This window comes from Bos mutus, chromosome 3 (genome assembly GCF_027580195.1).
Source record: "Bos mutus isolate GX-2022 chromosome 3, NWIPB_WYAK_1.1, whole genome shotgun sequence".
Classification (NCBI taxonomy): Eukaryota; Metazoa; Chordata; class Mammalia; order Artiodactyla; family Bovidae; genus Bos; species Bos mutus.
Window position 1 is genome coordinate 97748473 of NC_091619.1, and position 61250 is coordinate 97809722.

Below are 61250 nucleotides of genomic sequence, written 5' to 3' on the forward strand. Positions count from 1 at the left end.
TTGAGCTTCATTTTCTTTGTCTCTATGATTGGGATAGTAATAGTTCCTACCTCTTGGAGTTGTTGTGGAATTAGATGAATTAATATAGTGCGGTGCTTACTTAGAACAGTGACTGCCATGCAGTATGCATCGTGTAAGGGCATCCTCATTTCACAGAGAAGGAAACCTATGCTGAGACGTGAAATGACCTGCCCAAGGTCTAGGAGAGTGGTATAACCGGGTTTTAATTCCCCGTAGTCTTCAATGGCCTCACATACACTAGACCTAGGTGCAGCCTCGCCCAAGCAAAAAGAGGTGGGTGTCTATGTTCCAGGCCTGTCGCCTTTCTGACTCTGGCGCGCAACGCGGTCTAGTCCAAGGCTCCAGGACTCCGACTCGAATCGGGTTTGCCATCACGCGGTACTGGGGGCCGGGAAGTGGCTCCCCGCAGCCGCCCACCCGGCCAGCCGGCTGCAAAGCAGCCGAGGGACCGAACACTAGCAGGACTCGCGGGCAGCAGACACTAGCCGCCGCCCTAAGCGCCGCCCGCCGCCCTCTCACCCCGCGGCGGCTGCGGCGGCGGAAGCGGGGAGGCGGGCCGGCCGGGCCGGGGCGGGGCCGCGAGCGGCATGGAGGAGGCGGAGGCCGCGGTGCTCCGGGCCGAGCTGTGCGGGCCCGAGTGGGGCTCGAACGGGGCCAGGGCTCCTTGAGATGTGAGTGTCTCTGGACGGGGGTCCAGGAGGGGTGGCGTGGCCCGGGCGGATCCCCCGACTGCTCGGGCAGCCCCGAGCCCCGGGAGGAAGAAAGCAAGGCCAGATCGGAGGGGGCGAGGGCCGAAGCGGATAGAGAATGGTGATGTTGGGAGTTCGCTGCCCTTTGCTCACCCGAGCATTAGGAAGGTCTGGGGCTTTGTTCTTTTAGGGACTGATGAGCCTGAGAGCCGATTATTTGGCTTCCACCCCCGGGACCGTGAGCAGTCCTGTCAGTTTCTCCAGCCACAGGGGAGTTTGCAGGTGTTCTGACCCCTTCGAAGGTTTCCTTTCCAGAGTAGTTGAGCTACTTTCTCTGGGTCACAGAGCATGGATGCCTGCAGGGAATAATTACTGGGAGGTCCTCCCTCATCTCCCGGAGAAAACATCAGACTCTGGGAAGAACACCTTACCCCATGTGACCCTCTGGTCTCCTCAGATTGCTGCAGGCATGGGTTGGCCAGGACAGTGGTGATCCCCCATACGACATGGACGACTGGAAGCCCAGCCCCCTCATCAAGCCCTTTGGGGCGCGAAAAAAGCGGAGCTGGTATCTTACCTGGAAGTATAAACTGACCAACCAGCGGGCCCTGCGGAGGTTCTGTCAGGTATAGAGGTGTCCCCAAACTCCCAGGGGCTCCCTCTCAGCTTTGCCCCCAGCCTAGACTGTGGGCACGGGACCTACCTTGGCTGGCCCCACCCCAGAAAGAGGCAGCAGCTTCCTAGAGGGGAAACCTCTTTGTCTCCCGTCCCTGCCAGGTAGTGGTTCAGGCCCAGAGTTCTGGAATCAGAACCCAAGTACAACCTCCTAGGCTTCTGACAAAGCTGAAGTTGGATCAGGAAGGCTTTGCCCAGGGTACACACCTGTCAGACAGGCAGGGCTAGGACCCAGGTCTTCCAGTTCCCCGTGTGGTTCTCTGGGACTGGCTCCATCTCTAGGAACTAATTGTGGAGGGGACCAAGGGACTCAAGGCCTCCAGTGGAAGAATACAGGAGTCCTGGGTAGGGAGCGCCCTGATGGAAGGGGTGGGCCTCTGAAGGAGGTGGTTATGAAACCGGACCCTGGTCTGGGGCAGTAGAACTGGTCATACAGAGAGAGGACAGGCAAACCCAGGTTCTCCCCATGTCATTGCTTCAGCCAGAGCCCTCACTTCAGGAAGACCCTCAGTGATCTGGAGGGGGTACACCTCTTTATCATCCCCACCCATCCCCTCAGACAGGAGCCGTGCTTTTCCTACTGGTGACCGTCATTGTCAACATCAAGTTGATCCTGGACACACGACGAGCTATCAGCGAGGCCAGTGAAGACCTGGAGCCAGAACAAGACTATGGTAGGGCCAGACTGAGGCTGGGATTGGCGGTGGAGGGAGGTCCCCTGGGATCCTAAGACTGAAATGGCAGGCAGATCCCAGATTTTGCTGGAGGGACCATCTCTAAGACCTGTCACACCCCAACAGATGAGGCCCTGGGCCGATTGGAGCCTCCACGGCGCAGAGGCAGTGGTCCCCGACGTGTCCTGGATGTGGAGGTATACTCAAGCCGCAGCAAAGTGTATGTGGCAGTGGACGGCACCACGGTGAGTGGGCTGGTGCCTGGTGTAAAGTATATGAAATATATCATATGTAGCGGGTATTACGGAGAAGGCAATGGCACCCCACTCCAATACTTTTGCCTGGAGAATCCCATGGACGGAGGAGCCTGGTAGGCTGCAGTCCATGGGGTCGCTACAGTAGGACACGACTGAGCGACTTCACTTTCACTTTTCACTTTCATGCATTGGAGAAGGAAATGGCAACCCACTCCAGTGTTCTTGCCTGGAGAATCCCAGGGACGGGGAAGCCTGGCGGGCTGCCGTCTATGGGGTCGCACAGAGTCGGACACGACTGAAGCGACTTAGCAGCAGCAGCAGCAGCAGCGGGTATTATCAAAAGTGATAATTAATATTAGTAGGCAGTTACTTTATTGATTTATTTATTTTGTAACTACTTCCTGCTGCCTTCTTTGATCTTGGCCTTGGTCTGGACACTGGGAATCCAGAGGTAACCAGACCTGGCCTCTACTTTGAGGGGTTCAGTCAGATAAACTGTGATAGCTCCAGCATGAGGCAGAGATAGTCAAGGGCTCTAAAAGTCATGACAGCGGGAGTAGAAAGATGGGATCTCTTTTCATGGGAGAACTATGGAGACTTCCTGAAGAGCTGGGCTTCAAGCTGGGTCTGAAGAGAACTATGTGACCAGAGGCAGAGGAAGGAGCGGAGGTTTTGTTTCATGCAGCTGTTTCTGTAAGTGCCCATAGACAGAGAGACCTCAAATGCCAGAATGAAGAGTTTGTCCTTGTCTACACTACTCTGCAGGTGCTGGAGGATGAGGCCCAGGAGCAGGGCCGGGGCATCCACGTCATCGTCCTCAACCAGGCCACGGTGAGGTTCTCAGGGTAGGGGACCTAGAGGGCCGTAGCTAAGCCCTCCTTGCTGGTGACACTAACTCACAGGAGCTGTGTCTCCTGCCAGGGCCATGTGATGGCAAAGCGAGTGTTTGACACCTATTCACCTCATGAGGATGAGGCCATGGTGCTGTTCCTCAACATGGTGGCACCTGGCCGAGTGCTCATCTGCACCGTCAAGGTCAGTGACTCGGCCTTGGCCCCATTCCCAGTGCCCCTAATTCAACTCTGCTTGTGGCCCTGGGTTCGTGCCCCTAATATGGCAGAGTGGCAAAAGCCTCTGGAGGAAGGTGACCAGGTTCCAATCCCAGACTTGTCAGTGGAGAGCACAACAGAGTCCCTCCCCTTATGGAGTTTATACCCACAGGGCAAGATCAACAGAAAGCAGCCAGATAAATCTATAATGTCAGGAAACGAAAACTTATATGAAGAAGAAAATTAAGCAAGGGAGACAGGGTGATGGAGTGCGTTTTAGAAAGGGAAGGCCTCTATAAGGAAATGACCTGTGCACAGAAAGCTGGAAGTAGTGAGAAGTGAGCCCTGTGAATATCTGGAGAAAGAGCATTCTAGATGGAAAGGCAAGCACAAAGACCCCTAATTGGAAAGGTGCTTGGCATGCTTGCGGAACAAGGCTGCCAGTGGAGATGGAGCAGGATGGGGGAGGGCAGGGAGGTGGCAGGGGACAGAGGTGGGTACTGTGTGGGACCATGATAACGACTGCTTAGCCTGGTGACCTTGGGTGAGTCTCAGAATCTAAGCCTTCAGTTTTCTGGGATGTGATAATTCAGTGAGCTGATTTAAGTAAAAGATTTTACATGGTGCTTGACCTGTAGTTAGTATTCCCTGAGGCCAGGTCTCCTGGAGCTGTGCCAGTCAGGTTGATCACCTTCTCTGGTCTCCTAGGACGAGGGCTCCTTCCACCTCAAGGACACCGCCAAGGCTCTGCTGAGGAGCCTAGGCAGCCAGGCTGGCCCTGCCCTGGGCTGGAGGGACACCTGGGCCTTCGTGGGACGAAAAGGAGGTGCCAGCACCATAGGCATCCACCCTGTAGTATTCAGGGCCTGGGAGGAGCAGAACTCCAGGAGATGGGGTGGGATAGGGGTCCGAGCAGAGTTGGTGCTGGTGGGCTGGATGAAGCTGGGCCAGGAGATGGGAAGAAGATCCAGCACTAGAGCCTGGATCTAGGGCCCCCATTGCCCCTCATTTCTGCCCCCTGCCAGGTCCTGTGCTCGGGGAGAAACATTCTAAGTCACCTGCCCTCTCCTCCTGGGGGGATCCAGTTCTGCTGAAGACAGATGTGCCGCTGAGCTCAGCTGAAGGTGGGGTCAGTGGGGGCTGGGCTCCAGGGCAGTGTCTGGGCTGGGGGTGGGCATCTGGGTTCTCTTTACAGGGCTGCATTCTCAACTGCGTGTCTGGTGTTCTCCAAACCACACTGGCCTCATTCTCCCATCCTGTTGACCTCATCTTTTCCCCCCACCTCAGAGGCAGAGTGCCACTGGGCAGACACAGAGCTGAACCGTCGCCGCCGCCGCTTCTGCAGCAAAGTTGAGGGCTATGGGAGCGTGTGCAGCTGCAAGGACCCCACACCCATCGAGTTCAGCCCTGACCCAGTGAGTGGGGCTTTAGGCAGTGAGTCCCGGACTCTTCCCCAGCTAGGCAAGAGGCCCCAGGAAAGGTCCCGGTTGGGCTTTTCCTGCCCCAGCCTGGAGGGAACCAGGAGCTGATTTATACTGGACTCTGAAAGATGGGGGATCCCGGTTGGGGGGAAGGAGCAGACCATGTGAGCAAAGGCCTGGAGATGGAGTTGAGCTGAGTGTGTGGAGGGGCCAAGACAGGGAAGCCCTCTGCCTTTTCCCTTGAGTCCCCCTCTCCCTCAAGACTCTTCCCCAGGTGGGGAATCCCAGTCTGAAGAGAAAACAAGGCAAGAGCTGAACACTCTTTCTCCCTCAGCTCCCAGACAACAAGGTCCTCAATGTGCCTGTGGCTGTCATTGCAGGGAACCGGCCCAATTACCTGTACAGGTGAGCCCGGGAGTGGCTGTATCTAGCACCAAACAGGAGGTTGCTAGTGGTGGGAACCCCAGGCTCATGTATCTGCAGGAAGAATGCTTGAGGTGGGTGGAAAGGCAACAGATTATGGGTCCATTCACTTATGTGGGTGAACATGGGGAGTTGGGGCCCATCTGTAAGTATAGAGGAGTCCTGATTTTGGGGGGACAAAGAGGTCTAATCCATCCCTGGGCTCCCCAGGATGCTGCGCTCTCTACTCTCAGCCCAGGGGGTGTCTCCCCAGATGATAACAGTTTTCATCGATGGCTACTATGAGGTGAGTGGGGCTTGGGGGCTTTGGGCAGAGCAGAGTGCAGGGTTGCAGGTACTGAGTAGCAATGATCACAGAGGCCTGGCAGGGGAGACAGCCCAGGCAAGGGCTGTGAAACATGCAGGGCTTGACGAGACAGAACCTGCAGAGGTGGGCAGGGGGTGGAGTTGAGGTGGGGGGCTCACATGATGGCCGTGCCCCTTAGGAGCCGATGGATGTGGTGGCGCTGTTTGGTCTGAGGGGCATCCAGCACACTCCCATCAGCATCAAGAACGCCCGTGTGTCTCAGGTACCACCTGGGCAAGGATGGAAGGGGTGGACATCTGGCCCCACTGTCCACCCCAAAGCTCACGTGCCCTCTTCCTACTCCCCACCCAGCACTACAAGGCCAGCCTCACTGCCACTTTCAACCTGTTTCCGGTGAGTAGTAAGGACAAAACTCTTGGACCTAGATGGGGAAAGTGAGCATAAGTCTGGTCTTACCATATAGCAAGCTCTTCCTCTCCCTGGGCCTCATCCTCCTGATATGAAAAATGGGGGCAGTGTGGCCTGAGAAGTGGATGGAGGTGGGAGAGACATGGGATGAGAAAGCTCCCTAGGGCTCATGTTGTCCCCCACCCGCTTTAGGAAGCCAAGTTTGCTGTGGTTCTGGAAGAGGACCTGGACATTGCTGTGGATTTTTTCAGGTGAGAGGGATCCTCCTCCATGCAGCTCCAAGCTGCATGGGGCCTCTTTGCTTGACTGGGTCTCCAGGGAAGAAGCCCCCAACTCCAGTGGGGGCTCTTAGAAAGCTTTCTGGAGGAACCAGTCTCCAAAGTGGGGGGGGATGCCTGAGCAAAGGTAGGCTGGCCGGTGTGGGGGCAGCAGGAGAGAGCAGAAAGGATGAATGGAAACGGAAGGGATGAATGGGGTTTGAGGGGAAGGTGGGGGGAGGCATGACTCCTGAGTCCCGTCTCCAGCTCTCCCAGCATCACTGTGTGACTCGGTTTGTCCTTGCCCCTCTCTGAACCCCTGGACCCTGCCTCTCAGTTTCCTGAGCCAATCCATCCACCTGCTGGAGGAGGACGACAGCTTGTACTGTATCTCTGCCTGGAATGACCAGGTAGGCTGAGCGGCCAGGGGTCAGCTGAGGGATGGGCAGAGGCCCCAAGCTAAGACCTCCTCTCGTGGCCGCCTGTCCACAGGGCTATGAGCACACGGCAGAGGACCCAGCACTGCTGTATCGTGTGGAGACCATGCCTGGGCTGGGCTGGGTGCTCAGGAAGTCCTTGTACAAGGAGGAGCTTGAACCCAAGTGGCCCACACCAGAAAAGGTGCCCTGGCAGGGGAGGGTGGGTAGGCTTGGAATCCCCTGCCAGCTCGAACCTCTAAACTCCCATTGTCTTCCACACTGCCAGCTCTGGGACTGGGACATGTGGATGCGGATGCCGGAACAACGCCGAGGCCGAGAATGCATTATCCCTGACGTGTCCCGATCCTACCACTTTGGCATCGTTGGCCTCAACATGAATGGCTACTTCCATGTGAGTGGGAAGCACGGGTGTTGGGGCGGGGAGTACAGTGTGGTAGATGGGGCAAGAACATGGGCTCAGCTCTGCCACTCACTAGCCAGTTAGCCTTGGGAAATTGTTAGTAACTGCCTTTTGCATTAGTTTCTTTATTTGAGAAAGGAGGATAAAAATACCACCTACCTCATAGGGTTGTGAAGCTTAAAGAAGTTAGTATGCGTAATATGCTTTGGACTGTAAACATTATATAAGGGTCAGCTGGTATTATTTTTATTATTGCTATTCTTAGCACTAGACTGTGGGTGTGGGGAGGGTATTTCTGCTGCCACGCACTCGTCCAGCCCTGCAAATTGTGCTCTCTCCTATCCTTATAAGTGCTGAGGCTGAAGCCTCAGCCTGAAGTGAACAGGGAGGGCCCCAGTCCCCACCCCTTCATGGCTGTGTCCAAAAGGCCACTCCCCAGTTATAGCCAGGGAGACCTTGAGAAAACCCAGTGTGAAGGAATGGACAGCTTCCACTTTGGGACCTCTTAGAAGCCAAGAGGGCCTTCTGAGGCTGGTTACTATAAGACCCCCACTCATCTCTGAGAGGAACAGGGAGTGACCTCATTTCCCTCACCCTCAGCTCCTTAGTCATAAAGTTCCCTCCCTCCCAGTCCAACCTGTCGCTCTGCAGGCCTCATTCCCAGCTTCTGTGGCCTTAGAACAGCAGGCCCAGGGAGAACTGCTGGAGATAAGGACTAGCTCAGGGGCCAGTAGCATGAGATGCCAGTGTGAACTGTCTGGCAATGGTGGAGCCAGATTAAAGCTCGTAGCATACTGCCGAGAGGATGGGGAAGACGAGGAAATTAGAGAGGCTTTTATAGGTCTAGGACTTCATCTGTGGGTCTTGTGGATGTGTGGTGGGTCTGCAGCAGGTGTAGGCCAGCCAAGATAAGGCCCTGCTTCTTACCTTCACATCCATTCCAGGAGGCCTACTTCAAGAAGCACAAGTTCAACACGGTTCCAGGTGTCCAGCTCAGGAACGTGGACAGGTAGAGGCTGCGGACAGCAAAGGGGAGGTCTAGGAGCCTCGATGACCAGTACTTGACAGGCCCTTTCCACCCTGGGGCTTGTGTATTTACCCCAGCCCTGTTGCCCCCGACCCACATGTGGTCCCTTAAGGGGCTACCCCTCCCCTGCACTGATTTCTCCCCCCCGACTCAGTTCTTCCTCTCCTTCAGTCTGAAGAAGGATGCTTATGAAGTGGAAGTTCACAGGCTGCTCAGGTATGGCTGAGGGCAGTGAGGGATGTGTCAGGGAGTGAGGAGATGTCACATACTGGGAGTCTTGGCCCCAGAGTTTGGAGTCCAGTGCAAAATGAAAACCAGGGTCCCTTGTTCAAAAATTATTAAGAAGTTCAAGATAGCCACAGTAGAGCATTAAAAGCAAGGGTCTGTGTGACACAGTCACGAGGTGGGCCTTGTCTTGGCCTTTCTCCCCCGCCCCCTGCTGCAGCGAAGCAGAGGTTCTGGACCACAGCAAGAACCCTTGTGAAGACTCTTTCCTGCCAGACACAGAGGGCCACACCTACGTGGCCTTTATCCGGATGGAGAAGGATGATGACTTCACCACCTGGACTCAGCTTGCCAAGGTGCTCCAATACCACACCTCCCCCAGGAATACCCCTCCCCAAGATACAGGGAGCCTTTCTGGACTCCTCTACTTCAGAACCTTCTCTTCATAGTCTCAGAGCCTCTCTTCTAGCCCCTGTCACAAATTCATAGTCTTGAAGATGCTGTCTCTTGCAAATTGAGAAGGCTGCTGAGGGGGGTGGCGCTGCGGGCCCTCACCACAGCTCTCTGACCTATGCCTTTGTCGGCCCCCCTCCCCCACCCCCAGTGCCTCCGAATCTGGGACCTGGATGTGCGTGGCAACCACCGGGGCCTGTGGAGACTGTTTCGGAAGAAGAACCACTTCCTGGTGGTGGGGGTCCCAGCCTCCCCGTACTCGTGAGTGACCCTATCCTGTCCTGGGAAATGGAAGACTGATGGGATTAGGGGATGTAGCTAGTGACCGCTTCTCTGTCCACATTCCTATTCTCTTCTCAGGATGAAGAAGCCACCATCAATCACCCCAATTTTCTTGGAGTCACCCCCAAAGGAGGAGGGAGGCCCAGGAGCTGCAGAACAGACATGAGACCTCCTCCAGGAACCTGCAGGGCTGGGTACTGTGTACCCCCAGGCAGGCTAGCCCTTTACCCAATCCTGTAGGATTTTGTAGACACTGGCAGGGGCTGGGTCTGGTTTGTTTTTAACATGAGACTTAATTACTAACTCCCAGGGGAGGGTTCCTCTGCTCCTGAGTTGGAGGTCTATTTATTTACTTCCTTGTCGGGAAAGGGCAGGAGAGTACCTGGGAATCACTGGGATCCTTGGGCAGCCCATCCTGCCCTTTGCATACTCCCTCCTCCCAGGCCTGACTCAGAATCTAACATATTTATTGACTGTCCTGAGGACCTTGGAAACAGCTGAAGCCTGGAGGGCCTTGATTTTTTTTTTTTTTTTTTCTTGGACTGGGGTGCTGCCCTGAGGGTGGGGCAGGCTCTTACTCAGGAAACTGCTGTGCCCAACCCATGGACAGGCCCACCTGGGGCCCACCTGCTGATGCAGACTCACTCAGAGACCCTCAGACACTGAACCAGGCCTCTTCTCAGCCTCCTCTTTGTCCAGATTTCCAAAGCTGGATAAGGTGGTCATTGATTAAAAAAGGAGAAAAGCTCTGGGGATGTGTCTCGTGACTGTGTGTGTATGAGAGAGAGAGACACACACACACACGGATGGGTGGGAGAGAGAATGGTGATGATAGATGGTGAGTTTTCTTTACTATCCTCCACAGGGTTATTTTCCACTTGGGCTTCCCTGTGGCTCAGCTGGTAAAGAATCCACCTCCAAAGTGGGAGACTTGGGTTCGATCCCTGGGTTGGGATGATCCCCTGGAGAAGGGAAAAGCTACCTACTCCAGTATTCTGGCCTGGAGAATTCCAGGGACTGTATAGTCCACGGGGTCACAAAGAGTCAGACACATCTGAGCGACTTTCACTAGTGCCTTTTGGCCACCAGGGGATGCCCGAGTCTCAAACTCCAAGATTTTTACTTAAGGTCCACCCTAGAACAACTGAGCCTGACCTTTGCCCGCTACTTGGGCCTGAACTCAGAGCAGCCACCCCACGCCCCGTTCCCACTGTTCAATTAACCATCCTACTGTTTCCTGCCAAGTTCATCTGGGCCAGAGGACCTGTCCCCAGAAATGGAGCAAGAGAGAGCAAAATGGAATAGGTGGGGATGAGGAGGTGATGGGGAGCAGGTGAGGATAGTGCATGTGGGAAGGAAGTGGGCAAGACAGAGCTGAATGTCCCTCATGCAGGAAGTGAGGAGTGCACTGCAGATGGAGACGCAAGAACAAGGATGCCTGTGGCCCTTAGGGTACTTTGTATACAGATTCCGTATCTGAGCGTTTTTCTGGGGAAAAGCTATCATTTTCATCAGATTCCTACCCAACCAGTGATCCAGAGAAGATGTAAATCATGCAAGCCTGCCAGAAGATGGAAGATATTATCCAGAGGAGTAGTTGATACAGCCCAAGGCATGGCAACTGGGGAATCTGTGAAGGACTTAAGTTCATGAAAGTGTGTATAGGACAGTTTGAGAAGGGGTCTGCCTGCAGAGCCCTTGTAAAGTGAGCTGGATGAGCTCCTTATATGGAGCTTTTTGGCCAAGGAGGCAGGAACTGGCAGGAACTCCGCCCTGTCATCAGCTCTCTGCCCCTGCCTCTCCACTGGTGCCTGGAGCCCTGCTCAGTAATGGCAGGGATGGTATGTGGCTCCAGCATTTCTCGCCACCATGACGCCTTCAGTGTTTGCCGGAGGTAGAGATAGTGTTCGAGGTGCCACAAAAGCCAGGTTGAGGAGCAATTAACCTGTAATGAGGTGGACGAGGCCCGCCCAGGGCAAACAAATCCCTTGCAGCCTCTATGTATGCAACTGGGGGTTGGGCAGTATGAGGCATAGAAAGGTGGGATGGGTTCCGAGTACTCCACCTGCCCATTCCCCAGCAGACTCCTGATCTGGGCCGTGAAGACTAGCTCTTGGACCGTGTTGCACTGGCAAGGTTGCAGTTCTTTTTTGGACTCAGGGCAAGTGATGGTTCTGGCTTGTCCTAGTAAAGCCTGGGAAGAAGGATCGAAGGGTGAAAGGGAGGCAAGGAGGCCTGGTTTGCCAGGCTGGGCTTGGCTTGGAGGTAGACACCATACCCTCTGGCCACGGCCTCCCACCTTAGTGCTCTTTCTTCTGCAGCAGTGATCAGATGGTTGTCTGGGATGTTGTGACTTAAAAGTGAATCATGCCACCATGTCAGCCAGGACCCCACCTGGCTCTGGAGTCAGATGGGCTGGACCCAAATCCAGGCCCAGCTTTTCATAGGAGGTTGTGGGCCTGGAACAAGTCACTTGGGCTCTCTAGGCCCAGTTTCTGGAACATGGGGTAGTTAAGACTAAATAAGAGATCAGATCTATAGAGCACTGGGTGACCAAGAAAGAGAGTAAATGAAATTCTTTCTGATGTCCCCAAAGCAGGGACAGGTGTGGGGCTCTGCCTGCCTGGGAAGGGTAGGCAGCTTGGGTGCCCTGGTGGGGGCTTCTGGAGGGCTTCCCAGAACTTAAGGAATGACCCTCTTCCATTGCCCTGGCAGTATTTTTAGTCTCCCTGCCCCCTATTTGGGCACAAGCTTGTTATTTTCATAGTTTTCCAGTCCAGTGCCTCTACCCAGGAAGGGGTAGTTTCAGGCCAAAGTCCTCCCACATTATAGGGCTGCAGACTGGCTCAGCCCCTGCCACCTCCTTCAATGACCTCTTGGGCATTCTTGTTAAGCTCCCTTCCAGGTCTGCAATCCAAATGAAGGTGAGAAATAGCGGCCCGCCTCCATGCCACTTCCCTTCTGCTGCCTTCCCAGGAGCCTCTGAGTCAACAACCCCACAGGCGTTTGAGGCCAGTGTAGACAAGTTTGAGGTCCCTCTCCCCAAGGATACACAGAGTCCAGATAAACATTTTAATGGGTTTATGAGTTCTGAACTGCCTTCTACACATCCGCTCTGTAACTGCTGATTTTGTATATGCTCATGCTATGGGCTGCCTTTCTCTAATCCCCCCTGTGGAGTACTGGGATCCCCAAGAGCACCCCCCCGCCTTGCTCTGAGAGGGTATCAAGTGTTTAAGGGACAGACTGGAGGAGTGGGTAAGAGGATTGGCTACCTTAGGGGCTCTGGAATAGGAGGACCCCAAACCCACCAATAGAAGGAAATGTCAGGCTTCAGTTGAAGGGGGTGGTGTCCATTTGGCCCCGAGTCCAGAGGAACAAAGTTAGGTCAACTCCGGCCCAAGAGACACTGTTAGATCCTGTCCCCACCCTGGTCATCGCCTCTTCACAGTTCTCATACGACAGCAGCAGTGGTGGAAGGAGAAGCCAACTTATTCCAGATTGCAGTACAGATACATGGACACAATCATGGCAGCCAGCTGGTGGGAAAGGAATAGGGAGAGATGAAGAGACATATCAGGGTCCTTAAACTTTAGTCCCCTGTCCCACCAGACACTGATCATGAAGCTTTGTTAGAAGTCTGTCTCTTCCAGAGAGGCCTCAGAGGTGGGTCAAGCAGCCCTGAACCAGGGTGGGGGATATCCTGCCCCAAGCTCCTCTCCTTACCTCCAAGCCCCCAATTCCGGCTGCCACACCACCCACAGTGACTGCATTGGTTCGGATGTCATACAGAAGCTGTTTGAAGCATCCCTTGGGGGAGGGGAGAGAGCATCTATAGTCAGCAGCTGCTCCCATTCTCATTCAGCACCCTGAGGTCGTTAAAGCATCCCAACCTCCTAGGCCAACCTTTACCTGTACACTCATGTTATGGGCGGTGAAATTGTTGCAGGGTTCCATGAACGAGTTATTGACACTGTCATAGCAACAGTATGGGGGAAAGGTACCGTTCTTTCTTACATAGGGTGACCCCTCAAAATCTGTGTAGTTGGTGAAGCCACAGCACTTAAGCTGGAGATGAAGAGAAGATGATCAGAGGGACCTTGCTTATTTCTCCCCACCCCCAAGTCTCCCTCAGCCCACCTTACCCCTGCCATGGTGGAGTTCCACACTTGAGTGAAGTCTTTTTGGGAACCGTACTCTTTTTTGATATTAGGCACCACCACCGCCATCAGGAAGTTCTCAGCCTGGGTGCGGAAGGCCAGTGTTTACAGCCTGGTGGGGAGGGTGTGGCCCCCTCTCAGGGCTTGCCCAGTGGTACCCCTTTGCCTCATCCCTGTTCCTCACCAATGTAGTATACACTAAGGCGACCACAGCAGCTGCAACCTCAGCAATGAAGATGAGGAGGAGGATGAAGAAGAACTGAGTGGAGAACAGGGATCTGAGTTTTAGGGAGAGAGAGCCTCTCATGCTTTCCTTACCCTAATCGTGCTCTGCCCTCCCACCCCACCATGAAAACAAGGCAGGGGCCCCGTTTGCTGAGACCCTTGGAATCCAGAGCAGGGTTTGGGGATCCCCAGGGCCTAGTGTCAAGGGTGAGGGGACCCTGGGCTTTGGTCATGGGCCTGTGGAGCTGGGTTTGACACACCGTCATGAGGGCACACTTGCTCTCAGTTTGGGCACCGTAGCAGCCCAGGAAACCAAGAGCGAAGAGCACAGCACCGGCTGCAATGAGGAAGTAGCCCACGTTGACGAACTGCATGGCACTGGATGACATCGGCCCAAAGATCTTCACAAAGGATGGTCCATCAACCGACACCCAGATGCCCACTGCCAACAGGGCTGCACCACATAGCTGGGGACAGAGAGGCAGACTTTGAAAGAGTGCTGTCAGGCAGCTCCCTATCACACAGCTCAGTTAGGAAGATGGGAGATGAGAAACTTTCCCATTTATTGGGTATGGAGTCCAAAAACTCATCCTGTAGGGAGTTGTGACTCATCTTTAGAGCTAAAAAGATGGGAGCTGGGACATCTGCAGTCAGCAGCAGGCTGCACATCTAGGCAGATGTAAATGGGACCAGGGATTCCAGAAATAGCCACGGTGTGGGGAGGGGCAAAGCTTTCCCTTACCACTGCCAGGGTCCTGCCACATAGCTTGAAGTGCAAACAAGCAGGTGAACACCTGCCCCTCCCCCCCACCCCCCACCCCCGGCCAGCAGCCACCTCCCCCCCATTTCGCTTCTGGGTTATAGGTGCCTGGAACACCTTGGTTCTCTGATAGGCAGAAAGAGGAGGGTGGTAGCATTGAGCAGGTTCAACAGTCACTATAGCAACAGAGGTGTGGCTGAGGTTTAACACCTGCTTCCAACCTTGGAGAGGGCAATGGTAAGAAGGGACACCCACCCTAAGGCCCCCCATTTGGGTCTCTTCCAGGACCAGCTTAGACCTCTCCTTGCCACACAAGTGGAAATTGAGGCACCAGAGATGGAGTACAGCCAGAGCTCTGAGAGGCTCTACCCCACCTCAGAGGTGATCCTGAGGCCAAGACTGGAAAGGAGGGCCCTGCCCAGTTCCCACAGCTCTTAGAGCAAAGCCTCGCTGACCCAGTGCTTCAGTGGATGAATCAGCCTGACACCACCCAGGTGTCCAGTCCCCACTTTCCGGCTATGGAAACTGAGGCTGGAACCAGGAGCGAGGTGGCAGGTTGTGGGTGGATCCCAGGCATGTTTGCCCAAGGACACAAGACTGGGCTTCTAGCCTGTGGGGTCAGATTTCAAGGAGTCGGAGGCCAGCCCTGCCCAGTCTGGCAAGGCCTGGGCAACAGAGGCCAGAAACCAAACCGGATTTGCCTTTAACCCCCTTGGGCCAGAACCCCTGTGCTCCAGATCCCTGCAATCCTGCTGCCTTCTTCAGATACAGGGATAAAGGCTAGTTCCCTGAAAGGAGAAGAAGCCCAAGGCACAGGCCACACCATCAACAGAGACTGTCCTCACCCCTAGCCCAATTCCTCCAAATTCACCTACACTTCATGTCTCCACTTCCTCATCCTTTGCTCACTCTCACCCAGTCTCCTGTGGCTTTGAGGTCTCTGGTGACAACCTGTGCTCAGCCATGGGTGTATCCTCCTTGACTTTCTGACACCTTGCTCTCCTGCTTTGCTTCCTTATGCTCTTTCTCTATTTGCTTCCTGGTAGCCTTTCCTCGGAGAAGGCAATGGCACCCCACTCCAGTACTCTTGCCTGGAAAATCCCATGGATGGAGGAGCCTGGTAGGCTGCAGTCCATGGGGTCACTAGGAGTCGGACATGACTGAGCGATTTCACTTTCCCTTTTCACTTTCATGCATTGGAAAAGGAAATGGCAACCCACTCCAGTGTTCTTGCTTGGAGAATCCCAGGGACGGGGGAGCCTTGGTGGGCTGCCATCTCTGGGGTCGCACAGAGTCGGACACGACTGAAGCGACTTAGCAGCAGCAGCAGCAGCCTTTTCTCTGTTTATCCCTTACAAATTGAGTTTCCTGGAGTTCACTCTCCCTGTGTGTGCTCACCCTACCCATGGCTTCAATGACCACCTACGGGCACATGACTTCCAAATATCCTGAGCTGCAAGTCCACTGGGTACACGGCTGCTGATGAAGTACCCACCAAGTTTGCTCTCAGCAGAGAGGAGATGTGGTCATCATCTCCAAGACCTCTGTCTTGCTTGCCCCTTCCTCCATCCTCAGCCACCATCCAAGGGCTTTGTCCTTTGTTCATGTTGTCTATTTCTCCCCAATTTTACCACCATCTCTAGATTCATGCCTCATTGCTCAGCTTCCTCAAACATGCCCTATATAGTCTGTTCCTGGTTTTCTGAACAATATCTGATTTCATTGCCTCTGGGCCTTTTTGCATGCTTTACCAACCCCCTCACTATGTGCAAATTCCTAGCCTCAGCTATTTCCTTCTAGAAGTCTTCTCTGACTAGGCAGGGTTCAAGCCCCTTCAATGCACCCTGTGATCAGACCACACATACTGTGGAAAACTGGTTGCCTATCTGGCCTGTTGGACCCGAGATCCCTGAGGGCACAGAGTCTTAGGCAGTGTTTGTTGAAAAAATACAACAAATTCCGCTTGCAGCTGAAACTCTTACTCTCATATCTCCAGACTTTCTCGGCTTTTGGCTCCCCACCATACACAGGCCACTGAATTTCCTTCCACGCTAGGTGATCTTGGGCAAACCCCTGCCCCTCCCTGAGGCCCCAGCCTGTTAGCCTACCCTGCCCTGCTCTAAACCTGAAACTTCCTGGAAGGAGAGGATGCCCCTAAACTTCTCCACCCCAAGTTGTGTGGCAGCTAGTTTGCTCCTGGAGCCAAGACTCAGTCTTCGGGGAGACTTCCACATCTCATCATCAGGGGAAACTTTCAGGAAGAGTGGACATAGCAATCTCTTATTCCCCAGTTGGGGCTCTACTCAGGTTAAGACCCACTCCTGTAGGGAACCCTAAATAACCCATAACCCCCATACTTACAAAGATGAGCATATTGAAGAGGATCATCATGACCTTAATGAAGTTGAAGCACCCCATGGTGGCTCCTGGGAGGCAGACATGTGGGAATTAGGATCTCGCTCCCTGACCGCCTCCCCCAGCCTGGACTGACATACCAGACTCCAGCATCCTGGACTCACATAATTACCAAGCTTCTCCTGCCTCTGGACTCTGATGTCTCTGGACTCTGACGCGTCAGGACTTTCCCCAGTTCCCATCCTGATACCCCTAACCCTCTGTACTGCCCAGGCCCTCTACTAACACCTGACACTTTGAAATTCTAACATCCCACGTGCGTCCATCCCACAGGCACCCTGAGCCTGATTCCCCCACTTCAGGGTCACTCCATGTCCTTACCTGGCTCCTGCTTATCCTGGACTTTCCACTCCCCCCACCCCAAACCAATCCTAGGCTCTTCCAGGACCCTCCCATGGCCCTCCCAGCTCCCCAAACCTGTTTCCAGATTGCTCTCTTTTCACAGGAGAGTCTCTATCCTATGCCATCACCTGGTCAGGGGTCCTGGTAGTAAGTTCTGTAAGAGGGATCTGCTGAGGCTCCAGAGAGGACCACAGCTCCAGGAGAACTGCCACTGAGTGGGCAAGCGGGAGACAGCGCGGGCTCTCACGGCACTGCTCACCTGTGGGCGGGGCAGGAGCTTTAAAGGCTCCTTCTGCCCGCCCACCCCCCGCCCCCCCCGCACCCGGTCGGCCTGCCCCTGCTGCCCCCTGCTGCTTGCCGCTCCCTCCGCACAGCTCCAGCAGCCTCTGGCCTCCGCCTGGCAACCCAACCACAGCAACGCCCCTCCTGATCTGAGTAAGACAGCTAGCTGTCTGTGGCTGAGGTGAGCGCCCCCCAGAACCGTGTGCCTTCCACAGCAAGGCACAGATGCTTCCTAACCTGCACCTGCCGAGATGGCCAGACACATCCCACATGCTCGCAGGTACACACACCTGCCCAAGCTGTGTATTCACACCCACATACACACATCAACTCCTCCTAGTGCTCTCGAATGCACACTTGCACAGGCACACACACCTGTGAACTCTGTGTGGGCTGACTCCTAGCAACAATCCAGAGCAACATCTGAGGTGCATACTGAAACGCTCATACACACACACACACACACACACACACACACACACACAAACTCATGCAGGCATGCCCACACATGCTTTCAAGGAAGTGACCCAGGCTTGGCATTTTCTTCCCCTCCTCTGAGAGGCAAACAAACGACTCTTCCTTTTTCTCCCTCCAGGAAACTTCAACCCATCTTTTCCCTCCCTGAGTCTTTCCTCCCTCTCCTCCCTCCCCACACTTTTTCTCTCCTCAGTCCTCTTAGCATTCTGTATACACCCCTCCCTTCCTGCCAGCAGAGGGCACCATGGTCCCACAAAAGCACTGCCCTCCCCTGAAAGTTCTTCAGCTCTGTTATACCCATCTTCACGAGTCCTTTCCCGGCTGCTGATGTTGAGCTGCTGGGAAAGTTCTGGCTTTTAAGTCACTCAAGCCAAGTGCTCCAATCCTGGTTCTGTTGCTTATTAGCTGTGTGACCCTGGGGGCATTTCTTAGGCTTGAGTTTGAGCCTCTATTTCCTGGTCTGTATAACACAATAGTTACAGGGTTTTAAGATGAGATTAAAAATGAGATTTTTCTTCCCATTCTGGGACATAAACGAATGACCACAGAGTGAAAAGTTCAGAACAAGGAGAGTCACAGCCAGAGGGGGTGTGGGGTGGAAGATTTTTAATTTGTTTTTATAATGGGAGGAGGCAGCTGAAGAGACAGGAAAGAGAGGAAGGCTGTTAACATGAATATTTGTACAGATCATGTTTTCAATGTGTAACTTATATCGTAGGCTTTTTTTTTTACCTTTCACAATAATCCTATAAGATTCTCTTTTCATCTGCTTTTTCAATATGGGGAAAGAGAGATACAGAAAGTTAAGTGCACATTTCTAAATGAATGAATAAACGCAGAATGTGCTGTGTGGTCAGTTGCTCAGTTGTATCCAACTGTTTGTGACCCCCTGGGTTGTAGCCCACCAGGCTCCTCTGTGCTTGGGATTCTCCAGGCAAGAATACTGGAGTGGGTTGCCATTTCCTCCTCCAGGGGATCTTCCCAACCCAGGGATTGAACCCAGTGTCTCCTGCAAAGACAGGCGGATTCTTTACCACTGAGCCACTTGGGAAGCTTTGACTGCAGAAGAGCAGGAGTTAAATGTCTGGGCTTTGGACCTTGGCCATCCCAGATTTGAATCCTTGCCTGCCTCTAGTTGTGTGACTTCACTCAGCTAAGCCTCGGTTTCCTTGTACAGTCGATTTTCATCGTTCATGGATTTCACATCTGTGAATTTACCCACTCATAAAATGACCTGTAAGTCCAGAGCACACTCACGGCATTTTAGTGGTCATTCATGTACACATGTAGAGCAGCAAAAAAATTCAAGTTGTCCAACACGCTTGTTCTCAGATGAGGTTGAACAAGGGGATGCTCTGCTTTCTTGTTTCGACTCTCATAAACAAGTGTTCTTTTTGTGGCCTACTTGTTGTCTGTCACTTTTTTGCACTTATGTGCTTTTTGTTGGTGATTTTGCTATTAAATACCCCCCTCTAGCATAACACTGAAGTGCTCTTTAGTGTTCCTAAGTACAAGAAGACTGTCATGTGCCTTATGAAGAAAATACTTGTGTTGGATAAACTTTATTCAGGTACATGTTATAGTGCTATTGGCTACGAATTCAATGTTAATGACATCAATATATTTTAAATGAAGCACCTTTAATAGAAACACACATAAATTAGGTTATTGGTGAGTTGACAAGATATTGTGACCAGAGCTTGGTATGAATCTAATCCTGTATTTCTCCTGAAAGCACTGGCTAAATATTTGCTAATACCATGATTGTGGTGACTTTATTGGAACATAACTACCACAAATAATGAAATTAGAAGACGTTTGCTCCTTGGAAGAAAAATTATGACCAACCTAGACAGCATATTAAAAAGCAGAGACATTGCTTTGTCAACAAAGGTCTGTCTAGTCAAAGCTATGGCTTTTACATAAGTCATGTGTGGATGTGAGAGTTGGACTATAAAGAAAGCTGAGCACCGTAGAATTAATGCTTTTGAACTGTGGTGTTGGAGAAGACTCTTGAGAGTCCCTTGGACTACAAGGAGATCCAACCAGTCCATCCTAAAGGAAATCAGTCCTGAATATTCATTGGAAGTACTGATGCTAAAGCTGAAACTCCAATAATTTGGCCATCTGATGCAAAGAACTGACTCATTGGAAAAGACCCTGATGCTGGGAAAGATTGAAGGCAGGAGGAGAAGGGGATGACAGAGGATGAGATGGTTGGATGGCATCACTGACTCAATGGACATGAGTTTGAGTAAACTCTGGGAGTTGGACAGCGAGGCCTGGCGTGCTGCAGTTCATGGAGTCACAAAGAGTTGGACACGACTGAGCGATTGAATTGAACTGAACCACAAATAATGATAATCGACTGTATGTGAAATAGGAATAATGATAGAATCTCCTTGTTGTGGGGTTGTCGTGGGATTAGATGAGGTAATGTTTGTGAAGGACTTGGCACCATATTTGGCACATAGTAAGTGCTCAGTAAACAATGTTAATATTATTAACATTGGATGAGTGAAAAGGTGAGGGAGTGAATTTTTTACTCAGAGTTCCTTTCCCAAGGGGCTAAACTGAAGTTTTCTGTCTCTGGGGCTGGATCCCTGGAGGGAATTGTGACGGAGTCAAACCCTTAGGGAGGGGCTGGGCACCAGGCTCTGTAATAAAGAGCATCACCCCTACACAAGCTCTGTATGTCACAGAAGCCGCGTTGCCCTGGCCAGTAGCACCATCAGGCACCTTACAGAAGCTCACTGCACCCATGGGGCCTTCTCAGCTTGTCCGTGCCCCTCGGCCCCGGGGCTTAATTTCCCCTTACCGCAGGCCAGGCGTGGGTTGGCCTCGGCCCCGCTTTCCCAAGATGTTCAAGTGTAGCCGCAGAAGGTACCGGCAGAAACGGCAAGGCCCAGCTGGCACCACTGTAACCACCAATCTTGCCAGTGTGGCCACGGATATCAACGACACCCAAACTGCCACCACCAGGGTGTTGATCCTTGCACCGCAAGGTAGGCTGAGGGCCTGAGCCCGGGTAGGGTGGGGTGGGGTGGGGTGGGGGTGGAGAACAGGGCGACTGAAGTCCTACCCACATGAGCCCTGTGCAGGCACTTTAGCACCCCAGAGTCTGAGCGCCGTAATGGAGGAGGACGTGTTAGCTGAAGTGGACGGCTTGGGGAAATGGGAGAGTCTAAGAGCAGTGGAGCTTCCTCACACTGTTTTCCTCTCCCTTCTCTCCTCAGTTCTCAGACACCTCTGTCAACCTGGCAGCTTTCTGATCCTCTGAAACATCCAGAAACTAGTCCAGAAGCTTGGCTGGCTCCGGACCTTCATCTCCTCAGGGCCACGAGTGGTGAATAGCAGACAAATACAGTCCTTTCTGCTCCAACTGCTTTCCTCCACTCCCAGGTGCTTCCAGCTGACTATGGAGGGTATGAGGGCAGGGCTAGGGCTGAATGCTCCCAGGGACAGGCTTCAGCAGCAGCAGCAGGCATCACAGGAAGACATTGGAAGGACAGAACAAGGTCAGCAACACATACCATCTTTGGCCTCAGCTTTTGCTCTGGCCTGTGAGGTGGGGGTCCTTCCTGCCTTGCACTCCCATCAGAACAGGGAAAAGGGTCTCCGTAGACATATTGGAAGGTATAGGGACCTGGGTCACTGGGGAGAAGGGTAGAGGCATAAATCAGAAAAAGATGGCATGAAAGACAGATTGCACTGCTCCAGCGTAATGAGTGTCTGAGTGTGAGATGTATGTGCCTCTGTGTGCCTGTGAGGGTTAGTGTGAGTGAGACAGAGAGAATGGAGTTTGAAGCAGACGTGGCTGAGTGTGCCTTTGAGATGAGTGTGTCTCTGTGGCCAGCTGTGTGTCAAGGTGTGTGTGTGTGTGAGGGTATGAATAGGCCAGGGAGGCAGTCATCTGCTCCACCAGGAGGGGGATGGGCTCACCCGGAAGTAGGAAAGGGTTAGCTTCCAAGGGGGTGCACCACCCTCAGCCCCCACAGCCGTTCTCTGAGGTCGGTATTTTCCCAGACTAACAGCTGAGCTGGGGCGTTTGGGGGTGGGGCGAGACTGAGTGAGCGTCCAGGAAGGGGGAGGGTGCTAAGCACTCAGGCCTGGGGATTTTCCATTTGGATTTCTGCGTGTGCGCCCATGTGTCATCGGGTGTAACTGGGTTTCTGTGGGGTGTGTCTCCGTGGAGTTTGTGTCTCAGAGGCAGGAAACACTGTGAGGGACTGTCTGTCATGTGTCACTTCATGCACAAGTGAGTGAGTGTCCCAGTGTCCCGAGGTCTGGCTCCAGTTCCAGGAGGGCGGGGGTGGGAGTGGACTGTGAGACCTCTGGCCTGGCCCCCTGGGCAGCCTGTGAGGAGAAAATGAATTGTGTCTGCTTTCCTCCACTCTAAGGCTTGCCAGAGACCGGGACCTGAGAGGAGGACCGGGGCAGAGAATTCACTGACACATCGTGCCCAGACTGCACTGGTGGAGGATGAGGCTTCTCAGGGTTTGGGGGAAGGTGCTGAACCCCCAGTCAGAGCTGGAGGCTGACTAGCTAGTGCCCAAAGCCCGCAAGGATGCCCACACATATAAAGACATGTGACACAGTCCAGGAACACATGCAGACATATAAACACAACTGATACAGATAAACAAGGTAACAAATTCACACCTGCATGCAAGTACACGCCAAGTACACCCCTATAAATAGATGTATGTACTGACACAAATACATATAAACCTTTCCACCTGAGACAGGTAACACACACACATGCCTACAAATGAGCACACACACGCAAACATGCATGCACCTGGTTACAGCACACGAGCATATAGACTGACATCTGCAATCCTGCTCACGCCAACATAGGCACACACTCATGCAAACACACTCAGCAGACTTCCCTGCCCCTGTGGCCCTGGGACCCAGAAGCCTCCCTTCCCCTATGTGAGACAGCGCGTGTATGGGGGTGTGTGTGTGCCTGCCCACACTTGTGTCTATGTGTATCTGGGGCTGTGAGATTGTGTGTGGATGTGTGTGTGTGCACGCACGAGTGGATGTGTGTGTGTGTGAGAGAGAGAGGGGGTTGCTTAGCTGTGGGAACCCGATGACATCATCTCTTCTGGCTATTTTTAGCTTCCTCTGCAATGACAGCTCCTTCACTGCCCCTCCCCCGCCAGGTTCCCAACTCTCCTTCCCCTTCAAGCTCCCAGAGACAGCCACAGCCAATGGTCCCCCTCATCCTAGTCTAGGTGACCCGCTGGATCGCTAATCTGGTTCACTCTCTCCCACCCCAGTCATGGCTCCCTGGAAGCTGAGAACACTGGGCTCCCAGGCCAGAGGAGGAGGCTTGGGCAGTATGGCAGCCCGGAGAAGGGGCCTGGGTTAGGTGAGCTGACCTGGCTGGTCTCCAGCCCCTAGGGTGCCTCTCCTTCTGCTTTTCAATCTGAAATTATGTCTCGGTCAGTAGTGCCTGCTATGTGCCAGGGAAGATGCCAAGTTCTGGGGATAGAGCAGTGAGCAGGACCGTGGGAGTTCTTCCTGGTTAGAGTTGCAGCTCGGTGGGAGACAGACATTAAACAGAGCACACAGGTGCAGCCCTGAGCTGCAGCAAGGGCTCTGAGTTGGTAACGAGGGCATTCAGGCTGGGATGATGGTCTGTCTCTCATAGAGGGGACCTGAGGAAACCAGAAGGACACACTCCCTTTACCTTATACCTCTCACCCCAACCACTGCACCTCCAGAATTCCACCAAGCCCTGCTTCCTTCTCACACCGCATTCTGTGCTCCCAACACTGTACCAGCCCACCATCCACATGGAGGTCCACTGCTATTCTTTCCTTTGGAGCTTCCCCACAGTTGATCCCTGGGAGGCAGTGCAGTGTTCCCCATCTGTAGATGAGAAAACTGAAGGCCCAGAGAGGGGTAGTGCCGGATCACACATGCCCCTGCTCAGGGAGCAGCTCAGGGGAGATGGCAGGCAGGTGGAGGAGGAAGCGGCGGTGGCACTGCTGTAGAAGAAGCAGGGGATGCCATCAGGAGGTGGGGGAGGGGATGCCATCAGGAGGTGGGGGAGGGGATGCCATCAGGAGGTGGGGGAAGGGATGCCATCAGGAGGTGGGGGAGGGGATGCCTGTGGCCTGAAGGACTCACGCCTGGAGGAGGGCTTCCTGCTTTACCCAGCCTGGGGCAACCACTGGAAAATCGGGTTTGGCAGCTTCAGCTGGGCTGCAGGGCTGGAGGAGAGGTCTAGACCACAGGGAGGAGGCCTGGAGGCGGGCCTATCTTCTAGCATGGAGTGTGGCCAAATGGTCTCATTGGGGGAGCGTTTTATAATACTGGGACCCTTTGGAGAGTGTGGGCTGAATTCAGGAGCCCAGAGTTTCCATTCTCTGGTGTGACACTTAGAAACTCCTGCCCCTTTCTTGGCCTCAATGGCCCCTCCCAGAAAGTTGCTCTGGAGGATCAGTTTCTCCACTTTCAACTCCTGCCCTTGGGGGAGGGCAACTCCTGTTTCCTGGGAGTCTGACTCAGGCACAGGAGCACAAAGCCAGTGGGTTAGGGCTGACCAGACAGCCCCTAGGGCGACAGGATGGAGGTCCCTTGTCACCAGTGGGTCAATGGCCGGAAGCCCAGCTCCAGCCCCACAATGCAATACCGGTCACCCCACCCTTACCAGTGCCCTCATCCACACCCCCACTTCCGGCCTCTGTTCCTTCCTCACCTTCAGGGAAAGCTGCAGGGCTCCCTTGGGGATCTCCCATATCTCCTCCACTGGCTCCCTGCCCTGTGCTTAACCCTCCCTCTCTGCCCATTTGGGCAGGCCAGTCTCCCAGTAAACTTTCTTTTCCTGGACCTGTAGGCAGTCCAGGGAGGAAAGGAAGCTGGGTGGGAGGGCTGTAAAGGAGCCTGCTTTTCCTCCTGCCCTCAGATGTTGTTGTTCAGTTGCTAAGTCATGTCCGACTTCGCAACGCCATGAGCTGTAGCACGCCAGGCTTCCCTGTCTTTTACCATCTCCCAGAGTTTGCTCAAACTCATGTCCATTGAATTGGTGATGCCATCCAACAGTCTCATCCTCTGTCATCCCCTTCTCCTCTTGCCCTCAATCTTTCACAGCATCAGGGTCTTTTCCAATAAGTTGGCACATCAGGTGGCCAAAGTATTGGAGCTTCAGCTTCGGCATCAGTCCTTCCAATGAATATTCAGGGTTGATTTCCTTTAGGATTGACTAGTTTGATCTCCTTGCAGCCCAAGGGACTCTCAAGAGTCTTCCCCAACACCACAGTTCAAAAGCATCAGTTCTTCAGTGCTCAGCCTTCTTTGAGAGGCTTGGGCGAGGCGGGTGGACTGAGTGCATGGGCCTAAGACTGAGCTTCCCAGGGCATGTCTCATACCTGGCAGCCCCAGGTGAAGTAGGAATGCTACCCTTGACCCATCCAGCTGGCTTCTTCCTCTGCCTTCAGCGAATTCAGAGATAAGAACCTAGAGCAGACCTAGAGCAGATATTTGCATTCTCTGGAGGACAAACACAAGAAACTCATGCCAAGTGACTTCTGATTGTTGTCATCATGTCAATGACAAATTTATGAAACAAAAATCACAAAATTCTGGATGCATAGACTCCATAGTCACAGAATCTTAGTATCACAGAATTCTAGCATGGTGCAATGCAAGTAACAGCATCTTAGAAACACAGAATTCTGGCATCAGTGAGTCCCAGATGACAAGGCTAAAGTATCCTTGAGATGGAAGTCTTGAGAAGTCAATTAGTAAAGGGTGGAGGTCTAAATCTGGGAATTCCCCACGGAGGATGCGCACAGTAGTTCTCACATGAACTTGAAGGAGGAGGCAGAGCTCGGGACACATGAGTTTAGTTAGGGTGAGGTAACACACCTGCAATAAACCAGACAGAAGACAGACCTCTTTCATAAGGACACATTCCTGGTTCCTGAGGGTGAGGGGAGTGAAGTGGCAGTGAGAAGAGAGGGGGAACTATATAAACAAAGAAAATACAACCTAAAGAAAGATCAAGTAGCAAAATACACTGGCCCTAATGCCTTCAGCTTCTCCAGGATTGGGGTGAATATCAGCTCAGGACATTTTCAAAGGTTAGTAAGACTATTTACCGCATTGGAATGGGTGACCCATGGCTGGTGTTTTTTTTTTTTGCCAGAAAGGTACCAAACAGAAAATAGTCCGTATCCTACATTTTTCTTGGGGCTGCTGGCAGGAGCAATCCCTTTCTAAAGAGATGCTGATCTTGGAGCAACATGATGTACACCAAAGCCACTTTGTAGGGTGGGGCTCACAGCCCCCAGCAAGGCCCTGATAGGGGACCTTGTAGAGGGCGTCTGTCTGGGATGGTGCCTGTTGGGGGCGGGCATCTCTATGGAAGGAGCCAAGTTTGAGGCAACATTTTGTATGGGGACCCTTGTCTGATTATGGGGTTGGTTACTCAGTAAACAACAGGGATATTTACCTAGCATTTCTGGGAAACTACTGCAAACTCAGGAACCCAGAAGGAGTGGCTCCAGAGAAAGGCAAATGCCAGGCCCTTCTGGGCATGGGAAATGGGGCAATGTCCGATGGAGATCCTCCTGCTCAGCTGCCTGTCCTTGGATTCAGCCTTGACCTCTACCCACACTCCCACTTGCCTCCCTCTCCCTGCTTGCCCGCTGCTCTACCTACCTACACCTGCTGTGTGTTCTTTGGTAAATGTTGTTCCCTCTCTAGGCCCCAAACCTCCTTTGCTCTTTTTTTGAAGTCTGTAATTGGGTCCTAAGTGCAGCTTTTAGTATTTTATAGTCCTGCTTTCATCCAGAGCAGTTTCAGCTTCAGATAGCTCCATTCTCAGCTTCCAGAGAAAGTGTCTGGCAGCTTCAGGGAGGAGGCAGGGAAGAGGGAATAGAAATAGTGCTCACGTTTGACATGCTACATGTGTCAGTGTCCATGATGAGTGTTTTTATAACACTCATCACTGGGCATCTTACGCAATGCCCACAAACACCCTGTGTATATAAATCATTGCTCCCATTTTATAGATGAAGGAACTGAGGTTCAGGGAGGGTAAATAACATAACCTCAAATTATTCAGCTAGAGAGCAATAGGAGTGGAATCTCTACCAGGTCTGTCTTAATTCTGAGCGCTGTGATTTCAGATTAGCATTATTTCATGTGGCTTCATTTGGTAAAATGGAAGTCCATGGATCGGAGTTTCAGGGAGAAGTAGTCTCTCCAGCCGGCTCTGAAAGGTGACAGGTTCCACTTAGAAAAGTTTGCAGCCAGGACTGACAGCTCATACTGTGAAAAAGCTGAACTGAGACTCCTTGTCTTGGGAACTCTGGGTATGCTCCAGCTCAGATTGGAGCTAGCTGAACTGGGTTGAATGTGAGGAGGTTGGGTTGGAGAGTGGTCCTGGTTGAGAGGCTGCTGTCACTGTTCCTGGAGATAGTGTGTATATGTTGGGGAGGGGCTGTGAATGGAGGCTTCTTGACTTTCTGGGATGGGCTAGCCTCTGCCCGCTGAAGCTGGAGCTGACTGATAGGCCTCCAGGGCTTGGGGCATGGGACTTGCCAGCTGGGTTGGCATCATGACATGTTGGCACTAGTCTCACTACCTTGAGAATCCCAATACTTTTTGGATCCCCAAGACTCAGCAATGTGCACAACTGCATCAGGTAACTGACTCAAAGGAGGTGGAAGGATTTCAGATAGATACCTACCCCTGGTCTGTCCAAAGATGGGTCATCATCCGGGGCTGAGAAATAAGGAAGTCACTGATTCATAGGGTCAGGACTAGGGGCACCTGGTTGGGGTGGGGGTAGTCATCTAAAAGATCCTTCACTGTAAGGGTGAGGATAGAGTTTGAGGTCCAGAAAGGGAACAGGACTTGCCAAAGATTGCTTGGTGGATACACCGACAGAGATGTCAGGACTAAAAGCTTCAGATTTTGTATACTGGGAGCTTACAGAGGCAGGGCACAGACCTCTACAGGCCTCATGGAAAATATATAGGTGGGGGACTTCCCTGGATGTCCAGTGGCTACCACTCCATGCTCCCAATGCAAGGGGCCCAGGCTGGATCCTTGGATAGGGAACTATATCCTGCATGCCACAACTAAAATTTTCCATGCTGTAACTGAAGATCCCGCATGCCACAGTGAAGATCAAAGATCCTGCATGCGGCAACAAAGATCCAGTGCAGCCAATTAAATATTTATAAAGAAAGAAAAGGTATGCTGCTGCTGCTGCTAAGTCACTTCAGTCGTGTCCGACTCTGTGCGACCCCATAGACGGCAGCCCACCAGGCTCCCCTGTCCCTGGGATTCTCCAGGCAAGAACACTGGAGTGGGTTGCCATTTCCTTCTCCAATGCATGAAAGTGAAAAGTGAAAGTGAAGTCGTTCAGTCGTGTCCAACTGTTATCGACTCCATGGACTGCAGCCCACCAGGCTCTTCCATCCATGGGATTTTCCAGGCAAGAGTACTGGAGTGGGGTGCCATTGCCTTCTCCGAAGAAAAGGTATAGGTGGTTTTAAAGGTGGACTTAAAGAAAGGACAACGTTTTAGCTGATGTAAAGGGGTAAAAGACATTCCTGGTTGAGAAACAGTAAGAGCAGCCTCTGGAGGGGGCACCGATTGGCCACCTGGGATGAATGAATTATCCCACGAGGAAGAGAAATCTGATGCCCAGTGATACAAGGCTCAGGGCTGTTTGTGTTCTGTGCGCAGTCACAGAGGTGGAGGCCACAGGGATACAGGGCCCAGAAGCAGCTGGCGGGCCAATCTGAGGAGACCAGGGCTGGGAGACTCTTAGCAGTAAGGGGTGGGGGCCGCTAGACTGTCGCCACCCCAGGGCGCCAGCTTTTCCTTTAATCCTAGCCTCGACAGGACCCAGGCCCAGTCTGAGGTCCGGCCCAGCAAAGGGGAAGCGATTACACCTTTCCCGGCCAGTGTGCACACCTCCTCCCTTCAGCAGCTTCCTTTGCACTTCCTCACAGCCTCCGATCCGGCCACTGGGCGGTGACGGGAGAGGGACTTTCTCGGCTTTAGGGGTTTGGAGGCTGTGAGCCTATCCAGTGTTGCTGTGATGCAAATCCGCTCTGGATTATTCCCGGACTTTCTTCCGTAAAGCGGGACGCACCCGGCGCCAGAGCTGGACTGGAAGTGTCTCCCTCGGCCCTGACCCGGGGACGCCAGGGCCTAGAACGGGGTGGGGTGTGGGTGGGGTGCCTTCCGCGGCAGCCCTGGGATAAAGGTGGCGGTGGGAGCCCGGGGTGGGATGGGGGGCGGGTGGGAGCAGGGCTGTAATTAACGCGCGGGAACGCCTGATGTGGAGCCGGAAGCAGTGGTCTGGAACACCACCAAGAACCCAGCTAGGAGTGTGGAGGGTGGGCAGCTGGAACTCAGGTCCGCGCCTGAGGTTTTGGAGAGATTTGAAGGTGTTGGACTCGGGACCATGTGTAGCGGTGGAGATCGTGGTGGGTATGTGAGTGGCCTGTGAGGGGCAGCCCCAAGCCTGAGCGTGGCTTGGTCTCGGTACAGACGTGGTTTGGACACCAAGACCAAATTTGAATGATCACTGTTCCGCAGGGAAACCAAAGCTGGAGTTACAAGCATCTGAGGCTTGAGAGTCTGAGACTGCTAGGGGGAGGACAGAAGAGAGGACAAGGCGGGTGGGGAGTGCTGGGTGCTTGGGCTCCAACTTAAGGAAATAGACCTGCAGAATGGTATGAGCAGTTTATAGGAAATGCTGTCCATACAAATCAGCATGTATGTATAGGTATAAGGAGAGGCATTTACTGAATGACTACTGCATCCTTGACCAAGGATACTCAACACATTGACAAAAAGAGGAGTGTGTTTGCTTTTTTCTTGTTACTTTTATAATCAGAAAAGGACAATACAGCTCTTTTTATTTAAAAAACAAAAAACAGTAGACCTAGTTTTCAGCCGTACAAAGCCTACTTACTGTTTGGCCTTGGAAAATTTGCTTTAACTTCTACAAGCCTCAGTTTTCTTATCTGTAAAATTAAGAATAACAGGGACTTCCCTGTGGTCCAGTGGTTGAGAATCTGCCTTGCAATGCATGGGACTCAGGTGTCATCCCTGGTGGGGGAACTAAGATCCCACATGCCACAGGGCATGAGCTACATGAGTTACATGAACTAAGCCCATGAGCCACAACGAAATCCTACATGCTGCAACTAAGATCTGATGCAGCCAAATAGATTTAAAAAAACAAGAAGAAAAAGAAGAAAACCTAGGCCAGGGTCCGTGGATTTGAGGATTAAATGCGTTGGGACAGCAAAGGTGCTTGGAACAGTGTTCAGCAAGTTGTAGCAGTGAAAACATAGCCTAGTTTGAAGGTGAGGATTGGGAGCAAAAAGTCTTCTGGAAGAGTGGAAATCAGAGCGGAGTCTTAGAATATGAGTAGCAGCTTGTTGGTGGAAGAGGAAGAAGGGAAGAATGTTAATGACCGAGCAGACAGCAGAAGGAGGAGCCGGTGGGTGAGAAACGTGAGAGTGAATTTGGGGGAAATAAGGAGGCGTGAGGTGGGGAGTGGAAAGAGATGAGATTAGAAAGGTAAGCTGGGGCCGGATGTTCAAGGTGGAGGCTCAGTTCCTGAGGCTGGTTTCCTTTCTAAGAGCTGTTGAGGAGTTTTCAGCAGAGGCAGGAGGAGATAGGTTCCTAGTGGGGCAGTGTGGGGGCAAGGAGACCTGTGAGGAGAAGGGTAATGGCTTGAACTATGCGGCACCGGTGGGGTGGGAAGAAGTGGATGGGTTTGAGAGATTGAATAAGAGGCAGATCTTGATTTCTAACTTGGGTCCCCAGGGTGCTGCTGTTCTCTGAGACAGAGATCAAGGGATCAGAAAGAGTAACACATTTGAGGGGAATCTGAGTTCAGTTTTCAGCATGCCTTTGACCTCTGAACAGACCCTCAATAACTGAGGTCCTGTTGTCCCACCCGGCAATTACTCTGTCCATAAGATGGGAGGGGTGTCTCCAGCACTACTGGCTGGCTGTTCCTTGGCTAGAACTGGGTAGAGATCTGGGTGGGGAGGCTGGGTTGGGGGTGCTGCTACCAGTGGGCCAGACCTGGGAGCATTCCTTTGTGGTTCTGGACTGCCCAGCAGTTTCTTTGGGCACAATCATGTTATAGGAACGTGAAGATTGAGTTGTCAAATGGTTCCCGTAGAGAGTCCCTGGAGGGGGGCAGTGGGCTTCCCAGGTGGCCCTAGTGGTAAAGAACCTGCCTGCCAATGCAAGAGACATAAGAGATGTGGGTTCAATCCCTGGGTTGGGAAGATCCTCTGGAGGAGGGCATGGCAACCCACTCCAGTATTCTTGCCTAGAGAATCCCTAGGACAGAGGAGCCTGGTGGGCTACAGTCCATAGGGTCGCAAAGAGTTGGACACGACTGAAGCGACTTAGCACGCATGCCCGGAGGGCGCCAGTGCTCTGTGCTGTGGAGATTACTGTGTCCATTTTATAGCTCAGGAAGCTGAGGCTCAGGAGTTGAGAGTCAGAGCTTAGAAGTAAACAAAGTTCTGCGTGATGTCTTCTCACAATTCTAGCTGCCACATCATCAGTGGTGACATTAAATCTAAGAGGGTATGGAAAAGCACCACAGCCATGGCTCCTTAAGAAATGCAGTCTAGAGGGGTTCTGGGGACTCAGGAAGGAGGCAGGGAAACTTCCTGGAGATGGTACAATATGTGAGGTCATAGAAGCATAATCTTGTCTGTCTTTCCAGCCAGTGGTCATTGGCAATCAGCCACTGCCTGCGGTGAGGGAGACCTTGTCATCTGAGGGGCCTTTAGGCAGAATGTGTCCACAGAGCCCCAAAACTGGCAGGCTGGAATTCCTTCAGGCATTTCAGGCCTGAGATGGAGGTACTTCTACCTCGATCTCTGGCATCCATCAACCTGAGCATCCTTTCTGCACTGGTACGTCACTGGCCGCTGGAATCCTAGTTAGCCTGTTCATTTTCATATCAGGGTTCAGCACAAGTTTCTGTTCTGTTCCCAGGTTTTGTTTTACTTAAAAAAAACCTCTTGTGATGAAGTGATGAATTCTTTCTAAGGGAGGACTGACCATTAAAAAAACCCCTGATCTTTCTGTGAATGGTTGGGGAGAATTTTTAAGATACACACAAAAAAATGTTGCTAACCTTCATCTGTCACTTACCAAGTGTTTTTTTTCCCAGGTGTCCAAATAACTTGCCGTGGTAAGGGATGGCCAAATTTAGGAGATGAGAAGGGGTAGTTTAAAAAAGAAAACAAATGTTTAAATAATATTTGGTCATTGTAGATAACACAAGCAAATAAAAAAAGAAAAAGATCAAGCATCCATCAAGAGAGAAATACTGCTAACATTTTAAAGTATTTCCTTTTTTCCATTTCTGGGCATATGTAGTTTTCTTTTACATGGTTAATACACTGCATAGACAATTTTGTGTCTTGCTTTCTTATTCAATAAAATTGTAAGAACTATCTCTTGATTTAAAACCATTAAAAAAATTTTAAATGACTGCATAATCTTCTAGTATATGGAGTTACCATATATATATATATATTTACCACTCCCCCATCCTTAGACATACAGGCCTTTTCTTTCTTCCCTTCCTTCCCTCCTTTCTTTCTTTCCTAAAATATTTACTAATTTTTTATTATCTTTTTGGTTATGTCAGGTCTTAGCTTCAGCACACAAGACCGTCCACTGCAGCCTGTAGGCTTCTGTCTAGTCAAGTCACGAGGGCTTAGTTGCCCCATGGCATGTGGGATCCTAGTTCCCTGACCAGGGATCAAACTCATGTCCCCTGCAATGGAAGGTGGATTCTTAACCACCGGACCTTCAGAGAAGTCCCTCTTTCTTTCTTTTTTATTATAAAAATGCTGTGATGAAAATCTTTGTACATATATCTTTGTCTGTATTTTGGGTTATTTTCTTATAGCTTTTTCCTCATCAGCAAGCTAAATGACACAACCAGAGCCTTCATGACAGTTCCTGCTGCTGCTAAGTCGCTTCAGTCGTGTCCGACTCTGTGCGACCCCATAGACAGCAGCCCACCAGGCTCCCCCGTCCCTGGGATTCTCCAGGCAAGAGCACTGGAGTGGGTTGCCATTTCCTTCTCCAATGCATGAAAGTGAAAAATGAAAGTGAAGTCGCTCAGTCGTGTCCAACTCTTAGCGACTCCATGGACTGCAGCCTACCAGGCTCCTCCATCCATGGGATTTTCCAGGCAAGAGTACTAGAGTGGGGTGCCATCGCCTTCTCCGATGACAGTTCCAAGGCACCATCAAAAGACCAAAAAGTGGGAGTGGCCCAGTTCCTGGAAATCTCCACTCCTTCCCCAAGATGCTTCCTAATGTCCACTTGACTTCACACTCCAGGATGTCTGGCTCTAGGTGAGTGATCACACCATTGTGGTTATCTGGGTCGTGAAGACTTTTTCTGTATAGTTCTTCTGTGCATTCTTGCCACCTCTTCTTAATATCTTCTCTTTCCATTAGGTCCATACCATTTCTGTCCTTAATTGTGCCCATCTTTGCATGAAATGTTCCCTTGGTATCTCTAATTTTCTTGAAGAGATCTCTAGTCTTTCCCATTCTATTTTCCTCTATTTCTTTACATTGATCACTGAGAAAGGCTTTCTTATCTCTCCGTGCTATCCTTTGGAACTCTGCATTCAAATGGGTATATCTTTCTTTTTCTCCTTTGCCTCTAGCTTCTCTTCTTATCTCAGCTATTTGTAAGGCCATCTAGAGCCAGACATCCTGGAGTGCGAAGTCAAGTGGGCCTTAGGAAGCATCACTAGGAACAAAGCTAGTGGAGGTGATGGAATTCCCGTTAAGCTATTTCAAATGCTAAAGGATGATGCTGTGAAAGTGCTGCACTCAATATGCCAACAAATTTGGAAAACTCAGCAGTGGCCACAGGACTAGAAAAGGTCAGTTTTCTTTCAAATCCCAAGGAAAGGCAATGCCAAAGAATATTCAAACTACTGTACAATTTCACTCATCTCACATGCTAGCAAGGTAATGCTCAAAATTCTCCAAGCCAGGCTTCAGCAATATGTGAACTGTGAACTTCCAGATGTTCAAACTGGATTTAGAAATGGCAGAGGAACCAGAGATCAAATTGCCAACATCCACTGGATCATCAAAAAAGCACGAGAATTCCAGAAAAACATCTACTTCTGCTTTATTGATTATGCCAAAGCCTTTGACTGTGTGGATCACAACAAACTGCAGAAAGTTCTTCAAGAGATGGGACTATCAGGCCACCTGACCTGCCTCCTGAGAAATCTGTATGCAGGTCAGGAAGCAACAGTTAGAACTGAACATGGAACAACAGACTGGTTCCAAATTGGGAAAGGAGTATGTCAAGACTGTATATTGTCACTCTGCTTATTTAACATATATGCAGAGTACATCATGTGAAATGCTGGGCTGGATGAAGCATAAGCTGGAATCAAGATTGCTGGGAGAAATATCAATAACCTCAGATATGCAGATGACACCACCCCTTATGGCAGAAAGTGAAGAGGAACTAAAGACCCTCTTGATGAAAGTGAAAGTGGAGAGTGAAAAAGTTGGCTTAAAGCTCAACATTCAGAAAACGAAGATCATGGCATCTGGTCCCATCACTTCATGGGAAATAGATGGGGAAATAATGGAAACAATGAGAAACTTTATTTTGGGAGGCTCCAAAATCACTGTAGATAGTGACTGTGGCCATGAAATTAAAAGACGCTTGCTCATTGGAAGAAAAGCTATGACAAACCTAGACAGCATGTTAAAAAGCAGAGACATTACTTTGCCAAGCTATGGTTTTTCCAGTAGTCATGCATGGTTTTGAGAGTTGGAGTATAGAGAAAGCTGAGCACCAAAGAATTGATGCTTTTGAACTGTGGTGTTGGAGAAGACTCTTGAGAGTCCCTTGGACTGCTAGGAGATCAAACCAATCAATTCAAAAGGAAATCAGTCCTGAATATTCATTGGAAGGACTGATACTAAAGCTGAAACTCCATTAGTTTGCCACTTGGTTTGAAGAACTTACTAGAAAAGACTCTGATGCTGGAAAAGATTGAAGGCGGGAGGAGAAGGGGATGACAGAGGATGAGATGGTTGGGTGACATCACCAAATCAATGGACATGAGTTTGAGCAACCTCCAGGAGTTTTGATGGACAGGGAAGCCTAACATGCTGCAGTCCATGGGGTTGCAAAGAGTCAGACATAACTGAGTGACTGAGCTGAACTGAACTCACCAAGATAGTTGGAATAATCCTCCCACTCATTAGTCTATGAAATTACTGAGCCCATAAAAGCTAGCCACACCTCATTTCAAGGCTGCCACACTTATCCTCCTTGATGGCCCACATTCTGTCTATGAAGTGTATTTCTGAAGAAATCCACTTCTTAACTATCACTTTGTTTCTCACCGAATTCTTTCTGGGATGAGACATCAAGAACCTGAGCTTCATTAGGTCCTGAAACCAATACTGTGGGTTCCAGTCCCAGCCACATGGGTTAGAGTCCCAAACTGGGTTTTGACCTGGTTTGAGTCCCAGCACCTAGGTTCAAGACCCAGTCTGAGGTAAACAGTTTTAATTCTTTTAAAGGTTGTGCCCTGTCCCCTTTCCCTCCTGTTTCAATGTGATTCAAATGAGCCATGTCCACCTCTGAATTCCAGGGATGGGCATTAAGACCCTGGCATAGTCAATCATTGTGGGAATTGGTTTAGTGGTGGGCAATTCATCCAAGTGGGGCAATGAAAGCCTTTCACTGGAACAACTGGGAGGCAGAGGCCATCTCTCCTGTTAGGGAGTTGGGAATAGAGACAGTGAAGCTAAAGAATGCAGGCCTGGAACTGACTGGTGGCTTTTGCCAATCAAGGGAGAGTCCATGTAAGACAGAAGCCAAGACTAGTTAAGTGGTGCCAAGAAATGGGGAAGATATACTGAAGACTTTGAGCACTTGGATTCAGCTACCTTACTTTACATGAGGTAATGAATCCACCCCTCCCCACTTTAAAGCCACTTTGAACTGGTTCTCTGTTATATGCAATTGAAAAAGTCATATGGTTTAGCATGGTGTTCAGAAAAAAGTGCCAAATTGTTACAGAATCATAGGTTCTGAAATTTAAAGGATCTTTACAGTGTTCTTCATTCATGTTCTATAATATAAATCTTCCAAGTATTTGAATCAGGCCTTTGCTTGGGTAATTCCAAGGATGGGGTACTCACTACCTACAGAGGTAATCTGCCATTGAGATGGGAGATAGATGTGTTCCCTGTGGGCAGATACTCCAAGATAAGATAGTGGCATGAGCTGAGATAAAAGACAAAGGAGCAATTCAGTGTTGTGGAGCATTTTCCTCCAATTAAAAAAAAGAAAAAAGTAAAAGAGAGAAAAAAAAAAAAAAAACCTAGTAAGAAGAACAGCAAAAAAAAAGAGACCACATATTTCTCATTCCTGAGGTCAAGAAGACCTTCCTGACTACACATGCACAGAATGTCTCCTCAGGGGCGAGAAAGGGAGGGGGCACCACCCCATAGTAGATGATGTCACACCTCTGTGCTAGAATCCATCTTGGCTAAGAGAGACTTGTACACATAGGCAAGGACACTGAGAAATATACCAGATACAGACTCAGACCCAGGCAAAGCACGATGACTGGCCAGAGGAAACAGAAGAAATACCTCATATGAGTGATTGAAACTACCACAAAGGCATGACTCTCTATCTGAACCCACCCACATCGGTCTCAGTTCAGTTCAGTCACTCAGTCGTGTTTGACACTTTGTGACTCCATGGACTGCAGCACGCCAGGCTTCCCTGTCCATCACCAACTCCTGGAGTCCACCCAAACCCGTGTCCATTGAGTCGGTGATGCCATCCAACCACCTCATCCTCTGTTGTCCCTTTCTCCTTCTGCCTTCAACCTTTCCCAGCATCAGGGTCTTTTCTAATGAGTCAGTTCTCATCAGGTGGCCAAAGTATTGGAGCTTCAGCTTCAGCATCAGTCCTCCCAATGAATATTCAGGACTAATTTCCTTTTGGATTGACTGGTTTGATCTCCTAGCAGTCCAAGGGACTCTCAAGAGTCTTCTCCAACACCACAGTTCAAAAGCATCAATTCTTCGGTGCTCAGCTTTCTATATAGCCCAGCTCTCACAACCATGCATGACTACTGGAAAAACCATAGCTTTGACTAGACGGACCTTTGCTGGGAAAGTAATGTCTCTGCTTTTTAACATGCTGTCTAGGTTTGTCATAGCTTTATCTTCCAAGAAGCAAGTGTCTTTCATGGCTGCAGTCACCATCTACAGTGATTTTGGAGCCCCCCAAAATAAAGTCTGTCACTGTTTCCACTGTTTCCCCATCTATTTGCCATGAAGTGATGGGACCAGATGCCATAATCTTAGTTTTCTGAATGTTGAGTTTTAAGCCAATTTTTTCACTCTCCTCTTTAACTTTCATCAAGAGGCTCTTTAGTTCTTCTTCACTTTCTGCCATAAGGGTGGTGTCATCTGCATATCCGGTGACATATTTATGCACACATAATTTTTCCCCCAATAAGGCCTTTATTTGTTTCACTACTACTTGTCTCTTTGTTGAAATTTATTTCTGCAAATCAGACAAGCCAAGATCTTGTCATTGACCCTCATGGTCTAGAGATAGGGTTCAGTGCTCTCATTGCTGGGGCCTGACTTTAGTCTCTGGCTGGGAAACTGAGATCCTGCTTCAAGCCACTGTAGGCTGAGGCCACCGAAGATCACCATCACTGGAGAGTCAAAATCAAAGGGAAGTTTTTTTTCTCATGAATTGGAAGAACTAAATTACTCCCTTTGACTGAAACTAAAACAAAAGATGGGAAGATTCTAATCGGATGACCCAAGTGAAACAGGAGGGAAGGGGGCAGAGGACAACTTTTGAAAGAATGACATATCCTGAAGACAAAACATAAACTGATTTGAATCAGATGGGTCCAAGATGGCAGACATGTCAGCTTCGACTAGACCTTGATCCTCAATCAGCAAGCTAAATGATACACCCAGAGGCACTATGACAGTTCCAAAGAAAGAAGTAAAAGAAAGTGTTAGTAGTTCAATCATGTCTAACTCCGAGTGTGACCCTATGGACTGTAGCCTGCCAGGCTCCTCTGTCCATGGGGTTCTCCAGGTAAGAATACTAAAGAGGGTAGCCATTCCCTTCTCCAGGGGATTTTCCCAACCCAGGGATCGAACCCAGGTCTCCTGCATTGCAGGCAGATTCTTTATCTTCTGAGCCACTAGAGAAGTCCATGACAGTTCTAAGGCACCATCAAAAGATCAAAAAGTTGGTGGTGGCCGAATTCCTGGAAATTTCCACCCCTTCCCCAAAATAGTTGAAATCATCCTCCCACTCACTAGCCTATGAAATTACCCAGCCCATAAAAACTAACCACGCTACATTTGGGGGCTGTCACCCTCACTCTCTGTGGTGGCCCACACTCTGTGGAGTGTGTTTCTCAATATAGCTACTTCTTGCCTATCATTTTGTCGTTCACTGAATTTTTTCTGCGATGAGACATCAAGAACCTGAACTTCATTAGGTTCTGAAACTAGGTCTGTGATCTCTGTTGGAGGACTGTGGGTTTTGGCTGGGTTCAAGTCCCAAGCAAGGTTTTGGCCTAGTTTGAGTCCCAGCCTGTGGGTTCAAGTTCCAATCTAAGGTAAATGGTTTCACAAGTATTTTGGCCAAATCCATGGCTTTAGAAAGGAAGAGGTTAGGGACTTCCTTGAGGGCCAAGTGGTTACGAATTTGCCTGCCGATGCAGGGGTCCCTGACTTGATCCCTGGTCCAGGAACTAAGACCCCATATGCTGTGGGGCAAGTAAGCCTATGGGCCAGAACTACTGAGCTGGCGTGCCCTAGAGCCCATGCTCTGCAACAAGAGAACCCACTGTAACAAAAAGCCTGTGTACCACGAGGGGAGAGTACTCCCCAGTCAGTGCAGCTGGAGAGTAGCCCACATGTGGCAATGCAGAGCCCATGTGCCATAACAAAGACCCAGCATAGTCAAAACAAAAAAGTAAAGAGGTTAAAGACACCTGAGGTTGGGGGCAGGAAGGAGCTTAAATGATGTGAATAAGATAAGGGGCATTTTGTTTGTTTGTTTTTGCTTTTGAGAATTTGAAGGGGCCAGGAAGAGAAGGCTGGAGAGAAAGAAGAGAAAGGAAAGTCAAATAATACGGCATAGTACCAGAAAGGCTTTTAAGAACAATAATTTCTAATACTAAATTTCAAAGGTCTTCTGCAGTTGTGCTAAGTTCTCTCTGTCCCATGAATCTTCAGTAAAGTTTGGTCACAAAGCATTGGAGCAAGCGATTGTTTTTGATGACAAAGGATTGAGGACCAGGTGCAGGACAAGGATAACACACAGGGGATGTGAGGCAATCCATAAGCTAAATTCAGACAGTGGAAGCAGGAATGCAGAGACAGGTTATTACGGCAATGTAATTGCCCTGGGGATTTCCAATAATATTTGGGAATGTTTCCGGGAATCTGGGGGAATGAGGGTTTGACTAATATTATCTGTTCTTTTTTGTTTGTTTGTATGTTTGTTCTGCTTTTTTGACTATGCTAGTTGGCTGTGGAATTTTAGTTCCCTGACAAGGGATTAAACCTGGACCCTCAGCAATGAAAGCATGGGGTCCTAACCACTGGATGGCCAGGGAATTCCCTTATTTGGTTCTTAAGAGGTAGAGAGAACTCCAGATAACAACTATGTACTCATATTAAGATGAAATCAGCCTCCTTAATGCTTCCTCTGTGATCAAAGGCATTTGTCTTTGAGGGCCATAAAGACCAAAGCTGTTTTCTTTGCCTCATGAGACTATAATTTTGTCATCTGGTTTTGGATTCAGAACTGGATTTGAATCTGGGCTTTGCCCCTGACCAGTGTGACTGAAATTTATAATCTAGTGGGGAGAGATTGAAAATATCCAAATAAATAAAATATGTAGGGACTTCCCTGGTGAAGATTCCATACTTCCACTGCAGGGGGGGCATAGTTCCCATCCCTGGTCAGGGAACTAAGATCCCACATGCCTCAGGGAGTGGCCAATAAGACAAAATAAAATAAAATATGTAATATGAGGGATAGAAATAAGTGATATGGTGGTAAAGCAAGTGAGAGGGAGATGAAATGCCAGGGAGTTAGTTATTTGCCACTTTTTATATGGTGGAGACAGGAAGCCTAATAATGTGATATTTGATAAAAGACCTGTAAGAAGGGAGGCAGCAAGCCTTGTTTATACTTGGGGGAAGAATGTTTCAGGTGAGGGTAGAACAAGTGTAAAGGCTCTGAGGAGGTAGTATGTAAGGTGTGTGTTTTTTGTTTTTAATGAATTTATTTTTTAATTGAAGGATAATTGCTTTACAGAATTTTGTTATTTTCTATCAAACCTCAACATTAATCAGCCACAGGTATACATATATCCCCTCCCTTTTGAACCTCCCTCCCATCTCTCTCCCCACCCCACCTCTCTAGGTTGATACAGAGTCCCTGTTTAAGTTTCTTGAGCCATACAACGAATTCCTGTTGGCTATCTATTTTACACATGGTAATGTAAGTTTCCATGTTACTCTTTCCATACATCTCACCCTCTCCTCCTCTCTCCCCATGTCCATAAGTCTATTCTCTGTCTGTTTCTCCATTCAGTTCAGTTCAGTTCAGTCGCTCAGTCGTATCCGACTCTTTGCGACCCCATGAATTGCAGCACACCAGGCCTCCCTATCCATCACCAACTCCCGGAGTTCACTCAGACTCACGTCCATCGAGTCAATGATGCCATCCAGCCATCTCATCCTCCGTCGTCCCCTTTTCCTCTTGCCCCTAATCCCTCCCAGCATCAGAGTCTTTTCCAATGAGTCAACTCTTCGCATGAGGTGGCCAAAGTACTGGAGTTTCAGCTTCAGCATCATTCCTTCCAAAGAACACCTAGGGCTGATCTCCTTTAGAATGGACTGGTTGGATTTCCTTGCAGTCCAAGGGACTCTCAAGAGTCTTCTCCAACACCACAGTTCAAAAGCATCAATTCTTTGGCACTCAGCTTTCTTCAAGGTCCAACTCTCCCATCCATACATGACCACTGGAAAAACCATAGCCTTGAGTAGACGGATTTTTGTTGGCAAAGTAATGTCTCTGCTTTTGAATATGCTATCTAGGTTGGTCATAACTTTCCTTTCAAGGACTAAGCGTCTTTTAATTTCATGGCTGCAATCACCATCTGCAGTGATTTTGGAGCCCCCAAAAATAAAGTCTGACACTGTTTCCACTGTTTCCCCATCTATCTCCATTCAGTTCAGTTCAGTTCAGTTCAGTCGCTCAGTCGTGTCCGACTCTTTTGCGACCCCATGAATCGCAGCATGCCAGGCCTCCCTGTCCATCACAAACTCCCAGAGTTCACTCAGACTCATGTCCATCGAGTCAGTGATGCCATCCAGCCATCTCATCCTCTGCCATCCCCTTCTCCTCCTGCCCCCAATCCCTCCCAGCATCAGAGTCTTTTCCAATGAGTCAGCTCTTCGAGTGAGGTGGCCAAAGTACTGGAGTTTCAGCTTCAGCATCATTCCCTCCAAAGAAATCCCAGGGCTGATCTCCTTCAGAATGGACTGGTTGGATCTCCTTGCAGTCCAAGGGACTCTCAAGAGTCTTCTCCAACACCACAGTTCTATCTCCATTGCTGCCCTCTAAATAAATTCTTCAGTACCATTTTTCTAGATTCCATACATATGTGTTAGAATACAAAAAATATGGAATGCTTCACGAATTTGCATGTCATCCTTGCACAGCGGCCATGTTAATCTTCTCCGTATTATTCCAATTTTAGTATATGTGCTTCCGAAGTGAGCACTGTAAGATGCGTTTATAGACCAACAAAAAGGTTGGTGGCTGAAAAAAAGAATTTGCCCTCCCAGAGCCTCAATTTTTCATCTAAATAATTCAGATGAGAATTGTACCTATATAACAGAGTGGATATGATGAGTAAATATGATGGGTAGCACAAGGCCCAGGCCTTGTAAGTTGTTGTCATTAAGACAGTTACACCTTTGGCCTTGTTGACCATTCTTTTTTGATAGTGATTAGTGGTTTCCCCCTCTATCCCAGTTCTCTTCTTCTGATTCATGCTCTCATTAGCCTATAATCTGTCTATGGCAGTTTGTGCATCAATAACTAATGATTAGCAGTGCCTACTGTATGCTGCACACTAGATGATAAGACTTTCTTAAGATGCCTATTGTCCCATGGGGGAGAGTACATCTGTATGTTAACATCAGTTTTAAAAAGCAGAGCAGGCCCTAGAGAATAACTAGCAAAGTGCTCTGGGAATTCAAAGGTGAGCTACGGAAAGCTTCATGGAGGAGGTGGCATTTGAGCTGAGTTTTGTCTCCTTATTTATGTATTTATTTTTGGCTGTTCTGGGTCTTTGTTGCTGCACAGGCTTTTTCTAATTGTGGCAAATTGTTGTTCAGTTGCTCAGTTGTGTCTGACTCTTTGTGACTCCAGGACACCAGGCTTCCCTGTCCTTCACTATCTCCTAGAGTTTGCTCAGACTCATGTCTATGAAGTCAGTGATGCCAGGCAACCATCTCTGGAGTGGTTTTGGAGCCCAAGAAAATAAAGTCTGTCACGTTTGCATTGTTTCCCCATGTATTTGCCATGAAGTGATGGGACTGGATGCCATGATCTTCATTTTTTGAATGTTGAGTTTTAAGCCCTTTTTCACTCTCTAAGAGGAGAGGCTCATCAAGAGGCTCGTTAGTTCCTCTTTGCTTTCTGCCAGGGGCTTCCCTCATAGCTCAGTTATTAAAGAATCCGCCTGCAATGCAGGAGACCTTGGTTCTATTCCTGGGTCAGGAAGATCCTCTGGAGAAGGGATAGGCTACCCACTCCAGTATTCTTGGGATTCCCTTGTGGCTCAGCTGGTAAAGAACCTGCCTGCAATGTGGGAGACCTGGGTTTGATCCCTGGGTTGAGAAGATCCCCTTTTGGCTACCCACTCCAGTATTCTGGCCTGGAGAATTCCATGGACTATACAGTTCCAGTCGCAAAGAATTGGACACGACTGAGTGACCTTCACTTTCACTTTCGCTTTCTGCCATAAGAGTGATGTCATCTGCATATCTGAGGTTATTGATATTTCTCCCAGCAATCTTGATTCCAGCTTGTGCTTCATCCAGCCCAGCATTTTGCATGATGTACTCTGCATAGAAGTTAAATAAGCAGGGTGACAATATACAGCCTTGACATATAGTTGTAGCAAGTGGGAGCTTACTTTCTAGTTGTGGTGCTTGGGCTTCTCATTGTGGTGGCTTCTCTTGTTGTAGAGCACCAGCTCAAGAGTGCACGGGCTTCTGTAGCTGCAGCTCATGGGCTCAGTAGTTGCAGTTTCCGGGCTCTAGAGCACAGGTTCAATACTTGTGGTGCACAGGCTTACTTGCTCTATGGCATGTGGGATCTTCCTGGACCAGGGATTGAACCTGTGTCTCTGCATTGAAAGGCAGATTCTTTACCACTGAGCCACCAGGGAAGCCATAGGCTGTCTTTTGAGAAAAGTCTTATCATGGATGGAGATGAGGTGGAGAGGCCATTCCAGAAGGGAAAAAAAGTGTGAGCCTGGGCACAGAGGCTGGCATGCTCAAGTCACAGGTGGGGAAGGGGAAATTGCCTGGTATGGGATGAGCATAATAGGTTGGAAGTGGGACAAGATTTTGAAGAGATTTGGTTATTAAGTTGCTAATTTTGGACTTGCCCTGTAAATTATAGCGCTGTCAGATACTTTCAGGGAATGATACAGTCACAATTGTGTTTTTGAATGATCTGTCTGGTTGCAAAGGAGGAGAGCTGAGGGTCAGCATGGACAAAGAGGGTGATGGGAGTACCCAGAGAGGAGGCTGTAGGAACTGCCCTGATGAGTAATGATGAGGCCTTAGGAATGGAGATGGAGAGAATGGATGATAGGGATACAGGATGAAATAAGGTACTTTAACTGCTCCCCAAGGATCATCAGGGAACAGACAGGAATTGCCCAAATATGACTACAATGAAACTGTGCTCTCAACTCTTCTGCAACTGGGCTTTGGGAGATTGAGGTCAGCTATTTTCGCTCCTACTCCACGGAAATACCTTTCAGAAAGGGGAGATGGACAGGAGTAACATGGGTGTCAACCCTGGGCACCTTCCTGTTTTGGCATTTGATAACTGCACGGAACTTCAGCAGCTAGGAGTACTCTAGCCATCACTCTGCCCTGCGGGGATCAACTTTCTGAACAGGGATTTCTCCTGGCTCCCAAGAGCAGCTTGAACTGAAAGATGGAGAATTGAGCTTCTGCCCTGGGGAATGTCAGTTTGAAAGCTCTGTAATCTTGGACAAATAATGCTGTGATTCCCACATAATCTTTTCAAAAGGCTGTTCTGACTTCCTAAATGGTCTATCTAGCTGAAGAAAGTAATCAAAGATAGCCAAAATTTGATACTTTGGGGGAACCCAGACCTGCCGTGCTGCCAATTCCTCTAAAAGAAGAAAGCCAATCCAGACTCTGGACTTCAGGATTTACAATACTAGTTGGCTGAATGCAGAGCATCAATATTGGGAGACTGGGGGATGGGGTTCCGGCCTGGAACATGAACGACTACTCAGCCACTTCCTGTGGAGTTTTCCCACCGACACTCCTGTGGGCTGACTTTGGAGGGGCAGGAACTGAAGGGAGAGGACTCAGCAGATGATTATTTTAATAGCCCAGCTGACCATTCTTCAGCTTCAAGCATTTTTACCCACATTAGCTAATTAATTAACTGAAAGTTTGTCCAAGTGGAGATGAGGGATGGTAGGAGACAGGGAGCTCATGCCTGATCACGCTTTCAGGGTCTGAAGGGACTGATATCATGACTACAGTTTAGGGCCAGGGCATTTAAGTGTTTGGACAGGGGCTAATGGACAAGAGCTAATTGGCAGGCTCCTAGGCCCATGTGCATGATGGTCAGCTGGTCTGTCCGAGACAGTGTGATAAATGCCCCATACAGTTCATGGGCAGTCACGGTCAGAGAAACCCAGTCAGACCCCGTCACTGATCTGATGACAAGTGCATGGGGTATTAGCTGCTTCACCACAGATGTCTTGTCCAGAGAACTGTCCCTGTGTCCAGGAGCCTGAATGAGATTCTTCATGGTCAGAGATGTTGCGTATGATTTTTTTATACAGGAAACTTTCACATCAGAACCCAGCCAGGAATGAATTCCTATTATTTACTATTTGCGCTCTATAAGGAGCATCAGAAAAGACAAGCACATTTATAGAAAGGAGTGTGTTTTAGTACAGCTTGTAGTAATTCAATGTAGGCATCTATAATTTCACATTTTAAAATTCACCTTAAAATTTTTACATAAGTAAAATATACTATTTTTTGTGTATATTTTTGTGGGTTTAGACTTAACTGTAAAGAAAAACATTTTAGGCTTTGTGGACACACAGTCTGTCACAAACACTCAACTCTGCCTTTGGATCACCAGATAATACATAAATGAATGAACATGACTTTATTTATGAACACTGAAATTTGATATATACTGTTGTTCAGTCACTAAGTCGTGTCTGACTCTTTGCAACTCCATGAACTGCAGCATACCAGGCTTCCCTGTCCTTCACTATTTCCAGAGTTTGCTCAGATTCGTGTCCATTGAGTTGGTGATGCCATCCAACCATCTCATCCTCTGTCTCCCCCTTCTCCTGCTCTCAATCTTTCTCAGCATCAGAGTCTTTTTCAATGAGTTGGCTCTTTGCATCAGGTGGCCACAGTATTGGAGTTTCAGCTTCAGCATCAGTCCTTTGGATGAATATTCAGGGTTGATTTCCTTTACGATTGACTGGGGCTGTAATTTTCTGACCTCTGGTTTAGACTGGGGTTTCTCAGCCTTGGCACTACTGACACTTGGGGGCAGATAATTCTCTGCCGTGAGGGCTGTCCTCTTGCATTGTAAAATGTCTAGCAGTGTCTCTGGCCTCTATCCATTAGATGCCAATATCACTCCCTTCCTCTTTGCATTGTGTCAACCACAAATGTCTTCAGACATTGTCTGATAGCCTCTAGGGAGCAGATCGCCCCCTGTTGAGAACCACTGGTTTAGACAGATGCATATAGTCGATTCACTACCACAACCATGAAAATACAGAATAGTTGTATTATCCTAAAAACGTCCCTCATGCTGCACCTGTGTAATCAACACCCTCCTCCATCCCAGTCCCTGGCAGTCACTGGTTTCTGTTTCTATAATTTTGTCTTTTCCAGAATAATACATAAATAGAATCATAAGGCATGTAGGTTTTTGAGTTTGATTTCTTTCACTTAGCACAATGCACTTGTGATTTATTCATGTTGTTGAGTGTATCCGTAATTCATTTCTTTTACTGCTGAGTAGTAGTCAATTTTATGGACATACTAAAGTTTATCCATTCACCAGTTAAAAGATATTTATACTGTTTCCAGTTGTTTTGTGATTTTGGATGAAATTGTTTTGGACACTTGTGTGCAGGTTTTTGCCTGAACATAAATCTTCATTTTTCCTAGGTAAATACCTAGGAGTGGAATTTGGATATCATATAGTAATTGTATATTTAATTTTATAATAAACTGCTAAATTATTTTCCAAAGTGGCTGTACAATTTTAAATTCCCACCAGCCATGTATGAACATTCCATTTGTGCCTCATTCTCATCAACACTTGGTATTGTCAGGGTTTACTTTTTTAAGCCATTCTAATAGGCATTTAGTGTTTCATTGTGGTTTTAATTTGCATTTCCCTATTGATTAACGGTGTTAAGCATATTTTAATGTGCTATCTTTATTAGTGAATTGTTCATATCTCTTGCCCATTTTTTATAAAGTGATTTGTTTTCTTATTACTAAGTTCTTTATATATTCTGGATACAAGTCCTTTGTTATATGTGACTTGCAAATATTTTCTCTCAGTCTATACCTTTCTTTTATTCTCTTAGCAGAATCTTTCTAAAACAATTGTTTATGTATCTACTTTTTAAACTTTTTGGCTGTGCTGGATCTTCACTGCTGCACACGGCTTTCTCTAGCTGTGGTGAGCAGGGGCGCCTCTCTAGTTGCAGTGCAAGGGCTTCTCATTGTGGTGGCTTCTCATTGTGCAGTAAGGTTCTAGGGCGCACAGGCTTCAGCAGTCGTGGCGCATGGGCTCAGCAGTTGGGGCCTGAGGGCTCCGAAGCTCAGGCTCATTAGCTGTGGCCTTAGTTGCCCCACGGCATGTGGGAGCTTTTTGGATCAAGGATTGAACTGGTGTCCCTTGCATTGCAAAGCAGATTCTTAACTACTGGACCACCAGGGGAGCCCAACAGTTTCTTTCATAAGCAGATGTTTTTAATTTTGAGGAAGTCCAGTTTGTCAATATTTTTCTTTTATGGATTGCTCCGTTATGTCGTATCAAAGAAAGATTTTTTTTTCCTGTGTTTTTTTCTACAAGCTTCATAGTTTTAGGTTTTACATTTAGGTTTATGATCCACATTGAATTAATTTTGTATAAAATGTGAGATGCGTTGTTTGTTCTGTTTTTGCATATGGGTATCTAATTGTTCCAGCACCGTTTGTTGAAAAGACTATCCTTTCTCCATTGAACGCCTTTGCACTTTTGTCAGGTTGGTTGAGAATATATGTGTGGGACTGTTTCTGAGTTCTCTATTTTGTTCCATTGATCTATGTGTCTGCTGCTGCTGCTAAGTCGCTTCAGTCGTGTCTGACTCTGTGTGACCCCATAGACGACAGCCCACCAGGCTCCCCCGTCCCTGGGATTATCCAGGCAAGAATACTGGAGTGGATTGCCATTTCCTTCTCCAGTGCATGAAAGGAAAAGTGAAAGTGAAGTCACTGAGTCGTGCCTGACTCTTAGCGACCCCATGGACTTCAGCCCACCAGGCTCCTCCGTCCATGGGATTCTCCAGGCAAGAGTACTGCAGTGGGGTGCCATTGCCCTCTCCGATCTATGTGTCTACCTTTTAGTTGATATCACACTGTTCAATCTTACATATTAAATAAAATTCTCAAAGGTGAATTCTTTTGAAACAGTTATGTGTCTAATAAGTGTTCTGTCATGTTGAACACATTCAGAATTGTGAAAGATTTGAAACCCAAATCTAGTGTTTAGGTGAAAATCTTGGATCAAAGTTCGGGTGACAGAATTGACAATGCAGATAATGTGAAGGTGTTGAAAGAACACCGAAACATCTGTGGTTTTGGGCAAATCCTCTAGCCCAGTTAAAGTTCCTGGGAGTCATCTGACATAAGCTGAAATAGTAGTATGGTGGCAAGATGACCAGCCACTGAAAAACTTATTCTTTTCTTTTCTCTAATTTGGCTATTAGGTCTTAGTTGAGACTTGCGGGATCTTTAGTTGTGGCATGCAAACTCTTAGCTGGAACATGTGGAATCTGGTTCTCTGATTAGGGATTGAACCTAGGCCCAATGCACTGGAAGTGTGGAGTCTTAGCCACTGGACCACATGTAAGTTCCTGTAGAACTTATTCTTGAAGACTCAAAAGGCCCTGGAGAGAGTCTCTGAAATAGCTGAGGAGGGGTTAATTCCTACAAGTAGGGAAGTGGGTGTTCATGCTAGAATAAATAAGGTATAAAAGGTTATTAAATAATATAATCTCATTTGGTAATTGGAGGCAAATGAAGCTGAGGATATGTGGTTATATTTTGGGGATTCCACCCAGAATTTTTATAAATCTTATTGAAATGTATATCCACACCATGAACTCATCACTATATCTAGAAATAAAGCCAATAAATGTTAGGATAATGACCAAGATAACATTAGAAAATTTGTGCATGGTGGTAGATGTAGACTTCTAGAAATCTCTGTGCATTGTGGGCTTTAAAAGAACTGTGAAAAATCTGAAATCGAAGAGATGTGCAACTTTTCTGTTAGGTACCTGGGCAGATAGAGGGCCCAGTAAGGTCTTCAGGAGGAGAGAGAACACAGCCTTACTCAAGTTTCTAAAGATGTGAACTGGGCTGCAGTACTAGGCAGATACCAGGGAACAGAGTTTCAGTGTTGGATATGGTTAGAATTTCTCCTACATGAAAACAGATAGTTCCAACTGTCACCAGAGTCACCGGCCTAATTGCTGGGGACAGGTGAAAGGAAAGGCCATTCAGTTAGAGATTTGTGAGATCCAAAAGCTGAGAGTATTTAGGGGAAGGCAACCTCTGGCATGAGGAAAGTGTGCTCTTGGTTAGGCCCTCTGCTGAGATTCTGCAAGTGGTGGCTACCACTAGTGGAGAAGTGAGAGCAGAAACTGAGTCTGACAAGGGAGTTTTCAAGGCTACCAAGGTCTCGGTGTCAGCTGGCTGAGTGCCAAACACTCTATTTTAGCAGTTGGAAAGATTTATAGTCATAAGGTCGTTCAGATTTTTTTCTATGCTCTATTGGAGGGTGTGAGGAAAGATGTGTACTTTTTTTCTTTAAAGAAAGAAAGCAAGTGAAGTCGCTCAGTAGTGTCCAACTCTTTGTGACCCTGTGGAGCCTACCAGGCTCCTCCATCCATGGGCTTCTCCAAGCAAGAATGCTGGAGTGAGTTGCCATTTCCTTCTCCAGGGGATCTTCCCAACCCAGGGATCGAACCCAGATCTCCTGCATTGCAGGCAGATGCTTTACCCTCTGAGCCACCAAGGAAGCCCTTTTTCTTTAAAGGTGCCTACTTCTGAATTGGGGTTGGAGACACACTTATAGGAGGCAGAGGAAACAGAAGCCAAAGTTCTAAACAGTATGAATCAAGTTCTCTGTATAACAGGGAAGGACTAAAGTAAGGCTTTGGGGAAAATGTCAGCTTCGAGACCCAGAAGAGTCTTTTAGGTTCTTCCAGTTATTGAAATTAACATAGGAAAAGGAGGAAGGGAGGCAGCTCATGTCATGGGATGAAGGAAACTCCATCAATTGAGTTGATTGTAGATAACTAGCAAGAACTCCAATGATTACTATCCATGAAGACTTCAAGGTACATATGAAAGCCCTACTAGTGCCCTTATAGGTTTGGAGAAAGAGCTCTAAGGGTGGATACTTTAGAGCCCTAAAATGCAGAACGCTGGAGGAAGTGGGGGGTGAGGAGGTTCCAGGACAAGAAGAAATTCCAGCTATCCTAAGGTTGAAGAGCATCTGGGGAAGAGAGAGTAGAGATGGGCCTAGAGTTTGAGCTGTCTTCAACCTAGCCAGGAGCCCCAGGCAGGTGAAGAGCCCATCTTTGTCTTGTGGAGGGAGCATCCTAGGAAGATGAGGAGCCAAGAAAAGCACCAAGCAGTAAGCATGGCTTGATAGTGAATTCACAAGTAGCAAGCTCCCAAGCCATTCCCCAAGACAAAAATAGGATGAATAAGATGCGGTTTTGTTTTAGTACTGATTGTGAGACATGAGTATCCTACAGGACTGGTGGAAATGATAGAAGAGATGAAAAGTCTGTAGTTATATATTGGACCCTGGCAGTGCTTGGCAAAGGTAGGTATTTTATAGGGATCAAGGCCAGACTCTAAAGTATTCACTGGAAGCATTCCATGGTGTTCTACACTTACCCAGGAAAATCAAAGCAAGGAAGAGTCTAAAATTCGCCCCCGCCCCCCCCCCCGTTTCCATTCTGGGTCCTTTAATTGGGGGATTCCTAAAATTCAAAAGGTGGAAATAGAAGGACCAAACCCGGAAGTTTCTCTAAGAATGGGCTGTGACTGAGCATAAGGTATGCCCATAATCTTGAAGCTGGAAGCCCAGACCCTTCAGAAGGTAGTGCAGGAAGTCTATATTGTCTGAGAGGGATGATTTTTTAGATCACCTTAAAGACCTACTGATTAACTGCATCAGCTCTGGGTTCCACATCCCCTTTTGTGATAGTGAAGAAAAAAATTCAGGTAAATTCTGGGTTTGTGTGGATTTCCTGGCTCTGAACAGATAGTCTAAAATAGTCCAGCACACTGTGTTCCTTATACAGGATGGCTTAGCCACTTCCTATGGAGTCAGTTGTTTCCAGAATTGGATGTCAGAGCAGGTATTATAAAATCTCTATGACTGCAGAGAACATTAACAGGGTAGATTTTATCTGTCTTGTGTAGGTCTAGCAATGTGAAGGGATTGGGGTTTCAGGAACGCTTATTACTACTCAGAGGTTATTGGAGAAAGTGACCGGTCATTTGAATTTATCTGCAAGTGCTTATGTATTCATTTATATGTAATGTTTATATATTCGTTATTTATGTTTATATACATATATTCATATTCTCCCAAACCTTGGAAAAACATGGACAATGGGTCTTCGAGGAGTGAACATATATATAAAAAAAAGTAGTGAACTTTTTTTTTGTCTGCCCAGATTTTCTTTAAAACTGCCCTTCCCAGTTCTAAATCTATGTATCTTGGGTACAGCTGACCTCATTCTCTGCTTCTAGAAGTGCCATATGACCTGCTGCTGCTGCTGCTAAGTCGATTCAGTTGTGTTTGACTCTATGCGACCCCATAGAAGGCAGCCCACCAGGCTCCTCTGTCCCTGGGATTCTCCAGGCAAGAATACTGCAGTGGGTTGCCATTTCCTTCTCTGCCATATGACCTAGGCCTGTCCAATTAGAACATTCCATCTAACTAGGCTCAGGGATTGGTTCGGGGTGAGTGTGTGATCCAAGTTAAGCCATTGAGACTTAACCCTCAGAATTTTTCTGTAACTATAAGGAGAAACTTGCACTTTGCTAGATGGCATTGCTGAGCATGTAGAATGTAGGCCTGGGGTTGCTGGATGCTCTCCTTGTCACCACTTAGGGGAACATCAGAGGGAAGGAGGACTGAGAATGAATCTGATTCCTGGTAGCATTATTTGAGCACCTCAACTTAAGCTTAGGGCTTTCCAGGTGGCTCAGTGGTAAAGAATTTGCCTGCCAATGTAGGAGCACACAGTGTGCAAGAACAGGCCATGAGAAGATCTCTATTATTAACAACTAGTCCTACCCTATCAACTATGAAAATATGGAAATACTCATAATGTTTATGAAGAACTCTTCCAGGATTACATAAGTCTTGTGTTCTAACTTGGCATTATCAGGACAGACCCAGGGCACCGATTCATAAGTCAGCTTCCAGAAGGAAGTCAAATGCCTTACTCCCTTGACCCCTTTTGGGAGTTCAAGGCCTTGGCGACTTTGCTGAGCTCCTTAACTTAAGGTTGTTCTAGCAATTGCTGATGCACACTAATATCAGTTTTGAGGACATCTAAGTAGGTGCTATGTTAGAAAAATAAAGAAGAGAGAAGGTCTACAGTTCTTGTTATCAAGTCTGTCTGATAGTGAGACACCATTTAAATGGAACAAATGGAACACCATTTAAAACAGAGTTTCTGGATTGAAAGTGGGAAATCACAGGTAAATTCTGAGAGAGACAGCAGGTGTGTCAAGTGCTAGACTAATCTCATTTGTCCACGTGTTTCCCAGTCCCAGGTTGATTGCTCTGGTCAGTCAGTGTGAGTTGCTTAGTTGTGTCCGACTCTTTGCGACCCCATGGACTGTAGCCCACTAGGCTCTTTTGTCCATGGAATTCTCCAGGCAAGAATACTGGAGTGCATTGCCATTCCCTTCTCCCGGGATCAAACCCGGGTCTCCTGCATTGCAGGCTGATTCTTTACCATCTGAGCCATCAGGGAAGCCCAGGTCGCTTCTGGTACCTGGCTATTATTGACCTGTAAGCATGCCACTGGTTTTTCTTCACTAGTTATATTCACAGGCCACCAAGAATCAGGCTCTGACACAGGTCTAGCAGGAAGACTTGTACACCATGATCGTGGTGGCATTTGACTATGTGGTCGAAGGCAGATCATTACCATCCTAAGTGTGGGTGTAGAGTTGGAGAGAGGAATCATGGACAGGAGCCAAGCCTAGTATATGTGTGTGTGGGTTCTCTCCAAAGAAAATACTCAGAACTTCCCAAAGGAGAGGACTAGAACATCCTTCAACAGAGATGGCTTCAAGACCTGATAAATAGTGTAGTACCGAATATTTGAAATTCCGTTTTGGAGGACTCCCTAGTCAGATGGGAGGCATGGCCCATAAACTCTAATATGATGTTGAGTATGGTGCCAGAAAATGCAAGAATGAAATAAAATGCTCTTTTAGGATTTGAGGCTGCCCATGGAGAAGACAATGGAACTCCACTACAGTACTCTTGCCTGGAAAATCCCATGGATGGAGGAGCCTGGTAGGCTGCAGTCCATGGGGTCATGAAGAGTTGGACACGACTCAGCGCCTTCACTTTCACTTTTCACTTTCATGCATTGGAGAAGGAAATGGCAACCCACTCCAGTGTTCTTGCCTGGAGAATCCCAGGGACTGGGGAGCCTGGTGGGCTGCCATCTATGGGGTCGCACAGAGTCAGACATGACTGAAGCGACTTAGCGGCAGCAGCAGCATGAAGCTCAAAATAGATAATCGGAAGTATAACAAATAGGCAGTGAGAGAGGAAAGTCACAGCGATTGACCAAAATAACTTACTACTAATGGAGGACTCAATCCTCCTTTCTTCTGGCCCACTTGGTAGGCATTAGGGTTCATGAGGAAACCCTCCCCCTGTCACTGCTCATTCACTCAGTTGCGTCCAACTTTTTGCAACCCCATGGGCTGTAACCCACCAAACTCCTCTATTATGAATACTGGACAAGAAAACTAAAGTGGGTTGCCATGACCTTCTCTACCTCCTGTCAATACTAGCGGCCGTACAGGGAACAGAGATAGGAAATTGGACAGTTGTTCAGAGGGTAAAGACAGCAGCCTTATTTAGGATTCTTGGGTTGCAAGTAACAATCTAGTTGGAGCCTACTTAAACAAGGAATTTATATAAACAGCCCCTATTAGAACTGAGAAAGAGGGGCAGGGCAGGGCACACAGACTTTCTCCTTGTCAGATGAGAAATCAGTATAGTTAAGGGAACTTATCCACCAAGAGCCTTTGCTTCCTTCTTTTAGACCATGCTGTTGGAGTTCTTCACCCAACTGGCCCCAAGCCTGTTTCCAAGATTGCACTGGGTCTTTTCCCTGGATCTGTTCTCCTAAGGACAGATAGAATTGTCAACGTCAATACCTTTAGACCCAAGCGGTAGTCAAGGGACAGTTGTTTATAGTGGAATGGATAGAAGGAGATTGGACATGTGCACAAGGATCCCCTTCAGTGCAGAATGAAGACAGGGGTGAAAAGAGATGGGAGTCAGAAATCCAAGGATTTGTGAATTCTAAATTTGAACGTAGTCTTTCAGGTTTGCATAGAGGTATATTTGGCAAGATAGGAGCATAGAATACATTTAGCTTAATCGCTTGTTCCTTTGATTTATAATTTTAAAGTATTTTGACATATGGTATGTGTGCTTCTATTTATATTGCTGTCCTGGGCCCTGCAAATGTTAGAGGTGAGCCTGACCTTAGAACAGGGACAAAGCTGGGCATTAGGAGGCTGGAGACTCAAGAAATTGACTAAAAAAAAAAAAAAAAAAGAAATTGACTATTGATCAGGTCCTTTCCATTCTACATCTCTGTTCCTTTCAGAGTGTTTCCTTCATCCTTCTTTGGCTTTCTGAACACTGGCCAGCTTCAGAGATTCCATGCTACAGATCCAAACCCCTGGAGAGACCAATTCTTGTTTTGGCTAACCCAATATTCGCAAATATTTGTGAAAGAAAATTTAACTCAACCTGTGTCCCTCAACTAAGGCCAGTGGCAAGGTCATGTGCAAATTGGAGAAAGGAATGTCACATTGAACTGGAGAAAGGTATTCAGCAATGTGTACTGCTGCTGTTGCGTCGCTTCAGTCGTATCCGACTCCGTGCGACACCACAGACGGCAGCCCACCAGGCTCCCCAATCCCGGGGATTCTCCAGGCAAGAACACTGGAGTGGGTTGCCGTTTCCTTCTCCAATGCATGAAAGTGAAAAGTGAAAGTGAAGTCACTCAGTTGTGTCCAACTCTTCTCGACCCCATGGACTGCAGCCTACCAGGCTCCTCTGTCCATGGGATTTTCCAGGCAAGAGTACTGGAGTGGGGTGCCATCGCCTTCTCTGCAGCGTGTACTGCTGCTGCTGCTACTGCTGCTAAGTCGCTTCAGTCGTGTCCGACTCTGTGCGACCCCATAGACAGCAGCCCACCAGACTCCCCCGTCACTGGGATTCTCCAGGCAAGAACACTGGAGTGGGTTGCCATTTCCTTCTCCAATGCATGAAAGTGAAAAGTGAAAGTGAAATCGCTCAGTCGTGTTCGACTCTTAGCGACCCCATGGACTGAAGCCTGCCACTCCGTCCACAATGGGGCAATTGACCAACCAGTCTGGGTCATCAATCCACTGACATCCTCAAGCCTTAACTCATAAACAGTATTCTTGGGGCTGGTTAATCTACCCAGTGAGGTCCCAGAAGTGAGTGTACCACCTGGAAAAGCAGAGGAGGAAAATACTACCAATAAAGGGAAAGATTCTCCACGGAAAAGTTGTAATCTTATTTTGTAGTGAGTAGTTTTTAGGATGGGGATTTGCTGGTTACCTAATCCTCACCAAACGTGGCCTTTTTCAACCTCTTATGTGTGTTTATGCTACATTGCTTTAGTCGTGTCCAACTCTGTGTGACCCTATGGATTGTAGCCCGCCAGGCTCCTCTGTCCATGGGATTTTCCAGGCAAGAACACTGGAATGAGTTGCCACGTCCTCCTCCAGGGGATCTTCCTGACCCAGGGACTGAACCTGCGTCTGTTGTGTCTCCTGCATTGGCAGGAGGGTTCTTTACCACGAGAAACACCTTTCAAATCTACCCATGGCTCTCCCTCTTTTGCCTACATTGTTTCAACAATGTTTTATCTTCAAATGATTTTCAGTTTGTTTCTTTAATTCACTCTGCAATCTGTAATGATTCTTGAATACAAATCTACCCTCATTGCTCTGAACATAAGGAATGCATTCTTGGGAATTCCGTGGTGGTCCAGTGGTTAGGTCTTTGTGCTTTCACTGCTGAGGGCCAGGGTTCAACCTCTGGTAGGGGAATTAAGATCCTGCAAGCTGTGTGGTAAAGCAAAAAAAAAAAAAAAAAACCAATGCATTCCTTATCTTGGCTTACAAGGCTCTTCATGTTTACCTTGTGCTTTATCCCTCACCATCCTCTATCTCCTTCATGATACAATTTCCAGGGTCCCCAAGAGACACTGGCTTCCCTCATGGCTCAGACAGTAAAGAATCTGCCTGCAATGCAGAAGATGCAGGAGACATGGGATGGATCCCTGGGCTGGGAAGATCCCTTGGAGTAGGAAATGGCAATTCACTCCAGTATTCTTGCCTGGAAAATCCCATGGACAGAGGAGCCTGGCGAACTATAATCCATAGGGTCGCAAAGAGTCAAACACGACTGAACACGCACACAAGAGACACACGCTCTCTTCTGGGCCTTTGTACATGCTCTTCTCCTTGGCCCACATTCCCATCTGGCCCTGTCACCCGACTAGAAAAGAAACTGGCTTAGACATGATGATTTTGAGGTGTTCTGGGGCTATCTAGTAGGCATTTGGGTAGACAGGAGTAAGAATACTTTAGAAGGCTGATGAGGGTGCTACCCAGAGGTCAGAAAGGGTGACTGGCTTTCAACTGGAGGAGAGACATACTCCCTCAGAGAGGAAGGCAAGGAAGCAAGGATGGTACTAGTTGCTAAGCTCTGGAGGGGATGTAAGGAGGGAGGCATTAAGCCTGATGGTCTCTGAAATAAAAGGCCAGGTTACATTTACTGATCTGAGGGTGAAAGTTTGGAACATCTGAGAAAGAAGGATAAGTAAAAGAAACTGAAGTTATAACTAGAGACCAGCCCAGAATGAACTTGGTAAACTTTTTTTCTTTTTTAAATCTAAGCCCAGCTGCCTGAGTATAGAGCTTCCCTGGTGGCATGTTTTGATCTGGAATTTGGCTTTGGCAGTGTGACTTTTTGGAAGGACAAGGAAGAGAGACAATTGAAGGTACTGGGAGAAAATTGTTAAAAAGATACACCTTGGGTCAGGCCTGTGGTTCCTGGTATTGGGGCTAGCCTGTGACAACGTTTCATCAGTTTGAATAGCATATTCAAAGCGACTTACAGGGTTTTCCCTGGTGGCTCAGTGGTAAGGATCTGCCTGCCAATGCAGGAGACATGGGTTTGGTCTTTGATCCGGGAAGATCCCACATGCTGCAGAATGACTAAGCCCACACACACAATTATTGAGCCTGTGCTCTACAGCCCAGGAACCACAACTGCTGAGCTCATGAGCCACAACTACTGAAGCCCCCGTGCCCTAGAGCCCATGCTGCGCACCCAGAGAAGCCAACGCGACGAGAAGCCCGAGCACCACAACTAGAGTAGCCCCCACTCACCACAACTAGAGAAAAGCCCACGAAGCAACGAAAACCCAGCACCACCAGAAATAAATAAATAAGTAAATAAAAAGAAAAATAAAGTGACTTACAAACATTTCTTGGGAAGGATGGTCCTTTAATTTGAAGTTATATTCTTTCTATATCTTGTTTTTAAAATGTCTTTACAAATTAAATTATTGGGCAATGTATTAGTTTCCTAGGGCTAGAATAATGAATAACCACAAATTGGGTGAATTAAAACAGCAAAAATATATTCTATCACAATTTTGGAAGTTAAAAGTCCGAAATCAAGTTGTTGGTAGTATTGGTTCTTTCTAAAGACTCTGAAGGAGAATCTGTTCTATGCCCGACTCCTACCTTTTGGTGGTTGTGGGCAATTCTTGGTGTTTCTTGGCTTGGACGTGCATCACTCCAGTTTCTGCTTATGCTTCACACTGTCTTCCGCTCTGTGTTTCAAATATCCCCTTGCCTTTTTCCTTATGGTACCTGCCTTTGGATCTAGCACTCACTCTAAATTTAGGATGATCTCATTTTAAGATCTTTATATCTGCAAAGACCCTCTGTCCAAATAAGACCACATTCAGAGTTTCTGAAGGATTAGGATGTAGACATTTTTTGGGGGCCACTATTCACTACAGTGGTATTAGATGGCTGTCCTTTTCTTCCAATGCCTATGCCTGGTCAAAAAAAAAAAAAAAGAGGTCAGGGAGGGCTGGAGAGAGTTGTCTATTTGAGCTGAGATTTAAGATAAAGAGCAATTCATGGATATAGTATCATATGATTCTCATTTGCAGAGTCCTGGGAGAACTCATAAGAAACATCAAGGCCCTATATCAGGGTAGGATATGGAGCTAGATTCCTCCATTGCCCTGGAAAAGAAGACAAGAAACATTTGAGTTGTGGTTAGGGAACACAGCCAGAAATCAGTGCTACAAGAACAGAATCAGTGAAGAGTGTGAGGTTAAGATAATAGTCAAGGAGATCAGGAAGAGGCTAAACAGAAAAGCTATTGCAGAAGATGGAGAGAGTAAATAGAGTGCGCTGTCTTGCCCTGACCTTTTGGCCTCAGGAGAGTTAGCTAGTCTAAAAGCATGAGGGTTGGGAGGGAAGGATAAATTGGAAATTTGGGATTAACAGATACATGCTATTATATATAAAATAGATAAACAATAAGGACCTGCTGTATAGCACAGGGAACTATATTCAATATCTTATAATAATCTATAATGGAAAACAATCTGAAAGGGAACATATAACTGAATCACTTTTCTTTACACCTGAAACATTGTAAATCAACTATACTTTGATTTAAAAAAATGAAAAAAGCACAAGGGTTGGTGAATGTATTACTACTTGTTCATGAGTCTCCCTTACTAGATGATGGGTTCATCAGGGACAGAACAGTGTCTTACTAAGTGTTGTTTGTTCAGTTGCTAAGTTGTGTCTCACTCTTTTTGACTCTATGGACTGTGGCACACCAGCTTCCCGGTCCTTCACTATCTCCTGAAGTTTGCTCAGATTCATGTCCATTGAGTTGGTGATGCTATCTAACCATCTCATCCTCTGCTGCTCTCTTCTTGTTTTGCCTCCAACCTTTCCCATCATCAGAGTCTTCCAATGAGTCCTCTCGTCACATCAGGTGGCCAAAGTATTGGAGCTTCAGCTTCAGCATCAGTCCTTCCAATGAATATTCATAGTTGATTTCCTTTAGGATTGATTGCTTTGATCTCCTTGCAATCCAAGAACTCTCAAGAGTCTTCTCCAGCACCACAGTTCGAAAGCATCAATTCTTTGGTGCTCTTGCTGAGTACTCAGCATAAACTCTAGATCATGAAAGGATTTCAGTTGAACTGAAAGAGCTTATCATTTTGGATTGTTCTTCCCTTCTACCTTTAACATTTAATAAATCTACTTTGGGTATAATTATCATATTACATATTTGATATATGTGATGACCAGTTGATAGGGACAGAGTAGAGGGACAGAGTAGGTGATTAAATAGTTAATCCCACTGAAGTGAAAGTTGCTCAGTCGTGTCCGACTCTTTACGACCCCAACAACTGTATAGTTCATGGAATTCTCTAGGCCAGAATACTGGAGTGGGTAGCCTTTCCCTTCTCCAGGGATCTTCCCAACCCAGGGATCAAACCCAGGTCTCCTGCATTGCAGGCAGATTCTGTACCAGCTGAGCCACAAGGGAAGCCCAGTTAATCCCACTAGGGGATGGTAAATAAAAAATATATTGGAAACCCCTGTAAGTTGATGGCTACTATAGAAAGCAGGTTCAGAAAAACAAATATCATATATTAATGCATATATATGGAATCTAGAAAAATGGTACTGACAACCCTATCTGCAGGGAAGGATTGAGATACACATGTAGAGAATGGAAGCCTTGACATGTGTGTACTAACATGTGTAAAATAGAATGCTACTATGAAGCTTCTGTATAATACAAGAAGCCCCAGCCTAGCGCTCTGTAACAAGGGGTGGGATGGCAGTGGGGGTGAGAGGGAGGCTAAGTGGGAGGGGATATGTGTGTGTGTGTGTATATATACATACATATATATATATATATACACATAGCTATGACTAATTTGCATTGGTATATGGCAGAAACCACCACAACACTGTAAAACAATTATCCTCCAGTTTAAAAAAATTAAAAAAAGAAAGCAGGTTTGCTTAACTTCAAACCAAGCCGGCTTGCTTAGCAACAAAACCATATTGCAGAAGCATGACACGTGCCCCCAAACAATAAAACAATGGTGGCATGAGACCCACTGCCCAGTGAGCTCAGTAAGTTAATGATCTCTAGGGTATGCTGCCTGCACATAGGAAAAACAATAATCTGTGGACCTATCTTGACCATGTAGGGACAAGAAAACTCCCCTGCTCAACCTGGAGGAAGAGCTGATGATGGAAGCATGACGTCTACTCAGGAAAGACAAAGAAGTTCTCCCCCTCTCCACTTTTCCTTTGATTATAAAACTATAGCTCAGTAAGTTCTTGGGGCACGATACCACCTCGCCAGTCGCTTGTAAGCCTCACAAGCATCCTATTCTAATAAATCACTTCTTATCTATCACTTTACCTCTCACTGAATTCTTTTCTGTGCTGAGACATAAAGGACTATGGTACTGGAGCTCTTTGGATCCCCCTGAAACGATACCAAAAACGGTTTCAAATGGTGACCATGACAGGACTGTGGTAAGATAAGAATAAGGGGTCGGGTCCTAGTAGAGGCATGGGATGCCATGGGCTAGGAGTTCCAGGGAGGATGCTTCACCCATGATAGCCCATTTCAGTCAGCCCGATCCACTCTGAATGCTTTGGGCCTCTGATTGGGTTCCCAGGTACAGGCCAGCACGACAATGGTATGAATGTCTAAAGACAGGAAACTGGAGGAACGGTGGCAATCAGTGTGAGTTGCTACAAAAAGGTGGTGTGGATGTTTAGAGATGCCGAAGGGATCTTGTTGTTGCAGGGGTCAAGAGAAATGGCATGTGAAAAGGAAGGAATTTCACCATCTGGCTTGCTTTGGTCAGAGTTGAATCCTGGCCACATGGAAACATAAAACAGCAGTGAGATGATTATGCTTGTGCACATCCAACAGCAAGCCTGGAATAAAACCAGCTACTACATGATGTTACAGAATTTAGTCACCTATACTCCGCTCTTTCACTCTGAGGTTTTCCTTCTATGCTCTGTATCTGTTTCTGTTCCATTTCTTTTCCTTTTAATTCCAGAAAACGTTTTACTACATTCACTAGAAAAATTCATTCTTCTCTCTCAGTTTATTTGGCAAGAAACCAGCTAAATTCTGAGACTTTTCTCCTATACTTGATTAAAACTCAAGACTATGTGTTTCTCACAAGGCCCTTGCCTTTCAAGATGGCCCACATTCTGTCTACGAAAAGAGTTTCTTGTTAAATAAATACTCATCACTTTGTCTCTCACTGAATATTTTCTGTGATGAGACATCAAAAACCTAAACTTCATTAAGTCCTGAAACTAGATGTGTAAGCTCCAATTAAAAGACCCTGGGTTCAAGTCCAATCTGGCTTATGGCTGGGTTGGAGTTTTGGTTTATGTGAGTTCAAGTCCTAATCTGGGTTACATGGTTTCAGTATTA

The 61250-nt window shown here is 48.2% G+C and overlaps 3 protein-coding genes and 1 non-coding gene across 5 annotated transcripts; 2 read left to right on the top strand and 2 right to left on the bottom strand.

Annotated features, from left to right (window-relative positions):
* The first annotated feature begins 548 nt into the window (after window positions 1-548).
* POMGNT1 (protein O-linked mannose N-acetylglucosaminyltransferase 1 (beta 1,2-)) lies at window positions 549-9757 on the top strand. Of its 2 annotated transcripts, XM_005894217.2 has the most exons (22): window positions 549-692; window positions 1168-1336; window positions 1945-2059; window positions 2186-2304; window positions 3082-3147; window positions 3238-3351; window positions 4074-4191; window positions 4391-4489; window positions 4653-4780; window positions 5121-5191; window positions 5420-5495; window positions 5695-5778; window positions 5868-5909; window positions 6117-6175; window positions 6519-6591; window positions 6674-6802; window positions 6887-7012; window positions 7966-8030; window positions 8220-8264; window positions 8494-8629; window positions 8878-8987; window positions 9087-9757. In XM_005894217.2, the coding sequence occupies exons 2-22, from the start codon at window positions 1217-1219 to the stop codon at window positions 9172-9174; spliced, it is 1983 nt and encodes a 660-aa protein (XP_005894279.1). In that variant the 5' UTR covers window positions 549-692; window positions 1168-1216; the 3' UTR covers window positions 9175-9757. The 2 variants fall into 2 exon arrangements, with proteins under 2 accessions (XP_005894279.1, XP_070224224.1); XM_070368123.1 differs by lacking the exon at window positions 5695-5778.
* Window positions 9758-12327: 2570 nt separating this feature from the next.
* On the bottom strand, window positions 12328-17169 carry TSPAN1 (tetraspanin 1). Its single transcript, XM_005894215.3, has 8 exons — window positions 17039-17169; window positions 16515-16579; window positions 13654-13860; window positions 13353-13427; window positions 13154-13252; window positions 12921-13076; window positions 12735-12818; window positions 12328-12547 (listed from the first exon to the last, which is right to left on the bottom strand). Exons 2-8 carry the CDS (start codon window positions 16569-16571, stop codon window positions 12500-12502), a joined length of 726 nt encoding a protein of 241 aa, XP_005894277.1. The 5' UTR covers window positions 16572-16579; window positions 17039-17169; the 3' UTR covers window positions 12328-12499.
* A 3261-nt stretch (window positions 17170-20430) lies between these two features.
* P3R3URF (PIK3R3 upstream open reading frame) lies at window positions 20431-20949 on the top strand. The gene is made up of 2 exons (XM_070368134.1): window positions 20431-20674; window positions 20906-20949. The coding sequence occupies exons 1-2, from the start codon at window positions 20431-20433 to the stop codon at window positions 20947-20949; spliced, it is 288 nt and encodes a 95-aa protein (XP_070224235.1).
* A 20509-nt stretch (window positions 20950-41458) lies between these two features.
* LOC138987388 (U6 spliceosomal RNA) lies at window positions 41459-41565 on the bottom strand. Its single transcript, XR_011463863.1, has one exon. It is a non-coding gene; the product is annotated as a U6 spliceosomal RNA (small nuclear RNA).
* Between the last annotated feature and the right edge of the window lie 19685 nt (window positions 41566-61250).

What these genes read in the sequence shown, in the direction of transcription:
- POMGNT1 (XM_005894217.2), top strand. Translation starts at nt 1,217, where the DNA reads ATGGACGACTGGAAGCCCAGCCCCCTCATCAAGCCCTTTGGGGCGCGA. An exon ending in GCCGCTGAGCTCAGCTGAAG is followed by an intron (nt 4,490 to 4,652) that starts GTGGGGTCAGTG and finishes CCCCCACCTCAG; the next exon opens with AGGCAGAGTGCCACTGGGCA. An exon ending in ATTGCTGTGGATTTTTTCAG is followed by an intron (nt 6,176 to 6,518) that starts GTGAGAGGGATC and finishes CCTGCCTCTCAG; the next exon opens with TTTCCTGAGCCAATCCATCC.
- TSPAN1 (XM_005894215.3), bottom strand. Translation starts at nt 16,571, where the DNA reads ATGGGGTGCTTCAACTTCATTAAGGTCATGATGATCCTCTTCAATATG. An exon ending in TCTTCAATATGCTCATCTTT is followed by an intron (nt 13,861 to 16,514) that starts GTAAGTATGGGG and finishes CTCTGTCCCCAG; the next exon opens with CTATGTGGTGCAGCCCTGTT. An exon ending in CCCATAACATGAGTGTACAG is followed by an intron (nt 12,819 to 12,920) that starts GTAAAGGTTGGC and finishes CCCTCCCCCAAG; the next exon opens with GGATGCTTCAAACAGCTTCT.
- P3R3URF (XM_070368134.1), top strand. Translation starts at nt 20,431, where the DNA reads ATGGGGCCTTCTCAGCTTGTCCGTGCCCCTCGGCCCCGGGGCTTAATT. An exon ending in GTTGATCCTTGCACCGCAAG is followed by an intron (nt 20,675 to 20,905) that starts GTAGGCTGAGGG and finishes TTCTCTCCTCAG; the next exon opens with TTCTCAGACACCTCTGTCAA.